The sequence below is a fragment of the Amblyomma americanum genome, chromosome 1, assembly GCF_052857255.1.
Source record: "Amblyomma americanum isolate KBUSLIRL-KWMA chromosome 1, ASM5285725v1, whole genome shotgun sequence".
Classification (NCBI taxonomy): domain Eukaryota; kingdom Metazoa; phylum Arthropoda; class Arachnida; order Ixodida; family Ixodidae; genus Amblyomma; species Amblyomma americanum.
In genome coordinates, this window is record NC_135497.1 from 482,084,716 (window position 1) to 482,156,804 (window position 72,089).

Here is a 72,089-nt window from a genome sequence, read left to right on the forward strand (position 1 = left end):
CCTTCGTGCCACTCCTGGCGCAGTGGCGTAGCGGTGAAGCGATGTTGCAATAAGGGTTATGAAGTGATAGCTTAATGGGTTTATTCCCATATATACTGAATTCATAGTTCTCTACATTCTTAGATATCTGGTAGTCTTCGTGCCACTCCTGGCGCAGTGGTGTAGTGGTTAAGCGAAGTTGTAATACGTGCTATGAAGTGATAGCTTAATGGGTTTATGGCCATATATACTGAATTCATAGTTCTATACATTCTTAGATATCTGGTAGTCTTCGTGCCACTCCTGGCGCAGTGGTGTAGCGGTGAAGCGATGTTGCAATATGGGTTATGAAGTGATAGCTTAATGGGTTTATTCCCATATAGACTGAATTCATAGTTCTCTACATTCTTAGATATCTGGTAGCCTTCGTGCCAATCCTGGCGCAGTGGTGTAGTGGTTAAGCGAAGTTGTAATACGGGTTATGAAGTGATAGCTTAATGGGTTTATTCCCATATATACTGAATTCATAGTTCTCTACATTCTTAGATATCTGGTAGTCTTCGTGCCAATCCTGGCGCAGTGGCGTAGCGGTTAAGAGATGTTTTAATAAGGGTTTTGAAGTGATAGCTTAATGGGTTTATTCCCATATATACTGAATTCATAGTTCTCTGCATTCATAGATATCTGGTAGTCTTCGTGCCACTCCTGGCGCAGTGGTGTAGCGGTTAAGCGAAGTTGTAATACGTGTTATGAAGTGATAGCTTAACGGGTTTATTCCCATATATACTGAATTCATAGTTCTCTACATTCTTAGATATCTGGTAGTCTTCGTGCCCTCCTGGCGCAGTGGCGTAGCGGTGAAGCGATGTTGCACTAAGAGTTATGAAGTGATAGCTTAATGGGTTTATTCCCATATATACTGAATTCATAGTTCTCTACATTCTTAGATATCGGGTAGTCTTCGTGCCACTCCTGGCGCAGTGGTGTTATGGTTAAGCGATGTTGTAATAAGGGTTTTGAAGTGATAGCTTAATGGGTTTATTCCAATATATACTGAATTCATAGTTCTCTACATTCTTAGATATCTGGTAGTCTTCGTGCCACTCCTGGCGCAGTGGTGTAGCGGTTAAGGGAAGTTGTAATACGGGTTATGAAGTGATAGCTTAATGGGTTTATTCCCATATATACTGAATTCATAGTTCTCTACATTCTTAGATATCTGGTATTCTTCGTGCCACTCCTGGCGCAGTGGCGTAGCGGTGAAGCGATGTTGCAATAAGGGTTATGAAGTGATAGCTTAATGGGTTTATTCACATATATACTGAATTCATAGTTCCCTACATTCTTTGTTATCTGGTAGTCTTCGTGCCACTCCTGGCGCTGTGGTGTAGTGGTTAAGCGAAGTTGTAATACGTGTTATGAAGTGATAGCTTAATGGGTTTATTGCCATATATACTGAATTCATAGTTCTCTACATGCATAGATATCTGGTAGTCTTCGTGCCACTCCTGGCGCAGTGGTGTAGTGCTAAAGCGAAGTTGTAATACGTGTTATGAAGTGATAGCTTAATTGGTTCATTCACATGTATACTGAATTCATAGTTCTCTACATTCTTAGATACCTGGTAGTCTTCGTGCCACTCCAGGCGCAGTGGTGTAGCGGTTAAGCGAAGTTGTAATATGGGTTATGAGGTGATAGGTTAATGGATTTATTCCCATATATACTGTATTCATTGTTCTCTACATTCATAGATATCTGGTAGTCTTCGTGCCACTCCTGGCGCCGTGTTGTAATGGTTAAGCGAAGTTGTAATACGTGTTACGAAGTGATCGCTTAATGGGTTTATTCGTATATATACTGAATTCTTAGTTCTCTACATTCTTATATATCTGGTAGTCTTCGTGCCACTCCTGGCGCTGTGGCGTAGCGGTTGAGCGATGTTGTAATAAGGGTTATGAAGTGATACCTTTATGTGTTTATTCCCATATATACTGAATTCATAGTTCTTTACATTCATAGATATCTGGTAGTCTTCGTGCCACTCCTGGCGCAGTGGCGTAGCGGTTAAGAGATGTTGTAATAAGGGTTTTGAAGTGATAGCTTAATGGGTTTATTCCCGTATATACTGAACTCATAGTTCTCTACATTCTTAGATATCTGGTAGTCTTCGTGCCACTCTTGGTTCAGTGGTGTAGCGGTTAAGCGAAGTTGTAATACGTGTTATGAAGTGATAGCTTAATGGGTTTATTCCCATATATACTGAATTCTTAGTTCTCTACGTTCATAGATATCTGGTAGTCTTCGTGCCACTACTGGCGCAGTGGTGTGGCTGTTATGCGAAGTTGTATTACGGGTTATGAAGTGATAGCTTAATGGGTTTATTCCCATATATACTGAATTCATAGTTAACTACATTCATAGATATCTGGTAGTCTTCGTGGCACTCCTGGCGCAGTGGTGTTATGGTTAAGCGATGTTGTAATACATGTTATGAAGTGATAGCATAATGGGTTTATTCCCATATATACTGAATTCATAGTTCTCTACATTCTTAGATATCTGGTAGTCTTCGTGCCACTCCTGGCGCAGTGGCGTAGCGGTTAAGAGATGTTGTAATAAGGGTTTTGAAGTGATAGCTTAATTGGTTTATTCCCATATATACTGAATTCATAGTTCTCTACATTCATAGATACCTGGTAGTCTTCGTGCCACTCCTGGCGCAGTGGTGCAGTGGTTAAGCGAAGTTGTAATACGAGTTACGAAGTGATAGCTTAATGGGTTTATTCCCATATTTACTGAATTCATAGTTCTCTACATTCTTAGATATCTGGTAGTCTTCGTGCCACTCCTGGCGCAGTGGCGTAGCGGTGAAGCGATGTTGCAATAAGGGTTATGAAGTGATGGCTTAATGGGTTTATTCTCATATATACTGAATTCATAGTTCTCTACATTCTTAGATATCTGGTAGTCTTCGTGCCACTCCTGGCGCAGTGGTGTAGTGGTTAAGCGAAGTTGTAATGCGGGTTATGAAGTTATAGCTTAATGGGTTTATTCCCATATATACTGAATTCATAGTTCTCTACATTCTTAGATATCTGGTCGTCTTCGTGCCACTCCTGGCGCAGTGGCGTAGCGGTGAAGCGATGTTGCAATAAGGGTTATGAAGTGGTAGCTTAATGGGTTTATTCCCATATATACTGAGTTCATAGTTCTCTACATTCTTAGATATCTGGTAGTCTTCGTGCCGCTTCTGGTGCAGTGGTGTAGTGGTTAAGCCAAGTTGTAATACGTGTTATGAATTGATAGCCTAATGGGTTTATTGCCATATATACTGAATGCATTGTTCTCTACATTCTTAGATATCTGGTAGTTTTCGTGCCAATACTGGCGCAGTGGCGTAGCAGTTAAGCGATGTTGTAATAAGGGTAATGAAGTGATAGCTTAATGGGTTTATTCCCATATATACTGAATTCATAGTTCTCTACATTCTTAGATATCTGGTAGTCTTCGTGCCACTCCTGGCGCAGTGGTGTAGTGGTTAAGCGAAGTTGTAATACGTGTTATGAAGTGATAGCTTAATGGGCATATTCACATATATACTGAATTCATAGTTCTCTACATTCATAGGTATCTGGTAGTCTTCGTGCCACTCCTGGCGCAGTGGTGTAGTGCTAAAGCGTAGTTGTAATACGTGTTAAGAAGTGATAGCTTAGTGGGTTTATTCCCATATATACTGAATTCATAGCTCTCTACATTTAGATATATTTGGTAGTCTTCGTGCCACTCCTGGCGCAGTGGTGTAGCGGTTAAGCGAAGTTGTAATACGGGTTATGAAGTGATAGGTTAATGGGTTTATTCCCATATATACTGAACTCATAGTTTTCTACATTCATAGATATCTGGTAGTCTTCGTGCCACTCCTGGCGCAGTGGCGTAGCGGTGAAGCGATGTTGCAATAAGGGTTATGAAGTGATGGCTTAATGGGTTTATTCTCATATATACTGAATTCATAGTTCTCTACATTCTTAGATATCTGGTAGTCTTCGTGCCACTCCTGGCGCAGTGGTGTAGTGGTTAAGCGAAGTTGTAATGCGGGTTATGAAGTTATAGCTTAATGGGTTTATTCCCATATATACTGAATTCATAGTTCTCTACATTCTTAGATATCTGATCGTCTTCGTGCCACTCCTGGCGCAGTGGCGTAGCGGTGAAGCGATGTTGCAATAAGGGTTATGAAGTGGTAGCTTAATGGGTTTATTCCCATATATACTGAATTCATAGTTCTCTACATTCTTAGATATCTGGTAGTCTTCGTGCCGCTTCTGGTGCAGTGGTGTAGTGGTTAAGCCAAGTTGTAATACGTGGTATGAATTGATAGCCTAATGGGTTTATTGCCATATATACTGAATGCATTGTTCTCTACATTCTTAGATATCTGGTAGTTTTCGTGCCACTCCTGGCGCAGTGGCGTAGCAGTTAAGCGATGTTGTAATAAGGGTAATGAAGTGATAGCTTAATGGGTTTATTCTCATATATACTGAATTCATAGTTCCCTACGTTCTTAGATATCTGGTAGTCTTCGTGCCACTCCTGGCGCAGTGGTGTAGTGGTTAAGCGAAGTTGTAATATGTGTTATGAAGTGATAGCTTAATGGGCATATTCACATATATACTGAATTCATAGTTCTCTACATTCATAGGTATCTGGTAGTCTTCGTGCCACTCCTGGCGCAGTGGTGTAGTGCTAAAGCGTAGTTGTAATACGTGTTAAGAAGTGATAGCTTAGTGGGTTTATTCCCATATATACTGAATTCATAGCTCTCTACATTTAGATATATTTGGTAGTCTTCGTGCCACTCCTGGCGCAGTGGTGTAGCGGTTAAGCGAAGTTGTAATACGGGTTATGAAGTGATAGCTTAATGGGTTTATTCCCATATATACTGAACTCATAGTTCTCTACATTCATAGATATCTGGTAGTCTTCGTGCCACTCCTGGCGCAGTGGCGTAGCAGTTAAGCGATGTAATAATAAGGTTTATGAAGTGGTAGCTTAATGGGTTTATTTCCATATATACTGAATTCATAGTTCTCTACATTCATAGATATCTGGTAGTCTTCGTTCCACTCCTGGCGCAGTGGTGTAGCGGTTAAGCGAAGTTGTAATACGGGTTATGAAGTATAGCCTAATGGGTTTATTCTCATATATACTGAATTCATAGTTCTCTACATTCATAGATATCTGGTAGTCTTCGTGCCACTCCTAGCGCAGTGGTGTAGTGGTTAAGCGAAGTTGTAATACGTGTTACGAAGTGATAGCTTAATGGGTTTATTCCCATATATACTGAATTCATAGTTCTCTACATTCTTAGATATCTGGTAGCCTTCGTGCCACTCCTGGCGCAGTGGCGTAGCGGTGAAGCGATGTTGCAATAAGGGTTATGAAGTGATAGCTTAATGGGTTTATTCCCATATATACTGAATTCATAGTTCTCTACATTCTTAGATATCTGGTAGTCTTCGTGCCACTCCTGGCGCAGTGGTGTAGTGGTTAAGCGAAGTTGTAATACGTGCTATGAAGTGATAGCTTAATGGGTTTATGGCCATATATACTGAATTCATAGTTCTATACATTCTTAGATATCTGGTAGTCTTCGTGCCACTCCTGGCGCAGTGGTGTAGCGGTGAAGCGATGTTGCAATATGGGTTATGAAGTGATAGCTTAATGGGTTTATTCCCATATAGACTGAATTCATAGTTCTCTACATTCTTAGATATCTGGTAGCCTTCGTGCCAATCCTGGCGCAGTGGTGTAGTGGTTAAGCGAAGTTGTAATACGGGTTATGAAGTGATAGCTTAATGGGTTTATTCCCATATATACTGAATTCATAGTTCTCTACATTCTTAGATATCTGGTAGTCTTCGTGCCAATCCTGGCGCAGTGGCGTAGCGGTTAAGAGATGTTTTAATAAGGGTTTTGAAGTGATAGCTTAATGGGTTTATTCCCATATATACTGAATTCATAGTTCTCTGCATTCATAGATATCTGGTAGTCTTCGTGCCACTCCTGGCGCAGTGGTGTAGCGGTTAAGCGAAGTTGTAATACGTGTTATGAAGTGATAGCTTAACGGGTTTATTCCCATATATACTGAATTCATAGTTCTCTACATTCTTAGATATCTGGTAGTCTTCGTGCCCTCCTGGCGCAGTGGCGTAGCGGTGAAGCGATGTTGCACTAAGAGTTATGAAGTGATAGCTTAATGGGTTTATTCCCATATATACTGAATTCATAGTTCTCTACATTCTTAGATATCGGGTAGTCTTCGTGCCACTCCTGGCGCAGTGGTGTTATGGTTAAGCGATGTTGTAATAAGGGTTTTGAAGTGATAGCTTAATGGGTTTATTCCAATATATACTGAATTCATAGTTCTCTACATTCTTAGATATCTGGTAGTCTTCGTGCCACTCCTGGCGCAGTGGTGTAGCGGTTAAGGGAAGTTGTAATACGGGTTATGAAGTGATAGCTTAATGGGTTTATTCCCATATATACTGAATTCATAGTTCTCTACATTCTTAGATATCTGGTATTCTTCGTGCCACTCCTGGCGCAGTGGCGTAGCGGTGAAGCGATGTTGCAATAAGGGTTATGAAGTGATAGCTTAATGGGTTTATTCACATATATACTGAATTCATAGTTCCCTACATTCTTTGTTATCTGGTAGTCTTCGTGCCACTCCTGGCGCTGTGGTGTAGTGGTTAAGCGAAGTTGTAATACGTGTTATGAAGTGATAGCTTAATGGGTTTATTGCCATATATACTGAATTCATAGTTCTCTACATGCATAGATATCTGGTAGTCTTCGTGCCACTCCTGGCGCAGTGGTGTAGTGCTAAAGCGAAGTTGTAATACGTGTTATGAAGTGATAGCTTAATTGGTTCATTCACATGTATACTGAATTCATAGTTCTCTACATTCTTAGATACCTGGTAGTCTTCGTGCCACTCCAGGCGCAGTGGTGTAGCGGTTAAGCGAAGTTGTAATATGGGTTATGAGGTGATAGGTTAATGGATTTATTCCCATATATACTGTATTCATTGTTCTCTACATTCATAGATATCTGGTAGTCTTCGTGCCACTCCTGGCGCCGTGTTGTAATGGTTAAGCGAAGTTGTAATACGTGTTACGAAGTGATCGCTTAATGGGTTTATTCGTATATATACTGAATTCTTAGTTCTCTACATTCTTATATATCTGGTAGTCTTCGTGCCACTCCTGGCGCTGTGGCGTAGCGGTTGAGCGATGTTGTAATAAGGGTTATGAAGTGATACCTTTATGTGTTTATTCCCATATATACTGAATTCATAGTTCTTTACATTCATAGATATCTGGTAGTCTTCGTGCCACTCCTGGCGCAGTGGCGTAGCGGTTAAGAGATGTTGTAATAAGGGTTTTGAAGTGATAGCTTAATGGGTTTATTCCCGTATATACTGAACTCATAGTTCTCTACATTCTTAGATATCTGGTAGTCTTCGTGCCACTCTTGGTTCAGTGGTGTAGCGGTTAAGCGAAGTTGTAATACGTGTTATGAAGTGATAGCTTAATGGGTTTATTCCCATATATACTGAATTCTTAGTTCTCTACGTTCATAGATATCTGGTAGTCTTCGTGCCACTACTGGCGCAGTGGTGTGGCTGTTATGCGAAGTTGTATTACGGGTTATGAAGTGATAGCTTAATGGGTTTATTCCCATATATACTGAATTCATAGTTAACTACATTCATAGATATCTGGTAGTCTTCGTGGCACTCCTGGCGCAGTGGTGTTATGGTTAAGCGATGTTGTAATACATGTTATGAAGTGATAGCATAATGGGTTTATTCCCATATATACTGAATTCATAGTTCTCTACATTCTTAGATATCTGGTAGTCTTCGTGCCACTCCTGGCGCAGTGGCGTAGCGGTTAAGAGATGTTGTAATAAGGGTTTTGAAGTGATAGCTTAATTGGTTTATTCCCATATATACTGAATTCATAGTTCTCTACATTCATAGATACCTGGTAGTCTTCGTGCCACTCCTGGCGCAGTGGTGCAGTGGTTAAGCGAAGTTGTAATACGAGTTACGAAGTGATAGCTTAATGGGTTTATTCCCATATTTACTGAATTCATAGTTCTCTACATTCTTAGATATCTGGTAGTCTTCGTGCCACTCCTGGCGCAGTGGCGTAGCGGTGAAGCGATGTTGCAATAAGGGTTATGAAGTGATGGCTTAATGGGTTTATTCTCATATATACTGAATTCATAGTTCTCTACATTCTTAGATATCTGGTAGTCTTCGTGCCACTCCTGGCGCAGTGGTGTAGTGGTTAAGCGAAGTTGTAATGCGGGTTATGAAGTTATAGCTTAATGGGTTTATTCCCATATATACTGAATTCATAGTTCTCTACATTCTTAGATATCTGGTCGTCTTCGTGCCACTCCTGGCGCAGTGGCGTAGCGGTGAAGCGATGTTGCAATAAGGGTTATGAAGTGGTAGCTTAATGGGTTTATTCCCATATATACTGAGTTCATAGTTCTCTACATTCTTAGATATCTGGTAGTCTTCGTGCCGCTTCTGGTGCAGTGGTGTAGTGGTTAAGCCAAGTTGTAATAAGTGTTATGAATTGATAGCCTAATGGGTTTATTGCCATATATACTGAATGCATTGTTCTCTACATTCTTAGATATCTGGTAGTTTTCGTGCCAATCCTGGCGCAGTGGCGTTGCAGTTAAGCGATGTTGTAATAAGGGTAATGAAGTGATAGCTTAATGGGTTTATTCCCATATATACTGAATTCATAGTTCTCTACGTTCTTAGATATCTGGTAGTCTTCGTGCCACTCCTGGCGCAGTGGTGTAGTGGTTAAGCGAAGTTGTAATACGTGTTATGAAGTGATAGCTTAATGGGCATATTCACATATATACTGAATTCATAGTTCTCTACATTCATAGGTATCTGGTAGTCTTCGTGCCACTCCTGGCGCAGTGGTGTAGTGCTAAAGCGTAGTTGTAATACGTGTTAAGAAGTGATAGCTTAGTGGGTTTATTCCCATATATACTGAATTCATAGCTCTCTACATTTAGATATATTTGGTAGTCTTCGTGCCACTCCTGGCGCAGTTGTGTAGCGGTTAAGCGAAGTTGTAATAGGGGTTATGAAGTGATAGCTTAATGGGTTTATTCCCATATATACTGAACTCATAGTTCTCTACATTCATAGATATCTGGTAGTCTTCGTGCCACTCCTGGCGCAGTGGCGTAGCAGTTAAGCGATGTATTAATAAGGTTTATGAAGTGATAGCTTAATGGGTTTATTTTCATATATACTGAATTCATAGTTCTCTACATTCATAGATATCTGGTAGTCTTCGTGCCACTCCTGGCGCAGTGGTGTAGCGTTTAAGCGAAGTTGTAATACGGGTTATGAAGTATAGCCTAATGGGTTTATTCCCATACATACTGAGTTCATAGTTCTCTACATTCATAGATATCTGGTAGTCTTCGTGCCACTCCTAGCGCAGTGGTGTAGTGGTTAAGCGAAGTTGTAATACGTGTTACGAAGTGATAGCTTAATGGGTTTATTCCCATATATACTGAATTCATAGTTCTCTACATTCTTAGATATCTGGTAGTCTTCGTGCCACTCCTGGCGCAGTGGCGTAGCGGTGAAGCGATGTTGCAATAAGGGTTATGAAGTGATAGCTTAATGGGTTTATTCCCATATATACTGAATTCATAGTTCTCTACATTCTTAGATATCTGGTTGTCTTCGTGCCACTCCTGGCTCAGTGGTGTAGTGGTTAAGCGAAGTTGTAATACGTGCTATGAAGTGATAGCTTAATGGGTTTATGGCCATATATACTGAATTCATAGTTCTATACATTCTTAGATATCTGGAAGTCTTCGTGCCACTCCTGGCGCAGTGGTGTAGCGGTGAAGCGATGTTGCAATATGGGTTATGAAGTGATAGCTTAATGGGTTTATTCCCATATAAACTGAAATCATAGTTCTCTACATTCTTAGATATCTGGTAGCCTTCGTGCCAATCCTGGCGCAGTGGTGTAGTGGTTAAGCGAAGTTGTAATACGGGTTATGAAGTGATAGCTTAATGGGTTTATTCCCATATATACTGAATTCATAGTTCTCTACATTCTTACATATCTGGTAGTCTTCGTGCCACTCCTGGCGCAGTGGCGTAGCGGTGAAGCGATGTTGCAATAAGGGTTATGAAGTGATAGCTTAATGGGTTTATTCTCATATATACTGAATTCATAGTTCTCAACATTCTTAGATATCTGGTAGTCTTCGTGCCTCTCCTGGCGCAGTGGTGTAGCGGTTAAGAGAAGTTGTAATACGGGTTATGAAGTGATAGCTTAATGGGTTTATTCCCATATATACTGAATTCATAGTTCTCTACATTCTTAGATATCTGGTAGTCTTCGTGCCACTCTTGGTTCAGTGGTGTAGCGGTTAAGCGAAGTTGTAATACGTGTTATGAAGTGATAGCCTAATGGGTTTATTCCCATATATACTGAATTCTTAGTTCTCTACGTTCATAGATATCTGGTAGTCTTCGTGCCACTACTGGCGCAGTGGTGTGGCTGTTATGCGAAGTTGTATTACGGGTTATGAAGTGATAGCTTAATGGGTTTATTCCCATATATACTGAATTCATAGTTCCCTACATTCATAGATATCTGGTAGTCTTCGTGGCACTCCTGGCGCAGTGGTGTTATGGTTAAGCGATGTTGTAATACATGTTATGAAGTGATAGCATAATGGGTTTATTCCCATATATACTGAATTCATAGTTCTCTACATTCTTAGATATCTGGTAGTCTTCGTGCCACTCCTGGCGCAGTGGCGTAGCGGTTAAGAGATGTTGTAATAAGGGTTTTGAAGTGATAGCTTAATTGGTTTATTCCCATATATACTGAATTCATAGTTCTCTACATTCAGATATATTTGGTAGTCTTCGTGCCACTCCTGGCGCAGTGGTGTAGCGGTTAAGCGAAGTTGTAATACGGGTTATGAAGTGATAGGTTAATGGGTTTATTCCCATATATACTGAACTCATAGTTTTCTACATTCATAGATATCTGGTAGTCTTCGTGCCACTCCTGGCGCAGTGGCGTAGCGGTGAAGCGATGTTGCAATAAGGGTTATGAAGTGATGGCTTAATGGGTTTATTCTCATATATACTGAATTCATAGTTCTCTACATTCTTAGATATCTGGTAGTCTTCGTGCCACTCCTGGCGCAGTGGTGTAGTGGTTAAGCGAAGTTGTAATGCGGGTTATGAAGTTATAGCTTAATGGGTTTATTCCCATATATACTGAATTCATAGTTCTCTACATTCTTAGATATCTGATCGTCTTCGTGCCACTCCTGGCGCAGTGGCGTAGCGGTGAAGCGATGTTGCAATAAGGGTTATGAAGTGGTAGCTTAATGGGTTTATTCCCATATATACTGAGTTCATAGTTCTCTACATTCTTAGATATCTGGTAGTCTTCGTGCCGCTTCTGGTGCAGTGGTGTAGTGGTTAAGCCAAGTTGTAATACGTGGTATGAATTGATAGCCTAATGGGTTTATTGCCATATATACTGAATGCATTGTTCTCTACATTCTTAGATATCTGGTAGTTTTCGTGCCACTCCTGGCGCAGTGGCGTAGCAGTTAAGCGATGTTGTAATAAGGGTAATGAAGTGATAGCTTAATGGGTTTATTCTCATATATACTGAATTCATAGTTCCCTACGTTCTTAGATATCTGGTAGTCTTCGTGCCACTCCTGGCGCAGTGGTGTAGTGGTTAAGCGAAGTTGTAATATGTGTTATGAAGTGATAGCTTAATGGGCATATTCACATATATACTGAATTCATAGTTCTCTACATTCATAGGTATCTGGTAGTCTTCGTGCCACTCCTGGCGCAGTGGTGTAGTGCTAAAGCGTAGTTGTAATACGTGTTAAGAAGTGATAGCTTAGTGGGTTTATTCCCATATATACTGAATTCATAGCTCTCTACATTTAGATATATTTGGTAGTCTTCGTGCCAATCCTGGCGCAGTGGTGTAGCGGTTAAGCGAAGTTGTAATACGGGTTATGAAGTGATAGCTTAATGGGTTTATTCCCATATATACTGAACTCATAGTTCTCTACATTCATAGATGTCTGGTAGTCTTCGTGCCACTCCTGGCGCAGTGGCGTAGCAGTTAAGCGATGTAATAAGGTTTATGAAGTGGTAGCTTAATGGGTTTATTTCCATATATACTGAATTCATAGTTCTCTACATTCATAGATATCTGGTAGTCTTCGTTCCACTCCTGGCGCAGTGGTGTAGCGGTTAAGCGCAGTTGTAATACGGGTTATGAAGTATAGCCTAATGGGTTTATTCTCATATATACTGAATTCATAGTTCTCTACATTCATAGATATCTGGTAGTCTTCGTGCCACTCCTAGCGCAGTGGTGTAGTGGTTAAGCGAAGTTGTAATACGTGTTACGAAGTGATAGCTTAATGGGTTTATTCCCATATATACTGAATTCATAGTTCTCTACATTCTTAGATATCTGGTAGCCTTCGTGCCACTCCTGGCGCAGTGGCGTAGCGGTGAAGCGATGTTGCAATAAGGGTTATGAAGTGATAGCTTAATGGGTTTATTCCCATATATACTGAATTCATAGTTCTCTACATTCTTAGATATCTGGTAGTCTTCGTGCCACTCCTGGCGCAGTGGTGTAGTGGTTAAGCGAAGTTGTAATACGTGCTATGAAGTGATAGCTTAATGGGTTTATGGCCATATATACTGAATTCATAGTTCTATACATTCTTAGATATCTGGTAGTCTTCGTGCCACTCCTGGCGCAGTGGTGTAGCGGTGAAGCGATGTTGCAATATGGGTTATGAAGTGATAGCTTAATGGGTTTATTCCCATATAGACTGAATTCATAGTTCTCTACATTCTTAGATATCTGGTAGCCTTCGTGCCAATCCTGGCGCAGTGGTGTAGTGGTTAAGCGAAGTTGTAATACGGGTTATGAAGTGATAGCTTAATGGGTTTATTCCCATATATACTGAATTCATAGTTCTCTACATTCTTAGATATCTGGTAGTCTTCGTGCCAATCCTGGCGCAGTGGCGTAGCGGTTAAGAGATGTTTTAATAAGGGTTTTGAAGTGATAGCTTAATGGGTTTATTCCCATATATACTGAATTCATAGTTATCTGCATTCATAGATATCTGGTAGTCTTCGTGCCACTCCTGGCGCAGTGGTGTAGCGGTTAAGCGAAGTTGTAATACGTGTTATGAAGTGATAGCTTAACGGGTTTATTCCCATATATACTGAATTCATAGTTCTCTACATTCTTAGATATCTGGTAGTCTTCGTGCCACTCCTGGCGCAGTGGCGTAGCGGTGAAGCGATGTTGCACTAAGAGTTATGAAGTGATAGCTTAATGGGTTTATTCCCATATATACTGAATTCATAGTTCTCTACATTCTTAGATATCGGGTAGTCTTCGTGCCACTCCTGGCGCAGTGGTGTTATGGTTAAGCGATGTTGTAATAAGGGTTTTGAAGTGATAGCTTAATGGGTTTATTCCAATATATACTGAATTCATAGTTCTCTACATTCTTAGATATCTGGTAGTCTTCGTGCCACTCCTGGCGCAGTGGTGTAGCGGTTAAGGGAAGTTGTAATACGGGTTATGAAGTGATAGCTTAATGGGTTTATTCCCATATATACTGAATTCATAGTTCTCTACATTCTTAGATATCTGGTATTCTTCGTGCCACTCCTGGCGCAGTGGCGTAGCGGTGAAGCGATGTTGCAATAAGGGTTATGAAGTGATAGCTTAATGGGTTTATTCACATATATACTGAATTCATAGTTCCCTACATTCTTTGTTATCTGGTAGTCTTCGTGCCACTCCTGGCGCTGTGGTGTAGTGGTTAAGCGAAGTTGTAATACGTGTTATGAAGTGATAGCTTAATGGGTTTATTGCCATATATACTGAATTCATAGTTCTCTACATGCATAGATATCTGGTAGTCTTCGTGCCACTCCTGGCGCAGTGGTGTAGTGCTAAAGCGAAGTTGTAATACGTGTTATGAAGTGATAGCTTAGTGGGTTTATTCCCATACATACTGAATTCATAGTTCTCTACATTCAGATATATTTGGTAGTCTTCGTGCCACTCCTGGCGCAGTGGTGTAGCGGTTAAGCGAAGTTGTAATACGGGTTATGAAGTGATAGCTTAATGGGTTTATTCCCATATATACTGAATTCATAGTTCTCTACATTCATAGGTATCTGGTAGTCTTCGTGCCACTCCTGGCGCAGTGGTGTAGTGGTTAAGCGAAGTTGTAATACGTGTTACGAAGTGATAGCTTAATGGGTTTATTCCCATATGTACTGAATTCATAGTTCTCTACATTCTTAGATATCTGGTAATCTTCGTGCCAATCCTGGCGCAGTGGGGTAGCGGTGAAGCGATGTTGCAATAAGGGTTATGAAGTGATAGCTTAATGGGTTTATTCCCATATATACTGAATTCAGAGTTCTCTACATTCTTAGATATCTGGTAGTCTTCGTGCCACTCCTGGCGCAGTGGTGTAGTGGTTAAGCGAAGTTGTAATACGGGTTATGAACTGATAGCTTAATGGGTTTATTCCCATATATACTGAATTCATAGTTCTCTACATTCTTAGATATCTGGTAGTCTTCGTGCCACTCCTGGCGCAGTGGTGTAGCGGTTAAGCGAAGTTGTAATACGGGTTATGAAGTGATAGCTTAATGGGTTTATTCCCATATATACTGAATTCATAGTTCTCTACATTCTTAGATATCTGGTAGTCTTCGTGCCACTCATGGCGCAGTGGTGTTATGGTTAAGCGATGTTGTAATACATGTTATGAAGTGATAGCTTAATGGGTTTATTCCCATATATACTGAATTCATAGTTCTCTACATTCTTAGATATCTGGTAGTCTTCGTGCCACTCCTGGCGCAGTGGCGTAGCGGTTAAGAGATGTTGTAATAAGGGTTTTGAAGTGATAGCTTAATGGGTTTATTCCCATATATACTGAATTCATAGTTCTCTGCATTCATAGATATCTGGTAGTCTTCGTGGCACTCCTGGCGCAGTGGTGTAGTGGTTAAGCGATGTTGTAATACATGTTATTTAGTGATAGCTTAATGGGTTTATTCCCATAAATACTGAATTCATAGTTCTCTACATTCTTAGATATCTGGTAGTCTTCGTGCCACTCCTGGCGCAGTGGCGTAGCGGTTAAGAAATGTTGTAATAAGGGTTTTGAAGTGATAGCTTAATGGGTTTATTCCCATATATACTGAATTCATAGTTCTCTACATTCTTAGATATCTGGTAGTCTTCGTGCCACTCCTGGCGCAGTGGCGTAGCGGTTAAGGAATGTTGTAATAAGGGTTTTGAAGTGATAGCTTAATGGGTTTATTCCCATATATACTGAATTCATAGTTCTCTACATTCTTAGATATCTGGTAGTCTTCGTGCCACTCCTGGCGCAGTGGTGTAGTGGTTAAGCGAAGTTGTAATACGTGTTATGAAGTGATAGCTTAATGGGTTTATTCCCATATATACTGAATTCATAGTTCTCTACATTCTTAGATATCTGGTAGTCTTCGTGCCACTCCTGGCGCAGTGGCGTAGCGGTGAAGCGATGTTGCAATAAGGGTTATGAAGTGATAGCTTAATGGGTTTATTCCCATATATACTGAATTCATAGTTCTCTACATTCTTAGATATCTGGTAGTCTTCGTGCCACTCCTGGCGCAGTGGTATAGTGGTTAAGCGAAGTTGTAATACGGGTTATGAAGTGATAGCTTAATGGGTTTATTCTCATATATACTAAAATCATAGTTCTCTACATTCTTAGATATCTGGTCGTCTTCGTGCCACTCCTGGCGCAGTGGTGTTATGGTTAAGCGATGTTGTAATACATGTTATGAAGTGATAGCTTAATGGGTTTATTCCCATATATACTGAATTCATAGTTCTCTACATTCTTAGATATCTGGTAGTCTTCGTGCCACTCCTGGCGCAGTGGCGTAGCGGTTAAGAGATGTTGTAATAAGGGTTTTGAAGTGATAGCTTAATGGGTTTATTCCCATATATACTGAATACATTGTTCTCTACATTCTTAGATATCTGGTAATCTTCGTGCCACTCCTGGCGCAGTGGCGTAGCAGTTAAGCGATGTTGTAATAAGGGTAATGAAGTGATAGCTTAATGGGTTTATTCCCATATATACTGAATTCATAGTTCTCTACGTTCTTAGATATCTGGTAGTCTTCTTGCCACTCCTGGCGCAGTGGTGTAGTGGTTAAGCGAAGTTGTAATACGGGTTATGAAGTGATAGCTTAATGGGTTTATTCTCATATATACTGAATTCATAGTTCTCTACATTCTTAGATATCTGGTAGTCTTCGTGCCACTCCTGGCGCAGTGGTGTAGCGGTTAAGCGAAGTTGTAATGCGGGTTATGAAGTGATAGCTTAATGGGTTTATTCCCATATATACTGAATTCATAGTTCTCTACATTCTTAGATATCTGGTAGTCTTCGTGCCACTCCTGGCGCAGTGGTGTTATGGTTAAGCGATGTTGTAATACATGTTAAGAAGTGATAGCATAATGGGTTTTTTCCCATATATACTTAATTCATAGTTCTCTACATTCTTAGATATCTGGTAGTCTTCGTGCCACTCCTGGCGCAGTGGCGTAGCGGTTAAGAGATGTTGTAATAAGGGTTTTGAAGTGATAGCTTAATGGGTTTATTCCCATATATACTGAATTCATAGTTCTCTGCATTCATAGATATCTGGTGGTCTTCGTGGCACTCCTGGCGCAGTGGTGTAGTGGTTAAGCGATGTTGTAATACATGTTATGAAGTGATAGCTTAATGGGTTTATTCCCATATATACTGAATTCATAGTTCCCTACATTCAGATATATTTGGTAGTCTTCGTGCCACTCCTGGCGCAGTGGTGTAGCGGTTAAGCGAAGTTGTAATACGGGTTATGAAGTGATAGCTTAATGGGTTTATTCCCATATATACTAAACTCATAGTTCTCTACATTCATAGACATCTGGTAGTCTTCGTGCCACTCCTGGCGCAGTGGCGTAGCAGTTAAGCGATGTTGTAATAAGGGTTATGAAGTGATAGCTTGATGGGTTTATTTCCATATATACTGAATTCAAAGTTCTCTACATTCATAGATATCTGGTAGTCTTCGTGCCACTCCTGGCGCAGTGGTGTAGCGGTTAAGCGAAGTTGTAATACGGGTTATGAAGTTATAGCCTAATGGGTTTATTCCCATATATACTGAATTCATAGTTCTCTACATTCTTAGATATCTGGTAGTCATCGTGCCACTCCTGACGCAGTGGCGTAGCGGTGAAGCGATGTTGCAATAAGGGTTATGAAGTGATAGCTTAATGGGTTTATTCCCATATATACTGAATTCATAGTTCTCTACATTCTTAGATATCTGGTAGTCTTCGTGCCACTCCTGGCGCAGTGGTATAGTGGTTAAGCGAAGTTGTAATACGGGTTATGAAGTGATAGCTCAATGGGTTTATTCCCATATATACTGAATTCATAGTTCTCTACATTCTTAGATATCTGGTAGTCTTCGTGCCAATCCTGGCGCAGTGGCGTAGCGGTTAAGAGATGTTGTAATAAGGGTTTTGAAGTGATAGCTAATGGGTTTATTCGCATATATACTGAATACATTGTTCTCTACATTCTTAGATATCTGGTAATCTTCGTGCCACTCCTGGCGCAGTGGCGTAGCAGTTAAGCGATGTTGTAATAAGGGTAATGAAGTGATAGCTTATTCTCATATATACTGAATTCATAGTTCTCTACGTTCTTAGATATCTGGTAGTCTTCTTGCCACTCCTGGCGCAGTGGTGTAGTGGTTAAGCGAAGTTGTAATACGGGTTATGAAGTGATAGCTTAATGGGTTTATTCTCATATATACTGAATTCATAGTTCTCTACGTTCTTAGATATCTGGTAGTCTTCTTGCCACTCCTGGCGCAGTGGTGTTGTGGGTAAGCGAAGTTGTAATACGGGTTATGAAGTGATAGCTTAATGGGTTTATTCTCATATATACTGAATTCATAGTTCTCTACATTCTTAGATATCTGGTAGTCTTCGTGCCACTCCTGGCGCAGTGGTGTAGCGGTTAAGCGAAGTTGTAATGCGGGTTATGAAGTGATAGCTTAATGGGTTTATTCCCATATATACTGAATTCATAGTTCTCTACATTCTTAGATATCTGGTAGTCTTCGTGCCACTCCTGGCGCAGTGGTGTAGTGGTTAAGCGAAGTTGTAATAAGGGTAATGAAGTGATAGCTTATTCTCATATATACTGAATTCATAGTTCTCTACGTTCTTAGATATCTGGTAGTCTTCTTGCCACTCCTGGCGCAGTGGTGTAGTGGTTAAGCGAAGTTGTAATACGGGTTATGAAGTGATAGCTTAATGGGTTTATTCTCATATATACTGAATTCATAGTTCTCTACATTCTTAGATATCTGGTAGTCTTCGTGCCACTCCTGGCGCAGTGGTGTAGCGTTTAAGCGAAGTTGTAATGCGGGTTATGAAGTGATAGCTTAATGGGTTTATTCCCATATATACTGAATTCATAGTTCTCTACATTCTTAGATATCTGGTAGTCTTCGTGCCACTCCTGGCGCAGTGGTGTAGTGTTAAGCGAAGTTGTAATGCGGGTTATGAAGTGATAGCTTAATGGGTTTATTCCCATATATGCTGAATTCATAGTTCTCTACATTTTTAGATATCTGGTCGTCTTCGTGCCACTCCTGGCGCAGTGGTGTAGCGGTGAAGCGATGTTGCAATAAGGGTTATGAAGTGGTAGCTTAATGGGTTTATTCCCATATATACTGAATTCATAGTTCTCTACATTCATAGATATCTGGTAGTCTTCGTGCCACTCCTGGCGCAGTGGTGTAGCGGTTAAGCGAAGTTGTAATACGGGTTATGAAGTTATAGCTTAATGGGTTTATTCCCATATATACTGAATTCATAGTTCTCTACATTCTTAGATATCTGGTAGTCATCGTGCCACTCCTGACGCAGTGGCGTAGCGGTGAAGCGATGTTGCAATAAGGGTTATGAAGTGATAGCTTAATGGGTTTATTCCCATATATACTGAATTCATAGTTCTCTACATTCTTAGATATCTGGTAGTCTTCGTGCCACTCCTGGCGCAGTGGTATAGTGGTTAAGCGAAGTTGTAATACGGGTTATGAAGTGATAGCTTAATGGGTTTATTCTCATATATACTGAAATCATAGTTCTCTACATTCTTAGATATCTGGTCGTCTTCGTGCCACTCCTGGCGCAGTGGTGTTATGGTTAAGCGATGTTGTAATACATGTTATGAAGTGATAGCTCAATGGGTTTATTCCCATATATACTGAATTCATAGTTCTCTACATTCTTAGATATCTGGTAGTCTTCGTGCCAATCCTGGCGCAGTGGCGTAGCGGTTAAGAGATGTTGTAATAAGGGTTTTGAAGTGATAGCTAATGGGTTTATTCGCATATATACTGAATACATTGTTCTCTACATTCTTAGATATCTGGTAATCTTCGTGCCACTCCTGGCGCAGTGGCGTAGCAGTTAAGCGATGTTGTAATAAGGGTAATGAAGTGATAGCTTATTCTCATATATACTGAATTCATAGTTCTCTACGTTCTTAGATATCTGGTAGTCTTCTTGCCACTCCTGGCGCAGTGGTGTAGTGGTTAAGCGAAGTTGTAATACGGGTTATGAAGTGATAGCTTAATGGGTTTATTCTCATATATACTGAATTCATAGTTCTCTACATTCTTAGATATCTGGTAGTCTTCGTGCCACTCCTGGCGCAGTGGTGTAGCGTTTAAGCGAAGTTGTAATGCGGGTTATGAAGTGATAGCTTAATGGGTGTATTCCCATATATACTGAATTCATAGTTCTCTACATTCTTAGATATCTGGTAGTCTTCGTGCCACTCCTGGCGCAGTGGTGTTATGGTTAAGCGATGTTGTAATACATGTTATGAAGTGATAGCTTAATGGGTTTTTTCCCATATATACTGAATTCATAGTTCTCTACATTCTTAGATATCTGGTAGTCTTCGTGCCACTCCTGGCGCAGTGGTGTAGTGGTTAAGCGATGTTGTAATACATGTTATGAAGTGATTGCCATATATATATATATATATATATATATAAATATATATACTGAATTCATAGTTCTCGACATTCATAGATATCTGGTAGTCTTCGTGGCATTCCTTGCGCAGTGGTGTAGCGGTTAAGCGAAGTTGTAATACGGGTTATGAAGTGATAGCTTAATGGGTTTATTCCCATATATACTGAATTCATAGTTCTCTGCATTCTTAGATATCTGGTAGTCTTCGTGCCACTCCTGGCGCAGTGGCGTAGCGGTGAAGCGATGTTGCAATAAGGGTTATGAAGTGATAGCTTAATGAGTTTATTCCCATATATACTGAATTCATAGTTCTCTACATTCAGATATATTTGGTAGTCTTCGTGCCACTCCTGGCGCAGTGGTGTAGAGGTTAAGCGAAGTTGTAATACGGGTTATGAAGTGATAGCTTAATGAGTTTATTCCCATATATACTGAATTCATAGTTCTCTACATTCATAGATATCTGGGAGTCGTCGTGCCACTCCTGGCGCAGTGGTGCAGTGGGTAAGCGAAGTTTTAATGCGTGTTACGAAGTGATAGCCTAATGGGTTTATTCCCATATATACTGAATTCATAGTTCTCTACATTCTTAGATATCTGGTAGTCTTCGTGCCACTCCTGGCGCAGTGGCGTAGCGGTGAAGCGATGTTGCAATAAGGGTTATGAAGTTATAGCTTAATGGGTTTATTCCCATATATACTGAATTCATAGTTCTCTACATTCTTAGATATCTGGTAGTCTTCGTGCCACTCCTGGCGCAGTGGTGTAGTGTTAAGCGAAGTTGTAATGCGGGTTATGAAGTGATAGCTTAATGGGTTTATTCCCATATATGCTGAATTCATAGTTCTCTACATTTTTAGATATCTGGTCGTCTTCGTGCCACTCCTGGCGCAGTGGTGTAGCGGTGAAGCGATGTTGCAATAAGGGTTATGAAGTGGTAGCTTAATGGGTTTATTCCCATATATACTGAATTCATAGTTCTCTACATTCTTAGATATCTGGTCGTCTTCGTGCCGCTCATGGCGCAGTGGTGTAGTGGTTAAGCCAAGTTGTAATACGTGTTATGAAGTGATAGCTTAATGGGTTTATTGCCATATATACTGAATTCATAGTTCTCTACATGCATAGATATCTGGTAGTCTTCGTGCCACTCCTGGCGCAGTGGTGTAGTGCTAAAGCGAAGTTGTAATACGTGTTATGAAGTGATAGCTTAGTGGGTTTATTCCCATACATACTGAATTCATAGTTCTCTACATTCAGATATATTTGGTAGTCTTCGTGCCACTCCTGGCGCAGTGGTGTAGCGGTTAAGCGAAGTTGTAATACGGGTTATGAAGTGATAGCTTAATGGGTTTATTCCCATATATACTGAATTCATAGTTCTCTACATTCATAGGTATCTGGTAGTCTTCGTGCCACTCCTGGCGCAGTGGTGTAGTGGTTAAGCGAAGTTGTAATACGTGTTACGAAGTGATAGCTTAATGGGTTTATTCCCATATGTACTGAATTCATAGTTCTCTACATTCTTAGATATCTGGTAATCTTCGTGCCAATCCTGGCGCAGTGGGGTAGCGGTGAAGCGATGTTGCAATAAGGGTTATGAAGTGATAGCTTAATGGGTTTATTCCCATATATACTGAATTCAGAGTTCTCTACATTCTTAGATATCTGGTAGTCTTCGTGCCACTCCTGGCGCAGTGGTGTAGTGGTTAAGCGAAGTTGTAATACGGGTTATGAACTGATAGCTTAATGGGTTTATTCCCATATATACTGAATTCATAGTTCTCTACATTCTTAGATATCTGGTAGTCTTCGTGCCACTCCTGGCGCAGTGGTGTAGCGGTTAAGCGAAGTTGTAATACGGGTTATGAAGTGATAGCTTAATGGGTTTATTCCCATATATACTGAATTCATAGTTCTCTACATTCTTAGATATCTGGTAGTCTTCGTGCCACTCATGGCGCAGTGGTGTTATGGTTAAGCGATGTTGTAATACATGTTATGAAGTGATAGCTTAATGGGTTTATTCCCATATATACTGAATTCATAGTTCTCTACATTCTTAGATATCTGGTAGTCTTCGTGCCACTCCTGGCGCAGTGGCGTAGCGGTTAAGAGATGTTGTAATAAGGGTTTTGAAGTGATAGCTTAATGGGTTTATTCCCATATATACTGAATTCATAGTTCTCTGCGTTCATAGATATCTGGTAGTCTTCGTGGCACTCCTGGCGCAGTGGTGTAGTGGTTAAGCGATGTTGTAATACATGTTATTTAGTGATAGCTTAATGGGTTTATTCCCATAAATACTGAATTCATAGTTCTCTACATTCTTAGATATCTGGTAGTCTTCGTGCCACTCCTGGCGCAGTGGCGTAGCGGTTAAGAAATGTTGTAATAAGGGTTTTGAAGTGATAGCTTAATGGGTTTATTCCCATATATACTGAATTCATAGTTCTCTACATTCTTAGATATCTGGTAGTCTTCGTGCCACTCCTGGCGCAGTGGCGTAGCGGTTAAGGAATGTTGTAATAAGGGTTTTGAAGTGATAGCTTAATGGGTTTATTCCCATATATACTGAATTCATAGTTCTCTACATTCTTAGATATCTGGTAGTCTTCGTGCCACTCCTGGCGCAGTGGTGTAGTGGTTAAGCGAAGTTGTAATACGTGTTATGAAGTGATAGCTTAATGGGTTTATTCCCATATATACTGAATTCATAGTTCTCTACATTCTTAGATATCTGGTAGTCTTCGTGCCACTCCTGGCGCAGTGGCGTAGCGGTGAAGCGATGTTGCAATAAGGGTTATGAAGTGATAGCTTAATGGGTTTATTCCCATATATACTGAATTCATAGTTCTCTACATTCTTAGATATCTGGTAGTCTTCGTGCCACTCCTGGCGCAGTGGTATAGTGGTTAAGCGAAGTTGTAATACGGGTTATGAAGTGATAGCTTAATGGGTTTATTCTCATATATACTAAAATCATAGTTCTCTACATTCTTAGATATCTGGTCGTCTTCGTGCCACTCCTGGCGCAGTGGTGTTATGGTTAAGCGATGTTGTAATACATGTTATGAAGTGATAGCTTAATGGGTTTATTCCCATATATACTGAATTCATAGTTCTCTACATTCTTAGATATCTGGTAGTCTTCGTGCCACTCCTGGCGCAGTGGCGTAGCGGTTAAGAGATGTTGTAATAAGGGTTTTGAAGTGATAGCTTAATGGGTTTATTCCCATATATACTGAATACATTGTTCTCTACATTCTTAGATATCTGGTAATCTTCGTGCCACTCCTGGCGCAGTGGCGTAGCAGTTAAGCGATGTTGTAATAAGGGTAATGAAGTGATAGCTTAATGGGTTTATTCCCATATATACTGAATTCATAGTTCTCTACGTTCTTAGATATCTGGTAGTCTTCTTGCCACTCCTGGCGCAGTGGTGTAGTGGTTAAGCGAAGTTGTAATACGGGTTATGAAGTGATAGCTTAATGGGTTTATTCTCATATATACTGAATTCATAGTTCTCTACATTCTTAGATATCTGGTAGTCTTCGTGCCACTCCTGGCGCAGTGGTGTAGCGGTTAAGCGAAGTTGTAATGCGGGTTATGAAGTGATAGCTTAATGGGTTTATTCCCATATATACTGATTTCATAGTTCTCTACATTCTTAGATATCTGGTAGTCTTCGTGCCACTCCTGGCGCAGTGGTGTTATGGTTAAGCGATGTTGTAATACATGTTAAGAAGTGATAGCATAATGGGTTTTTTCCCATATATACTTAATTCATAGTTCTCTACATTCTTAGATATCTGGTAGTCTTCGTGCCACTCCTGGCGCAGTGGCGTAGCGGTTAAGAGATGTTGTAATAAGGGTTTTGAAGTGATAGCTTAATGGGTTTATTCCCATATATACTGAATTCATAGTTCTCTGCATTCATAGATATCTGGTAGTCTTCGTGGCACTCCTGGCGCAGTGGTGTAGTGGTTAAGCGATGTTGTAATACATGTTATGAAGTGATAGCTTAATGGGTTTATTCCCATATATACTGAATTCATAGTTCCCTACATTCAGATATATTTGGTAGTCTTCGTGCCACTCCTGGCGCAGTGGTGTAGCGGTTAAGCGAAGTTGTAATACGGGTTATGAAGTGATAGCTTAATGGGTTTATTCCCATATATACTAAACTCATAGTTCTCTACATTCATAGACATCTGGTAGTCTTCGTGCCACTCCTGGCGCAGTGGCGTAGCAGTTAAGCGATGTTGTAATAAGGGTTATGAAGTGATAGCTTGATGGGTTTATTTCCATATATACTGAATTCAAAGTTCTCTACATTCATAGATATCTGGTAGTCTTCGTGCCACTCCTGGCGCAGTGGTGTAGCGGTTAAGCGAAGTTGTAATACGGGTTATGAAGTTATAGCCTAATGGGTTTATTCCCATATATACTGAATTCATAGTTCTCTACATTCTTAGATATCTGGTAGTCATCGTGCCACTCCTGACGCAGTGGCGTAGCGGTGAAGCGATGTTGCAATAAGGGTTATGAAGTGATAGCTTAATGGGTTTATTCCCATATATACTGAATTCATAGTTCTCTACATTCTTAGATATCTGGTAGTCTTCGTGCCACTCCTGGCGCAGTGGTATAGTGGTTAAGCGAAGTTGTAATACGGGTTATGAAGTGATAGCTCAATGGGTTTATTCCCATATATACTGAATTCATAGTTCTCTACATTCTTAGATATCTGGTAGTCTTCGTGCCAATCCTGGCGCAGTGGCGTAGCGGTTAAGAGATGTTGTAATAAGGGTTTTGAAGTGATAGCTAATGGGTTTATTCGCATATATACTGAATACATTGTTCTCTACATTCTTAGATATCTGGTAATCTTCGTGCCACTCCTGGCGCAGTGGCGTAGCAGTTAAGCGATGTTGTAATAAGGGTAATGAAGTGATAGCTTATTCTCATATATACTGAATTCATAGTTCTCTACGTTCTTAGATATCTGGTAGTCTTCTTGCCACTCCTGGCGCAGTGGTGTAGTGGTTAAGCGAAGTTGTAATACGGGTTATGAAGTGATAGCTTAATGGGTTTATTCTCATATATACTGAATTCATAGTTCTCTACGTTCTTAGATATCTGGTAGTCTTCTTGCCACTCCTGGCGCAGTGGTGTTGTGGGTAAGCGAAGTTGTAATACGGGTTATGAAGTGATAGCTTAATGGGTTTATTCTCATATATACTGAATTCATAGTTCTCTACATTCTTAGATATCTGGTAGTCTTCGTGCCACTCCTGGCGCAGTGGTGTAGCGGTTAAGCGAAGTTGTAATGCGGGTTATGAAGTGATAGCTTAATGGGTTTATTCCCATATATACTGAATTCATAGTTCTCTACATTCTTAGATATCTGGTAGTCTTCGTGCCACTCCTGGCGCAGTGGTGTTATGGTTAAGCGATGTTGTTAATACATGTTAAGAAGTGATAGCATAATGGGTTTTTTCCCATATATACTTAATTCATAGTTCTCTACATTCTTAGATATCTGGTAGTCTTCGTGCCACTCCTGGCGCAGTGGCGTAGCGGTTAAGAGATGTTGTAATAAGGGTTTTGAAGTGATAGCTTAATGGGTTTATTCCCATATATACTGAATTCATAGTTCTCTGCATTCATAGATATCTGGTAGTCTTCGTGGCACTCCTGGCGCAGTGGTGTAGTGGTTAAGCGATGTTGTAATACATGTTATGAAGTGATAGCTTAATGGGTTTATTCCCATATATACTGAATTCATAGTTCCCTACATTCAGATATATTTGGTAGTCTTCGTGCCACTCCTGGCGCAGTGGTGTAGCGGTTAAGCGAAGTTGTAATACGGGTTATGAAGTGATAGCTTAATGGGTTTATTCCCATATATACTAAACTCATAGTTCTCTACATTCATAGACATCTGGTAGTCTTCGTGCCACTCCTGGCGCAGTGGTGTAGCGGTTAAGCGAAGTTGTAATGCGGGTTATGAAGTGATAGCTTAATGGGTTTATTCCCATATATACTGAATTCATAGTTCTCTACATTCTTAGATATCTGGTAGTCTTCGTGCCACTCCTGGCGCAGTGGTGTTATGGTTAAGCGATGTTGTAATACATGTTAAGAAGTGATAGCATAATGGGTTTTTTCCCATATATACTTAATTCATAGTTCTCTACATTCTTAGATATCTGGTAGTCTTCGTGCCACTCCTGGCGCAGTGGCGTAGCGGTTAAGAGATGTTGTAATAAGGGTTTTGAAGTGATAGCTTAATGGGTTTATTCCCATATATACTGAATTCATAGTTCTCTGCATTCATAGATATCTGGTAGTCTTCGTGGCACTCCTGGCGCAGTGGTGTAGTGGTTAAGCGATGTTGTAATACATGTTATGAAGTGATAGCTTAATGGGTTTATTCCCATATATACTGAATTCATAGTTCCCTACATTCAGATATATTTGGTAGTCTTCGTGCCACTCCTGGCGCAGTGGTGTAGCGGTTAAGCGAAGTTGTAATACGGGTTATGAAGTGATAGCTTAATGGGTTTATTCCCATATATACTAAACTCATAGTTCTCTACATTCATAGACATCTGGTAGTCTTCGTGCCACTCCTGGCGCAGTGGCGTAGCAGTTAAGCGATGTTGTAATAAGGGTTATGAAGTGATAGCTTGATGGGTTTATTTCCATATATACTGAATTCAAAGTTCTCTACATTCATAGATATCTGGTAGTCTTCGTGCCACTCCTGGCGCAGTGGTGTAGCGGTTAAGCGAAGTTGTAATACGGGTTATGAAGTTATAGCCTAATGGGTTTATTCCCATATATACTGAATTCATAGTTCTCTACATTCTTAGATATCTGGTAGTCATCGTGCCACTCCTGACGCAGTGGCGTAGCGGTGAAGCGATGTTGCAATAAGGGTTATGAAGTGATAGCTTAATGGGTTTATTCCCATATATACTGAATTCATAGTTCTCTACATTCTTAGATATCTGGTAGTCTTCGTGCCACTCCTGGCGCAGTGGTATAGTGGTTAAGCGAAGTTGTAATACGGGTTATGAAGTGATAGCTCAATGGGTTTATTCCCATATATACTGAATTCATAGTTCTCTACATTCTTAGATATCTGGTAGTCTTCGTGCCAATCCTGGCGCAGTGGCGTAGCGGTTAAGAGATGTTGTAATAAGGGTTTTGAAGTGATAGCTAATGGGTTTATTCGCATATATACTGAATACATTGTTCTCTACATTCTTAGATATCTGGTAATCTTCGTGCCACTCCTGGCGCAGTGGCGTAGCAGTTAAGCGATGTTGTAATAAGGGTAATGAAGTGATAGCTTATTCTCATATATACTGAATTCATAGTTCTCTACGTTCTTAGATATCTGGTAGTCTTCTTGCCACTCCTGGCGCAGTGGTGTAGTGGTTAAGCGAAGTTGTAATACGGGTTATGAAGTGATAGCTTAATGGGTTTATTCTCATATATACTGAATTCATAGTTCTCTACGTTCTTAGATATCTGGTAGTCTTCTTGCCACTCCTGGCGCAGTGGTGTTGTGGGTAAGCGAAGTTGTAATACGGGTTATGAAGTGATAGCTTAATGGGTTTATTCTCATATATACTGAATTCATAGTTCTCTACATTCTTAGATATCTGGTAGTCTTCGTGCCACTCCTGGCGCAGTGGTGTAGCGGTTAAGCGAAGTTGTAATGCGGGTTATGAAGTGATAGCTTAATGGGTTTATTCCCATATATACTGAATTCATAGTTCTCTACATTCTTAGATATCTGGTAGTCTTCGTGCCACTCCTGGCGCAGTGGTGTTATGGTTAAGCGATGTTGTTAATACATGTTAAGAAGTGATAGCATAATGGGTTTTTTCCCATATATACTTAATTCATAGTTCTCTACATTCTTAGATATCTGGTAGTCTTCGTGCCACTCCTGGCGCAGTGGCGTAGCGGTTAAGAGATGTTGTAATAAGGGTTTTGAAGTGATAGCTTAATGGGTTTATTCCCATATATACTGAATTCATAGTTCTCTGCATTCATAGATATCTGGTAGTCTTCGTGGCACTCCTGGCGCAGTGGTGTAGTGGTTAAGCGATGTTGTAATACATGTTATGAAGTGATAGCTTAATGGGTTTATTCCCATATATACTGAATTCATAGTTCCCTACATTCAGATATATTTGGTAGTCTTCGTGCCACTCCTGGCGCAGTGGTGTAGCGGTTAAGCGAAGTTGTAATACTGGTTATGAAGTGATAGCTTAATGGGTTTATTCCCATATATACTAAACTCATAGTTCTCTACATTCATAGACATCTGGTAGTCTTCGTGCCACTCCTGGCGCAGTGGCGTAGCAGTTAAGCGATGTTGTAATAAGGGTTATGAAGTGATAGCTTGATGGGTTTATTTCCATATATACTGAATTCAAAGTTCTCTACATTCATAGATATCTGGTAGTCTTCGTGCCACTCCTGGCGCAGTGGTGTAGCGGTTAAGCGAAGTTGTAATACGGGTTATGAAGTTATAGCTTAATGGGTTTATTCCCATATATACTGAATTCATAGTTCTCTACATTCTTAGATATCTGGTAGTCATCGTGCCACTCCTGACGCAGTGGCGTAGCGGTGAAGCGATGTTGCAATAAGGGTTATGAAGTGATAGCTTAATGGGTTTATTCCCATATATACTGAATTCATAGTTCTCTACATTCTTAGATATCTGGTAGTCTTCGTGCCACTCCTGGCGCAGTGGTATAGTGGTTAAGCGAAGTTGTAATACGGGTTATGAAGTGATAGCTTAATGGGTTTATTCTCATATATACTGAAATCATAGTTCTCTACATTCTTAGATATCTGGTCGTCTTCGTGCCACTCCTGGCGCAGTGGTGTTATGGTTAAGCGATGTTGTAATACATGTTATGAAGTGATAGCTCAATGGGTTTATTCCCATATATACTGAATTCATAGTTCTCTACATTCTTAGATATCTGGTAGTCTTCGTGCCAATCCTGGCGCAGTGGCGTAGCGGTTAAGAGATGTTGTAATAAGGGTTTTGAAGTGATAGCTAATGGGTTTATTCGCATATATACTGAATACATTGTTCTCTACATTCTTAGATATCTGGTAATCTTCGTGCCACTCCTGGCGCAGTGGCGTAGCAGTTAAGCGATGTTGTAATAAGGGTAATGAAGTGATAGCTTATTCTCATATATACTGAATTCATAGTTCTCTACGTTCTTAGATATCTGGTAGTCTTCTTGCCACTCCTGGCGCAGTGGTGTAGTGGTTAAGCGAAGTTGTAATACGGGTTATGAAGTGATAGCTTAATGGGTTTATTCTCATATATACTGAATTCATAGTTCTCTACATTCTTAGATATCTGGTAGTCTTCGTGCCACTCCTGGCGCAGTGGTGTAGCGTTTAAGCGAAGTTGTAATGCGGGTTATGAAGTGATAGCTTAATGGGTGTATTCCCATATATACTGAATTCATAGTTCTCTACATTCTTAGATATCTGGTAGTCTTCGTGCCACTCCTGGCGCAGTGGTGTTATGGTTAAGCGATGTTGTAATACATGTTATGAAGTGATAGCTTAATGGGTTTTTTCCCATATATACTGAATTCATAGTTCTCTACATTCTTAGATATCTGGTAGTCTTCGTGCCACTCCTGGCGCAGTGGTGTAGTGGTTAAGCGATGTTGTAATACATGTTATGAAGTGATTGCCATATATATATATATATATATATATATATATATATAAATATATATACTGAATTCATAGTTCTCGACATTCATAGATATCTGGTAGTCTTCGTGGCATTCCTTGCGCAGTGGTGTAGCGGTTAAGCGAAGTTGTAATACGGGTTATGAAGTGATAGCTTAATGGGTTTATTCCCATATATACTGAATTCATAGTTCTCTGCATTCTTAGATATCTGGTAGTCTTCGTGCCACTCCTGGCGCAGTGGCGTAGCGGTGAAGCGATGTTGCAATAAGGGTTATGAAGTGATAGCTTAATGAGTTTATTCCCATATATACTGAATTCATAGTTCTCTACATTCAGATATATTTGGTAGTCTTCGTGCCACTCCTGGCGCAGTGGTGTAGAGGTTAAGCGAAGTTGTAATACGGGTTATGAAGTGATAGCTTAATGAGTTTATTCCCATATATACTGAATTCATAGTTCTCTACATTCATAGATATCTGGGAGTCGTCGTGCCACTCCTGGCGCAGTGGTGCAGTGGGTAAGCGAAGTTTTAATGCGTGTTACGAAGTGATAGCCTAATGGGTTTATTCCCATATATACTGAATTCATAGTTCTCTACATTCTTAGATATCTGGTAGTCTTCGTGCCACTCCTGGCGCAGTGGCGTAGCGGTGAAGCGATGTTGCAATAAGGGTTATGAAGTTATAGCTTAATGGGTTTATTCCCATATATACTGAATTCATAGTTCTCTACATTCTTAGATATCTGGTAGTCTTCGTGCCACTCCTGGCGCAGTGGTGTAGTGTTAAGCGAAGTTGTAATGCGGGTTATGAAGTGATAGCTTAATGGGTTTATTCCCATATATGCTGAATTCATAGTTCTCTACATTTTTAGATATCTGGTCGTCTTCGTGCCACTACTGGCGCAGTGGTGTAGCGGTGAAGCGATGTTGCAATAAGGGTTATGAAGTGGTAGCTTAATGGGTTTATTCCCATATATACTGAATTCATAGTTCTCTACATTCTTAGATATCTGGTCGTCTTCGTGCCGCTCATGGCGCAGTGGTGTAGTGGTTAAGCCAAGTTGTAATACGTGTTATGAAGTGATAGCTTAATGGGTTTATTGCCATATATACTGAATTCATAGTTCTCTACATGCATAGATATCTGGTAGTCTTCGTGCCACTCCTGGCGCAGTGGTGTAGTGCTAAAGCGAAGTTGTAATACGTGTTATGAAGTGATAGCTTAGTGGGTTTATTCCCATACATACTGAATTCATAGTTCTCTACATTCAGATATATTTGGTAGTCTTCGTGCCACTCCTGGCGCAGTGGTGTAGCGGTTAAGCGAAGTTGTAATACGGGTTATGAAGTGATAGCTTAATGGGTTTATTCCCATATATACTGAATTCATAGTTCTCTACATTCATAGGTATCTGGTAGTCTTCGTGCCACTCCTGGCGCAGTGGTGTAGTGGTTAAGCGAAGTTGTAATACGTGTTACGAAGTGATAGCTTAATGGGTTTATTCCCATATGTACTGAATTCATAGTTCTCTACATTCTTAGATATCTGGTAATCTTCGTGCCAATCCTGGCGCAGTGGGGTAGCGGTGAAGCGATGTTGCAATAAGGGTTATGAAGTGATAGCTTAATGGGTTTATTCCCATATATACTGAATTCAGAGTTCTCTACATTCTTAGATATCTGGTAGTCTTCGTGCCACTCCTGGCGCAGTGGTGTAGTGGTTAAGCGAAGTTGTAATACGGGTTATGAACTGATAGCCTAATGGGTTTATTCCCATATATACTGAATTCATAGTTCTCTACATTCTTAGATATCTGGTAGTCTTCGTGCCACTCCTGGCGCAGTGGTGTAGCGGTTAAGCGAAGTTGTAATACGGGTTATGAAGTGATAGCTTAATGGGTTTATTCCCATATATACTGAATTCATAGTTCTCTACATTCTTAGATATCTGGTAGTCTTCGTGCCACTCATGGCGCAGTGGTGTTATGGTTAAGCGATGTTGTAATACATGTTATGAAGTGATAGCTTAATGGGTTTATTCCCATATATACTGAATTCATAGTTCTCTACATTCTTAGATATCTGGTAGTCTTCGTGCCACTCCTGGCGCAGTGGCGTAGCGGTGAAGCGATGTTGCAATAAGGGTTATGAAGTTATAGCTTAATGGGTTTATTCCCATATATACTGAATTCATAGTTCTCTACATTCTTAGATATCTGGTAGTCTTCGTGCCACTCCTGGCGCAGTGGTGTAGTGTTAAGCGAAGTTGTAATGCGGGTTATGAAGTGATAGCTTAATGGGTTTATTCCCATATATGCTGAATTCATAGTTCTCTACATTTTTAGATATCTGGTCGTCTTCGTGCCACTACTGGCGCAGTGGTGTAGCGGTGAAGCGATGTTGCAATAAGGGTTATGAAGTGGTAGCTTAATGGGTTTATTCCCATATATACTGAATTCATAGTTCTCTACATTCTTAGATATCTGGTCGTCTTCGTGCCGCTCATGGCGCAGTGGTGTAGTGGTTAAGCCAAGTTGTAATACGTGTTATGAAGTGATAGCTTAATGGGTTTATTGCCATATATACTGAATTCATAGTTCTCTACATGCATAGATATCTGGTAGTCTTCGTGCCACTCCTGGCGCAGTGGTGTAGTGCTAAAGCGAAGTTGTAATACGTGTTATGAAGTGATAGCTTAGTGGGTTTATTCCCATACATACTGAATTCATAGTTCTCTACATTCAGATATATTTGGTAGTCTTCGTGCCACTCCTGGCGCAGTGGTGTAGCGGTTAAGCGAAGTTGTAATACGGGTTATGAAGTGATAGCTTAATGGGTTTATTCCCATATATACTGAATTCATAGTTCTCTACATTCATAGGTATCTGGTAGTCTTCGTGCCACTCCTGGCGCAGTGGTGTAGTGGTTAAGCGAAGTTGTAATACGTGTTACGAAGTGATAGCTTAATGGGTTTATTCCCATATGTACTGAATTCATAGTTCTCTACATTCTTAGATATCTGGTAATCTTCGTGCCAATCCTGGCGCAGTGGGGTAGCGGTGAAGCGATGTTGCAATAAGGGTTATGAAGTGATAGCTTAATGGGTTTATTCCCATATATACTGAATTCAGAGTTCTCTACATTCTTAGATATCTGGTAGTCTTCGTGCCACTCCTGGCGCAGTGGTGTAGTGGTTAAGCGAAGTTGTAATACGGGTTATGAACTGATAGCTTAATGGGTTTATTCCCATATATACTGAATTCATAGTTCTCTACATTCTTAGATATCTGGTAGTCTTCGTGCCACTCCTGGCGCAGTGGTGTAGCGGTTAAGCGAAGTTGTAATACGGGTTATGAAGTGATAGCTTAATGGGTTTATTCCCATATATACTGAATTCATAGTTCTCTACATTCTTAGATATCTGGTAGTCTTCGTGCCACTCATGGCGCAGTGGTGTTATGGTTAAGCGATGTTGTAATACATGTTATGAAGTGATAGCTTAATGGGTTTATTCCCATATATACTGAATTCATAGTTCTCTACATTCTTAGATATCTGGTAGTCTTCGTGCCACTCCTGGCGCAGTGGCGTAGCGGTTAAGAGATGTTGTAATAAGGGTTTTGAAGTGATAGCTTAATGGGTTTATTCCCATATATACTGAATTCATAGTTCTCTGCATTCATAGATATCTGGTAGTCTTCGTGGCACTCCTGGCGCAGTGGTGTAGTGGTTAAGCGATGTTGTAATACATGTTATTTAGTGATAGCTTAATGGGTTTATTCCCATAAATACTGAATTCATAGTTCTCTACATTCTTAGATATCTGGTAGTCTTCGTGCCACTCCTGGCGCAGTGGCGTAGCGGTTAAGAAATGTTGTAATAAGGGTTTTGAAGTGATAGCTTAATGGGTTTATTCCCATATATACTGAATTCATAGTTCTCTACATTCTTAGATATCTGGTAGTCTTCGTGCCACTCCTGGCGCAGTGGCGTAGCGGTTAAGGAATGTTGTAATAAGGGTTTTGAAGTGATAGCTTAATGGGTTTATTCCCATATATACTGAATTCATAGTTCTCTACATTCTTAGATATCTGGTAGTCTTCGTGCCACTCCTGGCGCAGTGGTGTAGTGGTTAAGCGAAGTTGTAATACGTGTTATGAAGTGATAGCTTAATGGGTTTATTCCCATATATACTGAATTCATAGTTCTCTACATTCTTAGATATCTGGTAGTCTTCGTGCCACTCCTGGCGCAGTGGCGTAGCGGTGAAGCGATGTTGCAATAAGGGTTATGAAGTGATAGCTTAATGGGTTTATTCCCATATATACTGAATTCATAGTTCTCTACATTCTTAGATATCTGGTAGTCTTCGTGCCACTCCTGGCGCAGTGGTATAGTGGTTAAGCGAAGTTGTAATACGGGTTATGAAGTGATAGCTTAATGGGTTTATTCTCATATATACTAAAATCATAGTTCTCTACATTCTTAGATATCTGGTCGTCTTCGTGCCACTCCTGGCGCAGTGGTGTTATGGTTAAGCGATGTTGTAATACATGTTATGAAGTGATAGCTTAATGGGTTTATTCCCATATATACTGAATTCATAGTTCTCTACATTCTTAGATATCTGGTAGTCTTCGTGCCACTCCTGGCGCAGTGGCGTAGCGGTTAAGAGATGTTGTAATAAGGGTTTTGAAGTGATAGCTTAATGGGTTTATTCCCATATATACTGAATACATTGTTCTCTACATTCTTAGATATCTGGTAATCTTCGTGCCACTCCTGGCGCAGTGGCGTAGCAGTTAAGCGATGTTGTAATAAGGGTAATGAAGTGATAGCTTAATGGGTTTATTCCCATATATACTGAATTCATAGTTCTCTACGTTCTTAGATATCTGGTAGTCTTCTTGCCACTCCTGGCGCAGTGGTGTAGTGGTTAAGCGAAGTTGTAATACGGGTTATGAAGTGATAGCCTAATGGGTTTATTCTCATATATACTGAATTCATAGTTCTCTACATTCTTAGATATCTGGTAGTCTTCGTGCCACTCCTGGCGCAGTGGTGTAGCGGTTAAGCGAAGTTGTAATGCGGGTTATGAAGTGATAGCTTAATGGGTTTATTCCCATATATACTGAATTCATAGTTCTCTACATTCTTAGATATCTGGTAGTCTTCGTGCCACTCCTGGCGCAGTGGTGTTATGGTTAAGCGATGTTGTAATACATGTTAAGAAGTGATAGCATAATGGGTTTTTTCCCATATATACTTAATTCATAGTTCTCTACATTCTTAGATATCTGGTAGTCTTCGTGCCACTCCTGGCGCAGTGGCGTAGCGGTTAAGAGATGTTGTAATAAGGGTTTTGAAGTGATAGCTTAATGGGTTTATTCCCATATATACTGAATTCATAGTTCTCTGCATTCATAGATATCTGGTAGTCTTCGTGGCACTCCTGGCGCAGTGGTGTAGTGGTTAAGCGATGTTGTAATACATGTTATGAAGTGATAGCTTAATGGGTTTATTCCCATATATACTGAATTCATAGTTCCCTACATTCAGATATATTTGGTAGTCTTCGTGCCACTCCTGGCGCAGTGGTGTAGCGGTTAAGCGAAGTTGTAATACGGGTTATGAAGTGATAGCTTAATGGGTTTATTCCCATATATACTAAACTCATAGTTCTCTACATTCATAGACATCTGGTAGTCTTCGTGCCACTCCTGGCGCAGTGGCGTAGCAGTTAAGCGATGTTGTAATAAGGGTTATGAAGTGATAGCTTGATGGGTTTATTTCCATATATACTGAATTCAAAGTTCTCTACATTCATAGATATCTGGTAGTCTTCGTGCCACTCCTGGCGCAGTGGTGTAGCGGTTAAGCGAAGTTGTAATACGGGTTATGAAGTTATAGCCTAATGGGTTTATTCCCATATATACTGAATTCATAGTTCTCTACATTCTTAGATATCTGGTAGTCATCGTGCCACTCCTGACGCAGTGGCGTAGCGGTGAAGCGATGTTGCAATAAGGGTTATGAAGTGATAGCTTAATGGGTTTATTCCCATATATACTGAATTCATAGTTCTCTACATTCTTAGATATCTGGTAGTCTTCGTGCCACTCCTGGCGCAGTGGTATAGTGGTTAAGCGAAGTTGTAATACGGGTTATGAAGTGATAGCTCAATGGGTTTATTCCCATATATACTGAATTCATAGTTCTCTACATTCTTAGATATCTGGTAGTCTTCGTGCCAATCCTGGCGCAGTGGCGTAGCGGTTAAGAGATGTTGTAATAAGGGTTTTGAAGTGATAGCTAATGGGTTTATTCGCATATATACTGAATACATTGTTCTCTACATTCTTAGATATCTGGTAATCTTCGTGCCACTCCTGGCGCAGTGGCGTAGCAGTTAAGCGATGTTGTAATAAGGGTAATGAAGTGATAGCTTATTCTCATATATACTGAATTCATATTTCTCTACGTTCTTAGATATCTGGTAGTCTTCTTGCCACTCCTGGCGCAGTGGTGTAGTGGTTAAGCGAAGTTGTAATACGGGTTATGAAGTGATAGCTTAATGGGTTTATTCTCATATATACTGAATTCATAGTTCTCTACGTTCTTAGATATCTGGTAGTCTTCTTGCCACTCCTGGCGCAGTGGTGTTGTGGGTAAGCGAAGTTGTAATACGGGTTATGAAGTGATAGCTTAATGGGTTTATTCTCATATATACTGAATTCATAGTTCTCTACATTCTTAGATATCTGGTAGTCTTCGTGCCACTCCTGGCGCAGTGGTGTAGCGGTTAAGCGAAGTTGTAATGCGGGTTATGAAGTGATAGCTTAATGGGTTTATTCCCATATATACTGAATTCATAGTTCTCTACATTCATAGGTATCTGGTAGTCTTCGTGCCACTCCTGGCGCAGTGGTGTAGTGGTTAAGCGAAGTTGTAATACGTGTTACGAAGTGATAGCTTAATGGGTTTATTCCCATATGTACTGAATTCATAGTTCTCTACATTCTTAGATATCTGGTAATCTTCGTGCCAATCCTGGCGCAGTGGGGTAGCGGTGAAGCGATGTTGCAATAAGGGTTATGAAGTGATAGCTTAATGGGTTTATTCCCATATATACTGAATTCAGAGTTCTCTACATTCTTAGATATCTGGTAGTCTTCGTGCCACTCCTGGCGCAGTGGTGTAGTGGTTAAGCGAAGTTGTAATACGGGTTATGAACTGATAGCTTAATGGGTTTATTCCCATATATACTGAATTCATAGTTCTCTACATTCTTAGATATCTGGTAGTCTTCGTGCCACTCCTGGCGCAGTGGTGTAGCGGTTAAGCGAAGTTGTAATACGGGTTATGAAGTGATAGCTTAATGGGTTTATTCCCATATATACTGAATTCATAGTTCTCTACATTCTTAGATATCTGGTAGTCTTCGTGCCACTCATGGCGCAGTGGTGTTATGGTTAAGCGATGTTGTAATACATGTTATGAAGTGATAGCTTAATGGGTTTATTCCCATATATACTGAATTCATAGTTCTCTACATTCTTAGATATCTGGTAGTCTTCGTGCCACTCCTGGCGCAGTGGCGTAGCGGTTAAGAGATGTTGTAATAAGGGTTTTGAAGTGATAGCTTAATGGGTTTATTCCCATATATACTGAATTCATAGTTCTCTGCATTCATAGATATCTGGTAGTCTTCGTGGCACTCCTGGCGCAGTGGTGTAGTGGTTAAGCGATGTTGTAATACATGTTATTTAGTGATAGCTTAATGGGTTTATTCCCATAAATACTGAATTCATAGTTCTCTACATTCTTAGATATCTGGTAGTCTTCGTGCCACTCCTGGCGCAGTGGCGTAGCGGTTAAGAAATGTTGTAATAAGGGTTTTGAAGTGATAGCTTAATGGGTTTATTCCCATATATACTGAATTCATAGTTCTCTACATTCTTAGATATCTGGTAGTCTTCGTGCCACTCCTGGCGCAGTGGCGTAGCGGTTAAGGAATGTTGTAATAAGGGTTTTGAAGTGATAGCTTAATGGGTTTATTCCCATATATACTGAATTCATAGTTCTCTACATTCTTAGATATCTGGTAGTCTTCGTGCCACTCCTGGCGCAGTGGTGTAGTGGTTAAGCGAAGTTGTAATACGTGTTATGAAGTGATAGCTTAATGGGTTTATTCCCATATATACTGAATTCATAGTTCTCTACATTCTTAGATATCTGGTAGTCTTCGTGCCACTCCTGGCGCAGTGGCGTAGCGGTGAAGCGATGTTGCAATAAGGGTTATGAAGTGATAGCTTAATGGGTTTATTCCCATATATACTGAATTCATAGTTCTCTACATTCTTAGATATCTGGTAGTCTTCGTGCCACTCCTGGCGCAGTGGTATAGTGGTTAAGCGAAGTTGTAATACGGGTTATGAAGTGATAGCTTAATGGGTTTATTCTCATATATACTAAAATCATAGTTCTCTACATTCTTAGATATCTGGTCGTCTTCGTGCCACTCCTGGCGCAGTGGTGTTATGGTTAAGCGATGTTGTAATACATGTTATGAAGTGATAGCTTAATGGGTTTATTCCCATATATACTGAATTCATAGTTCTCTACATTCTTAGATATCTGGTAGTCTTCGTGCCACTCCTGGCGCAGTGGCGTAGCGGTTAAGAGATGTTGTAATAAGGGTTTTGAAGTGATAGCTTAATGGGTTTATTCCCATATATACTGAATACATTGTTCTCTACATTCTTAGATATCTGGTAATCTTCGTGCCACTCCTGGCGCAGTGGCGTAGCAGTTAAGCGATGTTGTAATAAGGGTAATGAAGTGATAGCTTAATGGGTTTATTCCCATATATACTGAATTCATAGTTCTCTACGTTCTTAGATATCTGGTAGTCTTCTTGCCACTCCTGGCGCAGTGGTGTAGTGGTTAAGCGAAGTTGTAATACGGGTTATGAAGTGATAGCTTAATGGGTTTATTCTCATATATACTGAATTCATAGTTCTCTACATTCTTAGATATCTGGTAGTCTTCGTGCCACTCCTGGCGCAGTGGTGTAGCGGTTAAGCGAAGTTGTAATGCGGGTTATGAAGTGATAGCTTAATGGGTTTATTCCCATATATACTGAATTCATAGTTCTCTACATTCTTAGATATCTGGTAGTCTTCGTGCCACTCCTGGCGCAGTGGTGTTATGGTTAAGCGATGTTGTAATACATGTTAAGAAGTGATAGCATAATGGGTTTTTTCCCATATATACTTAATTCATAGTTCTCTACATTCTTAGATATCTGGTAGTCTTCGTGCCACTCCTGGCGCAGTGGCGTAGCGGTTAAGAGATGTTGTAATAAGGGTTTTGAAGTGATAGCTTAATGGGTTTATTCCCATATATACTGAATTCATAGTTCTCTGCATTCATAGATATCTGGTAGTCTTCGTGGCACTCCTGGCGCAGTGGTGTAGTGGTTAAGCGATGTTGTAATACATGTTATGAAGTGATAGCTTAATGGGTTTATTCCCATATATACTGAATTCATAGTTCCCTACATTCAGATATATTTGGTAGTCTTCGTGCCACTCCTGGCGCAGTGGTGTAGCGGTTAAGCGAAGTTGTAATACGGGTTATGAAGTGATAGCTTAATGGGTTTATTCCCATATATACTAAACTCATAGTTCTCTACATTCATAGACATCTGGTAGTCTTCGTGCCACTCCTGGCGCAGTGGCGTAGCAGTTAAGCGATGTTGTAATAAGGGTTATGAAGTGATAGCTTGATGGGTTTATTTCCATATATACTGAATTCAAAGTTCTCTACATTCATAGATATCTGGTAGTCTTCGTGCCACTCCTGGCGCAGTGGTGTAGCGGTTAAGCGAAGTTGTAATACGGGTTATGAAGTTATAGCTTAATGGGTTTATTCCCATATATACTGAATTCATAGTTCTCTACATTCTTAGATATCTGGTAGTCATCGTGCCACTCCTGACGCAGTGGCGTAGCGGTGAAGCGATGTTGCAATAAGGGTTATGAAGTGATAGCTTAATGGGTTTATTCCCATATATACTGAATTCATAGTTCTCTACATTCTTAGATATCTGGTAGTCTTCGTGCCACTCCTGGCGCAGTGGTATAGTGGTTAAGCGAAGTTGTAATACGGGTTATGAAGTGATAGCTTAATGGGTTTATTCTCATATATACTGAAATCATAGTTCTCTACATTCTTAGATATCTGGTCGTCTTCGTGCCACTCCTGGCGCAGTGGTGTTATGGTTAAGCGATGTTGTAATACATGTTATGAAGTGATAGCTCAATGGGTTTATTCCCATATATACTGAATTCATAGTTCTCTACATTCTTAGATATCTGGTAGTCTTCGTGCCAATCCTGGCGCAGTGGCGTAGCGGTTAAGAGATGTTGTAATAAGGGTTTTGAAGTGATAGCTAATGGGTTTATTCGCATATATACTGAATACATTGTTCTCTACATTCTTAGATATCTGGTAATCTTCGTGCCACTCCTGGCGCAGTGGCGTAGCAGTTAAGCGATGTTGTAATAAGGGTAATGAAGTGATAGCTTATTCTCATATATACTGAATTCATAGTTCTCTACGTTCTTAGATATCTGGTAGTCTTCTTGCCACTCCTGGCGCAGTGGTGTAGTGGTTAAGCGAAGTTGTAATACGGGTTATGAAGTGATAGCTTAATGGGTTTATTCTCATATATACTGAATTCATAGTTCTCTACATTCTTAGATATCTGGTAGTCTTCGTGCCACTCCTGGCGCAGTGGTGTAGCGTTTAAGCGAAGTTGTAATGCGGGTTATGAAGTGATAGCTTAATGGGTGTATTCCCATATATACTGAATTCATAGTTCTCTACATTCTTAGATATCTGGTAGTCTTCGTGCCACTCCTGGCGCAGTGGTGTTATGGTTAAGCGATGTTGTAATACATGTTATGAAGTGATAGCTTAATGGGTTTTTTCCCATATATACTGAATTCATAGTTCTCTACATTCTTAGATATCTGGTAGTCTTCGTGCCACTCCTGGCGCAGTGGTGTAGTGGTTAAGCGATGTTGTAATACATGTTATGAAGTGATTGCCATATATATATATATATATATATATATATATATATATATAAATATATATACTGAATTCATAGTTCTCGACATTCATAGATATCTGGTAGTCTTCGTGGCATTCCTTGCGCAGTGGTGTAGCGGTTAAGCGAAGTTGTAATACGGGTTATGAAGTGATAGCTTAATGGGTTTATTCCCATATATACTGAATTCATAGTTCTCTGCATTCTTAGATATCTGGTAGTCTTCGTGCCACTCCTGGCGCAGTGGCGTAGCGGTGAAGCGATGTTGCAATAAGGGTTATGAAGTGATAGCTTAATGAGTTTATTCCCATATATACTGAATTCATAGTTCTCTACATTCAGATATATTTGGTAGTCTTCGTGCCACTCCTGGCGCAGTGGTGTAGAGGTTAAGCGAAGTTGTAATACGGGTTATGAAGTGATAGCTTAATGAGTTTATTCCCATATATACTGAATTCATAGTTCTCTACATTCATAGATATCTGGGAGTCGTCGTGCCACTCCTGGCGCAGTGGTGCAGTGGGTAAGCGAAGTTTTAATGCGTGTTACGAAGTGATAGCCTAATGGGTTTATTCCCATATATACTGAATTCATAGTTCTCTACATTCTTAGATATCTGGTAGTCTTCGTGCCACTCCTGGCGCAGTGGCGTAGCGGTGAAGCGATGTTGCAATAAGGGTTATGAAGTTATAGCTTAATGGGTTTATTCCCATATATACTGAATTCATAGTTCTCTACATTCTTAGATATCTGGTAGTCTTCGTGCCACTCCTGGCGCAGTGGTGTAGTGTTAAGCGAAGTTGTAATGCGGGTTATGAAGTGATAGCTTAATGGGTTTATTCCCATATATGCTGAATTCATAGTTCTCTACATTTTTAGATATCTGGTCGTCTTCGTGCCACTCCTGGCGCAGTGGTGTAGCGGTGAAGCGATGTTGCAATAAGGGTTATGAAGTGGTAGCTTAATGGGTTTATTCCCATATATACTGAATTCATAGTTCTCTACATTCTTAGATATCTGGTCGTCTTCGTGCCGCTCATGGCGCAGTGGTGTAGTGGTTAAGCCAAGTTGTAATACGTGTTATGAAGTGATAGCTTAATGGGCATATTCGCATATATACTGAATTCATAGTTCTCTACATTCATAGGTATCTGGTAGTCTTCGTGTCACTCCTGGCGCAGTGGTGTAGTGCTAAAGCATAGTTGTAATACGTGTTATGAAGTGATAGCTTAGTGGGTTTATTCCCATATATACTGAATTCATAGTTCTCTACATTCAGATATATTTGGTAGCCTTCGTGCCACTCCTGGCGCAGTGGTGTAGCGGTTAAGCGAAGTTGTAATACGGGTTATGAAGTGATAGCTTAATGGTTTATTCCCATATATACTGAACTCATAGTTCTCTACATTCATAGATACCTGGTAGTCTTCGTGCCACTCCTGGCGCAGTGGCGTAGCAGTTAAACGATGTTGTAATACGGGTTATGAAGTTATAGCTTAATGGGTTTATTCTCATATATACTGAAATCATAGTTCTCTACATTCTTAGATATCTGGTCGTCTTCGTGCCACTCCTGGCGCAGTCGTGTTATGGTTAAGCGATGTTGTAATACATGTTATGAAGTGATACCTTAATGGGTTTATTCCCATATATACTGAATTCATAGTTCTCTACATTCTTAGATATCTGGTAGTCTTCGTGCCACTCCTGGCGCAGTGGCGTAGCAGTTAAGCGATGTTGTAATAAGGGTAATGAAGTGATAGCTTAATGGGTTTATTCCCATATATACTGAATTCATAGTTCTCTACGTTCTTAGATATCTGGTAGTCTTCGTGCCACTCCTGGCGCAGTGGTGTAGTGGTTAAGCGAAGTTGTAATACGTGTTATGAAGTGATAGCTTAATGGGTATATTCCCATATATACTGAATTCATAGTTCTCTACATTCATAGGTATCTGGTAGACTTCGTGCCACTCCTGGCGCAGTGGTGTAGTGCTAAAGCGTAGTTGTAATATGTGTTATGAAGTGATAGCTTAGTGGGTTTATTCCCATATATACTGAATTCATAGTTCTCTACATTCAGATATATTTGGTAGTCTTCGTGCCACTCCTGGCGCAGTGATGTAGCGGTTAAGCGAAGTTGTAATAGGGGTTATGAAGTGATAGCTTAATGGGTTTATTCCCATATATACTGAATTCATAGTTCTCTACATTCATAGATATCTGGTAGTCTTCGTGCCACTCCTGGCGCAGTGGCGTAGCAGTTAAGCGATGTTGTAATAAGGGTTATGAAGTGATAGCTTAATGGGTTTATTCCCATATATACTGAATTCATAGTTCTCTACATTCTTAGATATCTAGTAGTCTTCGTGCCACTCCTGGCGCAGTGGTATAGTGGTTAAGCGAAGTTGTAATACGGGTTATGAAGTGATTGCTTAATGGGTTTATTCTCATATATACTAAAATCATAGTTCTCTACATTCTTAGATATCTGGTCGTCTTCGTGCCACTCCTGGCGCAGTGGTGTTATGGTTAAGCGATGTTGTAATACATGTTATGAAGTGATAGCTTAATGGGTTTATTCCCATATATACTGAATTCATAGTTCTCTACATTCTTAGATATCTGGTAGTCTTCGTGCCACTCCTGGCGCAGTGGCGTAGCGGTTAAGAGATGTTGTAATAAGGGTTTTGAAGTGATAGCTTAATGGGTTTATTCCCATATATACTGAATACATTGTTCTCTACATTCTTAGATATCTGGTAATCTTCGTGCCACTCCTGGCGCAGTGGCGTAGCAGTTAAGCGATGTTGTAATAAGGGTAATGAAGTGATAGCTTAATGGGTTTATTCCCATATATACTGAATTCATAGTTCTCTACGTTCTTAGATATCTGGTAGTCTTCTTGCCACTCCTGGCGCAGTGGTGTAGTGGTTAAGCGAAGTTTTAATACGGGTTATGAAGTGATAGCTTAATGGGTTTATTCTCATATATACTGAATTCATAGTTCTCTACATTCTTAGATATCTGGTAGTCTTCGTGCCACTCCTGGCGCAGTGGTGTAGCGGTTAAGCGAAGTTGTAATGCGGGTTATGAAGTGATAGCTTAATGGGTTTATTCCCATATATACTGAATTCATAGTTCTCTACATTCTTAGATATCTGGTAGTCTTCGTGCCACTCCTGGCGCAGTGGTGTTATGGTTAAGCGATGTTGTAATACATGTTATGAAGTGATAGCTTAATGGGTTTTTTCCCATATATACTGAATTCATAGTTCTCTACATTCTTAGATATCTGGTAGTCTTCGTGCCACTCCTGGCGCAGTGGTGTAGTGGTTAAGCGATGTTGTAATACATGTTATGAAGTGATTGCCATATATATATATATATATATATATATATATATAAATATATATACTGAATTCATAGTTCTCGACATTCATAGATATCTGGTAGTCTTCGTGGCATTCCTTGCGCAGTGGTGTAGCGGTTAAGCGAAGTTGTAATACGGGTTATGAAGTGATAGCTTAATGGGTTTATTCCCATATATACTGAATTCATAGTTCTCTGCATTCTTAGATATCTGGTAGTCTTCGTGCCACTCCTGGCGCAGTGGCGTAGCGGTGAAGCGATGTTGCAATAAGGGTTATGAAGTGATAGCTTAATGAGTTTATTCCCATATATACTGAATTCATAGTTCTCTACATTCAGATATATTTGGTAGTCTTCGTGCCACTCCTGGCGCAGTGGTGTAGAGGTTAAGCGAAGTTGTAATACGGGTTATGAAGTGATAGCTTAATGAGTTTATTCCCATATATACTGAATTCATAGTTCTCTACATTCATAGATATCTGGGAGTCGTCGTGCCACTCCTGGCGCAGTGGTGCAGTGGGTAAGCGAAGTTTTAATGCGTGTTACGAAGTGATAGCCTAATGGGTTTATTCCCATATATACTGAATTCATAGTTCTCTACATTCTTAGATATCTGGTAGTCTTCGTGCCACTCCTGGCGCAGTGGCGTAGCGGTGAAGCGATGTTGCAATAAGGGTTATGAAGTTATAGCTTAATGGGTTTATTCCCATATATACTGAATTCATAGTTCTCTACATTCTTAGATATCTGGTAGTCTTCGTGCCACTCCTGGCGCAGTGGTGTAGTGTTAAGCGAAGTTGTAATGCGGGTTATGAAGTGATAGCTTAATGGGTTTATTCCCATATATGCTGAATTCATAGTTCTCTACATTTTTAGATATCTGGTCGTCTTCGTGCCACTCCTGGCGCAGTGGTGTAGCGGTGAAGCGATGTTGCAATAAGGGTTATGAAGTGGTAGCTTAATGGGTTTATTCCCATATATACTGAATTCATAGTTCTCTACATTCTTAGATATCTGGTCGTCTTCGTGCCGCTCATGGCGCAGTGGTGTAGTGGTTAAGCCAAGTTGTAATACGTGTTATGAAGTGATAGCTTAATGGGCATATTCGCATATATACTGAATTCATAGTTCTCTACATTCATAGGTATCTGGTAGTCTTCGTGTCACTCCTGGCGCAGTGGTGTAGTGCTAAAGCATAGTTGTAATACGTGTTATGAAGTGATAGCTTAGTGGGTTTATTCCCATATATACTGAATTCATAGTTCTCTACATTCAGATATATTTGGTAGCCTTCGTGCCACTCCTGGCGCAGTGGTGTAGCGGTTAAGCGAAGTTGTAATACGGGTTATGAAGTGATAGCTTAATGGTTTATTCCCATATATACTGAACTCATAGTTCTCTACATTCATAGATACCTGGTAGTCTTCGTGCCACTCCTGGCGCAGTGGCGTAGCAGTTAAACGATGTTGTAATACGGGTTATGAAGTTATAGCTTAATGGGTTTATTCTCATATATACTGAAATCATAGTTCTCTACATTCTTAGATATCTGGTCGTCTTCGTGCCACTCCTGGCGCAGTCGTGTTATGGTTAAGCGATGTTGTAATACATGTTATGAAGTGATACCTTAATGGGTTTATTCCCATATATACTGAATTCATAGTTCTCTACATTCTTAGATATCTGGTAGTCTTCGTGCCACTCCTGGCGCAGTGGCGTAGCAGTTAAGCGATGTTGTAATAAGGGTAATGAAGTGATAGCTTAATGGGTTTATTCCCATATATACTGAATTCATAGTTCTCTACGTTCTTAGATATCTGGTAGTCTTCGTGCCACTCCTGGCGCAGTGGTGTAGTGGTTAAGCGAAGTTGTAATACGTGTTATGAAGTGATAGCTTAATGGGTATATTCCCATATATACTGAATTCATAGTTCTCTACATTCATAGGTATCTGGTAGACTTCGTGCCACTCCTGGCGCAGTGGTGTAGTGCTAAAGCGTAGTTGTAATATGTGTTATGAAGTGATAGCTTAGTGGGTTTATTCCCATATATACTGAATTCATAGTTCTCTACATTCAGATATATTTGGTAGTCTTCGTGCCACTCCTGGCGCAGTGATGTAGCGGTTAAGCGAAGTTGTAATAGGGGTTATGAAGTGATAGCTTAATGGGTTTATTCCCATATATACTGAATTCATAGTTCTCTACATTCATAGATATCTGGTAGTCTTCGTGCCACTCCTGGCGCAGTGGCGTAGCAGTTAAGCGATGTTGTAATAAGGGTTATGAAGTGATAGCTTAATGGGTTTATTCCCATTTATACTGAATTCATAGTTCTCTACATTCTTAGATATCTAGTAGTCTTCGTGCCACTCCTGGCGCAGTGGTATAGTGGTTAAGCGAAGTTGTAATACGGGTTATGAAGTGATTGCTTAATGGGTTTATTCTCATATATACTAAAATCATAGTTCTCTACATTCTTAGATATCTGGTCGTCTTCGTGCCACTCCTGGCGCAGTGGTGTTATGGTTAAGCGATGTTGTAATACATGTTATGAAGTGATAGCTTAATGGGTTTATTCCCATATATACTGAATTCATAGTTCTCTACATTCTTAGATATCTGGTAGTCTTCGTGCCACTCCTGGCGCAGTGGCGTAGCGGTTAAGAGATGTTGTAATAAGGGTTTTGAAGTGATAGCTTAATGGGTTTATTCCCATATATACTGAATACATTGTTCTCTACATTCTTAGATATCTGGTAATCTTCGTGCCACTCCTGGCGCAGTGGCGTAGCAGTTAAGCGATGTTGTAATAAGGGTAATGAAGTGATAGCTTAATGGGTTTATTCCCATATATACTGAATTCATAGTTCTCTACGTTCTTAGATATCTGGTAGTCTTCTTGCCACTCCTGGCGCAGTGGTGTAGTGGTTAAGCGAAGTTTTAATACGGGTTATGAAGTGATAGCTTAATGGGTTTATTCTCATATATACTGAATTCATAGTTCTCTACATTCTTAGATATCTGGTAGTCTTCGTGCCACTCCTGGCGCAGTGGTGTAGCGGTTAAGCGAAGTTGTAATGCGGGTTATGAAGTGATAGCTTAATGGGTTTATTCCCATATATACTGAATTCATAGTTCTCTACATTCTTAGATATCTGGTAGTCTTCGTGCCACTCCTGGCGCAGTGGTGTTATGGTTAAGCGATGTTGTAATACATGTTAAGAAGTGATAGCATAATGGGTTTTTTCCCATATATACTTAATTCATAGTTCTCTACATTCTTAGATATCTGGTAGTCTTCGTGCCACTCCTGGCGCAGTGGCGTAGCGGTTAAGAGATGTTGTAATAAGGGTTTTGAAGTGATAGCTTAATGGGTTTATTCCCATATATACTGAATTCATAGTTCTCTGCATTCATAGATATCTGGTAGTCTTCGTGGCACTCCTGGCGCAGTGGTGTAGTGGTTAAGCGATGTTGTAATACATGTTATGAAGTGATAGCTTAATGGGTTTATTCCCATATATACTGAATTCATAGTTCCCTACATTCAGATATATTTGGTAGTCTTCGTGCCACTCCTGGCGCAGTGGTGTAGCGGTTAAGCGAAGTTGTAATACGGGTTATGAAGTGATAGCTTAATGGGTTTATTCCCATATATACTAAACTCATAGTTCTCTACATTCATAGACATCTGGTAGTCTTCGTGCCACTCCTGGCGCAGTGGCGTAGCAGTTAAGCGATGTTGTAATAAGGGTTATGAAGTGATAGCTTGATGGGTTTATTTCCATATATACTGAATTCAAAGTTCTCTACATTCATAGATATCTGGTTGTCTTCGTGCCACTCCTGGCGCAGTGGTGTAGCGGTTAAGCGAAGTTGTAATACGGGTTATGAAGTTATAGCTTAATGGGTTTATTCCCATATATACTGAATTCATAGTTCTCTACATTCTTAGATATCTGGTAGTCATCGTGCCACTCCTGACGCAGTGGCGTAGCGGTGAAGCGATGTTGCAATAAGGGTTATGAAGTGATAGCTTAATGGGTTTATTCCCATATATACTGAATTCATAGTTCCCTACATTCTTAGATATCTGGTAGTCTTCGTGCCACTCCTGGCGCAGTGGTATAGTGGTTAAGCGAAGTTGTAATACGTGTTATGAAGTGATAGCTTAATGGGTTTATTCTCATATATACTGAATTCATAGTTCTCTACATTCTTAGATATCTGGTAGTCTTCGTGCCACTCCTGGCGCAGTGGTGTAGCGGTTAAGCGAAGTTGTAATGCGGGTTATGAAGTGATAGCTTAATGGGTTTATTCCCATATATACTGAATTCATATTTCTCTACATTCTTAGATATCTGGTAGTCTTCGTGCCACTCCTGGCGCAGTGGTGTTATGGGTAAGCGATGTTGTAATACATGTTAAGAAGTGATAGCATAATGGGTTTTTTCCCATATATACTTAATTCATAGTTCTCTACATTCTTAGATATCTGGTAGTCTTCGTGCCACTCCTGGCGCAGTGGCGTAGCGGTTAAGAGATGTTGTAATAAGGGTTTTGAAGTGATAGCTTAATGGGTTTATTCCCATATATACTGAATTCATAGTTCTCTGCATTCATAGATATCTGGTAGTCTTCGTGGCACTCCTGGCGCAGTGGTGTAGTGGTTAAGCGATGTTGTAATACATGTTATGAAGTGATAGCTTAATGGGTTTATTCCCATATATACTGAATTCATAGTTCCCTACATTCAGATATATTTGGTAGTCTTCGTGCCACTCCTGGCGCAGTGGTGTAGCGGTTAAGCGAAGTTGTAATACGGGTTATGAAGTGATAGCTTAATGGGTTTATTCCCATATATACTAAACTCATAGTTCTCTACATTCATAGACATCTGGTAGTCTTCGTGCCACTCCTGGCGCAGTGGCGTAGCAGTTAAGCGATGTTGTAATAAGGGTTATGAAGTGATAGCTTGATGGGTTTATTTCCATATATACTGAATTCAAAGTTCTCTACATTCATAGATATCTGGTAGTCTTCGTGCAACTCCTGGCGCAGTGGTGTAGCGGTTAAGCGAAGTTGTAATACGGGTTATGAAGTTATAGCTTAATGGGTTTATTCCCATATATACTGAATTCATAGTTCTCTACATTCTTAGATATCTGGTAGTCATCGTGCCACTCCTGACGCAGTGGCGTAGCGGTGAAGCGATGTTGCAATAAGGGTTATGAAGTGATAGCTTAATGGTTTTATTCCCATATATACTGAATTCATAGTTCTCTACATTCTTAGATATCTGGTAGTCTTCGTGCCACTCCTGGCGCAGTGGTATAGTGGTTAAGCGAAGTTGTAATACGGGTTATGAAGTGATAGCTTAATGGGTTTATTCTCATATATACTGAAATCATAGTTCTCTACATTCTTAGATATCTGGTCGTCTTCGTGCCACTCCTGGCGCAGTGGTGTTATGGTTAAGCGATGTTGTAATACATGTTATGAAGTGATAGCTCAATGGGTTTATTCCCATATATACTGAATTCATAGTTCTCTACATTCTTAGATATCTGGTAGTCTTCGTGCCAATCCTGGCGCAGTGGCGTAGCGGTTAAGAGATGTTGTAATAAGGGTTTTGAAGTGATAGCTAATGGGTTTATTCGCATATATACTGAATACATTGTTCTCTACATTCTTAGATATCTGGTAATCTTCGTGCCACTCCTGGCGCAGTGGCGTAGCAGTTAAGCGATGTTGTAATAAGGGTAATGAAGTGATAGCTTAATGGGTTTTTTCCCATATATACTGAATTCATAGTTCTCTACATTCTTAGATATCTGGTAGTCTTCGTGCCACTCATGGCGCAGTGGTGTAGTGGTTAAGCGATGTTGTAATACATGTTATGAAGTGATTGCCATATATATATATATATATATATATACTGAATTCATAGTTCTCGACATTCATAGATATCTGGTAGTCTTCGTGGCACTCCTTGCGCAGTGGTGTAGCGGTTAAGCGAAGTTGTAACACGGGTTATGAAGTGATAGCTTAATGGGTTTATTCCCATATATACTGAATTCATAGTTCTCTGCATTCTTAGATATCTGGTAGTCTTCGTGCCACTCCTGGCGCAGTGGCGTAGCGGTGAAGCGATGTTGCAATAAGGGTTATGAAGTGATAGCTTAATGAGTTTATTCCCATATATACTGAATTCATAGTTCTCTACATTCAGATATATTTGGTAGTCTTCGTGCCACTCCTGGCGCAGTGGTGTAGCGGTTAAGCGAAGTTGTAATACGGGTTATGAAGTGATAGCTTAATGAGTTTATTCCCATATATACTGAATTCATAGTTCTCTACATTCATAGATATCTGGGAGTCGTCGTGCCACTCCTGGCGCAGTGGTGCAGTGGGTAAGCGAAGTTTTAATGCGTGTTACGAAGTGATAGCTTAATGGGTTTATTCCCATATATACTGAATTCATAGTTCTCTACATTCTTAGATATCTGGTAGTCTTCGTGCCACTCCTGGCGCAGTGGCGTAGCGGTGAAGCGATGTTGCAATAAGGGTTATGAAGTTATAGCTTAATGGGTTTATTCCCATATATACTGAATTCATAGTTCTCTACATTCTTAGATATCTGGTAGTCTTCGTGCCACTCCTGGCGCAGTGGTGTAGTGTTAAGCGAAGTTGTAATGCGGGTTATGAAGTGATAGCTTAATGGGTTTATTCCCATATATGCTGAATTCATAGTTCTCTACATTTTTAGATATCTGGTCGTCTTCGTGCCACTCCTGGCGCAGTGGTGTAGCGGTGAAGCGATGTTGCAATAAGGGTTATGAAGTGGTAGCTTAATGGGTTTATTCCCATATATACTGAATTCATAGTTCTCTACATTCTTAGATATCTGGTCGTCTTCGTGCCGCTCATGGCGCAGTGGTGTAGTGGTTAAGCCAAGTTGTAATACGTGTTATGAAGTGATAGCTTAATGGGCATATTCGCATATATACTGAATTCATAGTTCTCTACATTCATAGGTATCTGGTAGTCTTCGTGCCACTCCTGGCGCAGTGGTGTAGTGCTAAAGCATAGTTGTAATACGTGTTATGAAGTGATAGCTTAGTGGGTTTATTCCCATATATACTGAATTCATAGTTCTCTACATTCAGATATATTTGGTAGCCTTCGTGCCACTCCTGGCGCAGTGGTGTAGCGGTTAAGCGAAGTTGTAATACGGGTTATGAAGTGATAGCTTAATGGTTTATTCCCATATATACTGAACTCATAGTTCTCTACATTCATAGATACCTGGTAGTCTTCGTGCCACTCCTGGCGCAGTGGCGTAGCAGTTAAACGATGTTGTAATACGGGTTATGAAGTTATAGCTTAATGGGTTTATTCTCATATATACTGAAATCATAGTTCTCTACATTCTTAGATATCTGGTCGTCTTCGTGCCACTCCTGGCGCAGTCGTGTTATGGTTAAGCGATGTTGTAATACATGTTATGAAGTGATACCTTAATGGGTTTATTCCCATATATACTGAATTCATAGTTCTCTACATTCTTAGATATCTGGTAGTCTTCGTGCCGCTCCTGGCGCAGTGGCGTAGCAGTTAAGCGATGTTGTAATAAGGGTAATGAAGTGATAGCTTAATGGGTTTATTCCCATATATACTGAATTCATAGTTCTCTACGTTCTTAGATATCTGGTAGTCTTCGTGCCACTCCTGGCGCAGTGGTGTAGTGGTTAAGCGAAGTTGTAATACGTGTTATGAAGTGATAGCTTAATGGGTATATTCCCATATATACTGAATTCATAGTTCTCTACATTCATAGGTATCTGGTAGACTTCGTGCCACTCCTGGCGCAGTGGTGTAGTGCTAAAGCGTAGTTGTAATATGTGTTATGAAGTGATAGCTTAGTGGGTTTATTCCCATATATACTGAATTCATAGTTCTCTACATTCAGATATATTTGGTAGTCTTCGTGCCACTCCTGGCGCAGTGATGTAGCGGTTAAGCGAAGTTGTAATAGGGGTTATGAAGTGATAGCTTAATGGGTTTATTCCCATATATACTGAATTCATAGTTCTCTACATTCATAGATATCTGGTAGTCTTCGTGCCACTCCTGGCGCAGTGGCGTAGCAGTTAAGCGATGTTGTAATAAGGGTTATGAAGTGATAGCTTAATGGGTTTTTTTCCATATATACTGAATTCATAGTTCTCTACATTCATAGATATCTGATAGTCTTCGTGCCACTCCTGGCGCAGTGGAGTAGTGGTTAAGCGAAGTTGTAATACGTGTTATGAAGTGATAGCTTAATGGGTTTATGGCCATATATACTGAATTCATAGTTCTAAACATTCTTAGATATCTGGTAGCCTTCGTGCCACTCCTGGTGCAGTGGTGTAGTGCTAAATCAAAGTTGTAATACGTGTTATGAAGTGGTAGCTTAGTGGGTTTATTCCCATACATACTGAATTCATAGTTGTCTACATTCAGATATATTTGGTAGTCTTCGTGCCACTCCTGGCGCAGTGGTGTAGCGGTTAAGCGAAGCTGTAATACGGGTTATTAAGTGATAGCTTAATGGGTTTATTCCCATATATACTGAAATCATAGTTCTCTACATTCATAGATATCTGGTAGTCTTCGTGCCACTCCTGGCGCAGTGGTATAGTGGTTAAGCGAAGTTGTAATACGTGTTACGAAGTGATAGCTTAATGGGTTTATTCCCATATATACTGAATTCATAGTTCTCTACATTCTTAGATATCTGGTAGTCTTCGTGCCACTCCTGGCGCAGTGGCGTAGCGGTGAAGCGATGTTGCAATAAGGGTTATGAAGTGATAGCTTAATGGGTTTATTCCCATATATACTGAATTCATAGCTCTCTACATTCTTAGATATCTGGTAGTCTTCGTGCCACTCCTGGCGCAGTGGCGTAGCGGTGAAGCGATGTTGCAATAAGGGTTATGAAGTGATAGCTTAATGGGTTTATTCCCATATATACTGAATTCATAGTTCTCAACATTCTTAGATATCTGGTAGTCTTCGTGCCTCTCCTGGCGGAGTGGTGTAGCGGTTAAGAGAAGTTGTAATTCGGGTTATGAAGTGACAGCTTAATGGGTTTATTCCCATATATACTGAATTCATAGTTCTCTACATTCTTAGATATCTGGTAGTCTTCGTGCCACTCTTGGTTCAGTGGTGTAGCGGTTAAGCGAAGTTGTAATACGTGTTATGAAGTGATATCTTAATGGGTTTATTCCCATATATACTGAATTCTTAGTTCTCTACGTTCATAGATATCTGGTAGTCTTCGTGCCACTACTGGCGCAGTGGTGTGGCTGTTATGCGAAGTTGTATTACGGGTTATGAAGTGATAGCATAATGGGTTTATTCCCATATATACTGAATTCATAGTTCTCTACATTCATAGATATCTGGTAGTCTTCGTGGCACTCCTGGCGCAGTGGTGTTATGGTTAAGCGATGTTGTAATACATGTTATGAAGTGATAGCATAATGGGTTTATTCCCATATATACTGAATTCATAGTTCTCTACATTCTTAGATATCTGATAGTCTTCGTGCCACTCCTGGCGCAGTGGCGTAGCGGTTAAGAGATGTTGTAGTAAGGGTTTTGAAGTGATAGCCTAATGGGTTTATTCCCATATATACTGAATTCATAGTTCTCTACATTCTTAGATATCTGGTATTCATCGTGCCACTCCTGGCGCAGTGGCGTAGCGGTGAAGCGATGTTGCAATAAGGGTTATGAAGTGATAGCTTAATGGGTTTATTCACATATATACTGAATTCATAGTTCTCTACATTCTTTGTTATCTGGTAGTCTTCGTGCCACTCCTGGCGCAGTGGTGTAGTGGTTAAGAGAAGTTGTAATACGTGTTATGAAGTGATAGCTTAATGGGTTTATTGCCATATATACTGAATTCATAGTTCTCTACATGCTTAGATATCTGGTAGTCTTCGTGCCACTCCTGGCGCAGTGGTGTAGTGCTAAAGCGAAGTTGTAATACGTTTTATGAAGTGATAGCTTAGTGGGTTTATTCCCATACATACTGAATTCATAGTTCTCTACATTCAGATATATTTGGTAGTCTTCGTGCCACTCCTGGCGCAGTGGTGTCGCGGTTAAGCGAAGTTGTAATACGGGTTATGAAGTGATAGCTTAATGGGTTTATTCCCATATATACTGAATTCATAGTTCTCTACATTCATAGGTATCTGGTAGTCTTCGTGCCACTCCTGGCGCAGTGGTGTAGTGGTTAAGCGAAGTTGTAATACGTGTTACGAAGTGATAGCTTAATGGGTTTATTCCCATATGTACTGAATTCATAGTTCTCTACATTCTTAGATATCTGGTAATCTTCGTGCCACTCCTGGCGCAGTGGCGTAGCGGTGAAGCGATGTTGCAATAAGGGTTATGAAGTGATAGCTTAATGGGTTTATTCCCATATCTACTGAATTCATAGTTCTCTACATTCTTAGATATCTGGTAGTCTTCGTGCCACTCCTGGCGCAGTGGTGTAGTGGTTAAGCGAAGTTGTAATACGTGTTATGAAGTAATAGCTTAATGGGGTTATTCCCGTATATACTGAATTCATAGTTCTCCACATTCTTAGATATCTGGTAGTCTTCGTGCCACTCCTGGCGCAGTGGCGTAGCAGTTATGCGATGTTGCAATGAGGGTTATGAAGTGATAGCTTAACGGGTTTATTCCCATAAATACTGAATTCATAGTTCTCAACATTCTTAGATATCTGGTAGTCTTCGTGCCTCTCCTGGCGCAGTGGTGTAGCGGTTAAGAGAAGTTGTAATACGGGTTATGAAGTGATAGCTTAATGGGTTTATTCCCACATATACTGAATACATAGTTCTCTACATTCTTAGATATCTGGTAGTCTTCGTGCCACTCTTGGTTCAGTGGTGTAGCGGTTAAGCGAAGTTGTAATATGTGTTATGAAGTGATAGCTTAATGGGTTTATTCCCATATATACTGAATTCTTAGTTCTCTACGTTCATAGATATCTGGTAGTCTTCGTGCCACTACTGGCACAGTGGTGTGGCTGTTATGCGAAGTTGTATTACGGGTTATGAAGTGATAGCTTAATGGGTTTATTCCCATATATACTGAATTCATAGTTCCCTACATTCATAGATATCTGGTAGTCTTCGTGGCACTCCTGGCGCAGTGGTGTTATGGTTAAGCGATGTTGTAATACATGTTATGAAGTGATAGCATAATGGGTTTATTCCCATATATACTGAATTCATAGTTCTCTACATTCTTAGATATCTGGTAGTCTTCGTGCAACTCCTGGCGCAGTGGCGTAGCGGTTAAGAGATGTTGTAATAAGGGTTTTGAAGTGATAGCTTAATTGGTTTATTCTCATATATACTGAATTCATAGTTCTCTACATTCAGATATATTTGGTAGTCTTCGTGCCACTCCTGGCGCAGTGGTGTAGCGGTTAAGCGAAGTTGTAATACGGGTTATGAAGTGATAGCTTAATGGGTTTATTCCCATATATACTGAACTCATAGTTTTCTACATTCAAAGATATCTGGTAGTCTTCGTGCCACTCCTGGCGCAGTGGCGTAGCGGTGAAGCGATGTTGCAATAAGGGTTATGAAGTGATGGCTTAATGGGTTTATTCTCATATATACTGAATTCATAGTTCTCTACATTCTTAGATATCTGGTAGTCTTCGTGCCACTCCTGGCGCAGTGGTGTAGTGGTTAAGCGAACTTGTAATGCGGGTTATGAAGTTATAGCTTAATGGGTTTATTCCCATATATACTGAATTCATAGTTCTCTACATTCTTAGATATCTGGTCGTCTTCGTGCCACTCCTGGCGCAGTGGCGTAGCGGTGAAGCGATGTTGCAATAAGGGTTATGAAGTGGTAGCTTAATGGGTTTATTCCCATATATACTGAGTTCATAGTTCTCTACATTCTTAGATATCTGGTAGTCTTCGTGCCGCTTCTGGTGCAGTGGTGTAGTGGTTAAGCCAAGTTGTAATACGTGTTATGAATTGATAGCCTAATGGGTTTATTGCCATATATACTGAATGCATTGTTCTCTACATTCTTAGATATCTGGTAGTTTTCGTGCCACTCCTGGCGCAGTGGCGTAGCAGTTAAGCGATGTTGTAATAAGGGTAATGAAGTGATAGCTTAATGGGTTTATTCCCATATATACTGAATTCATAGTTCCCTACGTTCTGAGATATCTGGTAGTCTTCGTGCCACTCCTGGCGCAGTGGTGTAGTGGTTAAGCGAAGTTGTAATACGTGTTATGAAGTGATAGCTTAATGGGCATATTCACATATATACTGAATTCATAGTTCTCTACATTCATAGGTATCTGGTAGTCTTCGTGCCACTCCTGGCGCAGTGGTGTAGTGCTAAAGCGTAGTTGTAATGCGTGTTAAGAAGTGATAGCTTAATGGGTTTATTCCCATATATACTGAATTCATAGCTCTCTACATTTAGATATATTTGGTAGTCTTCGTGCCACTCCTGGCGCAGTGGTGTAGTGGTTAAGCGAAGTTGTAATACGGGTTACGAAGTGATAGCTTAATGGGTTTATTCCCATATATACTGAACTCATAGTTCTCTACATTCATAGATATCTGGTAGTCTTCGTGCCACTCCTGGCGCAGTGGCGTAGCAGTTAAGCGATGTATTAATAAGGTTTATGAAGTGATAGCTTAATGGGTTTATTTCCATATATACTGAATTCATAGTTCTCTACATTCATAGATATCTGGTAGTCTTCGTTCCACTCCTGGCGCAGTGGTGTAGCGGTTAAGCGAAGTTGTAATACGGGTTATGAAGTATAGCCTAATGGGTTTATTCCCATATATACTGAATTCATAGTTCTCTACATTCATAGATATCTGGTAGTCTTCGTGCCACTCCTAGCGCAGTGGTGTAGTGGTTAAGCGAAGTTGTAATACGTGTTATGAAGTGATAGCTTAATGGGTTTATTCCCATATATACTGAATTCTTAGTTCTCTACGTTCATAGATATCTGGTAGTCTTCGTGCCACTACTGGCGCAGTGGTGTGGCAGTTATGCGAAGTTGTATTACGGGTTATGAAGTGATAGCTTAATGGGTTTATTCCCATATATACTGAATTCATAGTTCCCTACATTAATAGATATCTGGTAGTCTTCGTGGCACTCCTGGCGCAGTGGTGTTATGGTTAAGCGATGTTGTAATACATGTTATGAAGTGATAGCATAATGGGTTTATTCCCATATATACTGAATTCATAGTTCTCTATATTCTTAGATATCTGGTAGTCTTCGTGCCACTCCTGGCGCAGTGGCGTAGCGGTTAAGAGATGTTGTAATAAGGGTTTTGAAGTGATAGCTTAATTGGTTTATTCCCATATATTCTGAATTCATAGTTTTCTACATTCAGATATATTTGGTAGTCTTCGTGCCACTCCTGGCGCAGTGGTGTAGCGGTTAAGCGAAGTTGTAATACGGGTTATGAAGTGATAGCTTAATGGGTTTATTCCCATATATACTGAACTCATAGTTTTCTACATTCATAGATATCTGGTAGTCTTCGTGCCACTCCTGGCGCAGTGGCGTAGCAGTTAAGCGATGTTGTAATAAGGGTTATGAAGTGATAGCTTAACGGGTTTATTTCCATATATACTGAATTCATAGTTCTCTACATTCATAGATATCTGGTAGTCTTCGTGCAACTCCTGGCGCAGTGGTGTAGCGGTTAAGCGAAGTTGTAATACGTGTTATGAAGTGATAGCTTAATAGGTTTATTCCCATATATACTGAATTCATAGTTCTCTACATTCATAGATATCTTGTAGTCTTGGTGCCACTGCTGGCGCTGTGGTGTAGCGGATAAGCTATGTTGTAATGAGGGTTATGAAGTGATAGCTTAATTGGTTCATTCCCATGTATACTGAATTCATAGTTCTCTACATTCTTAGATACCTGGTAGTCTTCGTGCCACTCCAGGCGCAGTGGTGTAGCGGTTAAGCGAAGTTGTAATATGGGTTATGAGGTGATAGGTTAATGGATTTATTCCCATATATACTGTATTCATTGTTCTCTACATTCATAGATATCTGGTAGTCTTCTTGCCACTCCTGGCGCCGTGTTGTAATGGTTAAGCGAAGTTGTAATACGTGTTACGAAGTGATCGCTTAATGGGTTTATTCGTATATATACTGAATTCTTAGTTCTCTACATTCTTAGATATCTGGTAGTCTTCGTGCCACTCCTGGCGCTGTGGCGTAGCGGTTGAGCGATGTTGTAATAAGGGTTATGAAGTGATACCTTTATGTGTTTATTCCCATATATACTGAATTCATAGTTCTTTACATTCATAGATATCTGGTAGTCTTCGTGCCACTCCTGGCGCAGTGGCGTAGCGGTTAAGAGATGTTGTAATAAGGGTTTTGAAGTGATAGCTTAATGGGTTTATTCCCGTATATACTGAACTCATAGTTCTCTACATTCTTAGATATCTGGTAGTCTTCGTGCCACTCTTGGTTCAGTGGTGTAGCGGTTAAGCGAAGTTGTAATACGTGTTATGAAGTGATAGCTTAATGGGTTTATTCCCATATATACTGAATTCTTAGTTCTCTACGTTCATAGATATCTGGTAGTCTTCGTGCCACTACTGGCGCAGTGGTGTGGCTGTTATGCGAAGTTGTATTACGGGTTATGAAGTGATAGCTTAATGGGTTTATTCCCATATATACTGAATTCATAGTTAACTACATTCATAGATATCTGGTAGTCTTCGTGGCACTCCTGGCGCAGTGGTGTTATGGTTAAGCGATGTTGTAATACATGTTATGAAGTGATAGCATAATGGGTTTATTCCCATATATACTGAATTCATAGTTCTCTACATTCTTAGATATCTGGTAGTCTTCGTGCCACTCCTGGCGCAGTGGCGTAGCGGTTAAGAGATGTTGTAATAAGGGTTTTGAAGTGATAGCTTAATTGGTTTATTCTCATATATACTGAATTCATAGTTCTCTACATTCATAGATACCTGGTAGTCTTCGTGCCACTCCTGGCGCAGTGGTGCAGTGGTTAAGCGAAGTTGTAATACGAGTTACGAAGTGATAGCTTAATGGGTTTATTCCCATATTTGCTGAATTCATAGTTCTCTACATTCTTAGATATCTGGTAGTCTTCGTGCCACTCCTGGCGCAGTGGCGTAGCGGTGAAGCGATGTTGCAATAAGGGTTATGAAGTGATGGCTTAATGGGTTTATTCTCATATATACTGAATTCATAGTTCTCTACATTCTTAGATATCTGGTAGTCTTCGTGCCACTCCTGGCGCAGTGGTGTAGTGGTTAAGCGAAGTTGTAATGCGGGTTATGAAGTTAGAGCTTAATGGGTTTATTCCCATATATACTGAATTCATAGTTCTCTACATTCTTAGATATCTGGTCGTCTTCGTGCCACTCCTGGCGCAGTGGCGTAGCGGTGAAGCGATGTTGCAATAAGGGTTATGAAGTGGTAGCTTAATGGGTTTATTCCCATATATACTGAGTGTATAGTTCTCTACATTCTTAGATATCTGGTAGTCTTCGTGCCGCTTCTGGTGCAGTGGTGTAGTGGTTAAGCCAAGTTGTAATACGTGTTATGAATTGATAGCCTAATGGGTTTTGTGCCATATATACTGAATGCATTGTTCTCTACATTCTTAGATATCTGGTAGTTTTCGTGCCACTCCTGGCGCAGTGGCGTAGCAGTTAAGCGATGTTGTAATAAGGGTAATGAAGTGATAGCTTAATGGGTTTATTCCCATATATACTGAATTCATAGTTCTCTACGTTCTTAGATATCTGGTAGTCTTCGTGCCACTCCTGGCGCAGTGGTGTAGTGGTTAAGCGAAGTTGTAATACGTGTTATGAAGTGATAGCTTAATGGGCATATTCACATATATACTGAATTCATAGTTCTCTACATTCATAGGTATCTGGTAGTCTTCGTGCCACTCCTGGCGCAGTGGTGTAGTGCTAAAGCGTAGTTGTAATACGTGTTAAGAAGTGATAGCTTAGTGGGTTTATTCCCATATATACTGAATTCATAGCTCTCTACATTTAGATATATTTGGTAGTCTTCGTGCCACTCCTGGCGCAGTGGTGTAGCGGTTAAGCGAAGTTGTAATAGGGGTTATGAAGTGATAGCTTAATGGGTTTATTCCCATATATACTGAACTCATAGTTCTCTACATTCATAGATATCTGGTAGTCTTCGTGCCACTCCTGGCGCAGTGGCGTAGCAGTTAAGCGATGTATTAATAAGGTTTATGAAGTGATAGCTTAATGGGTTTATTTCCATATATACTGAATTCATAGTTCTCTACATTCATAGATATCTGGTAGTCTTCGTGCCACTCCTGGCGCAGTGGTGTAGCGTTTAAGCGAAGTTGTAATACGGGTTATGAAGTATAGCCTAATGGGTTTATTCCCATACATACTGAGTTCATAGTTCTCTACATTCATAGATATCTGGTAGTCTTCGTGCCACTCCTAGCGCAGTGGTGTAGTGGTTAAGCGAAGTTGTAATACGTGTTACGAAGTGATAGCTTAATGGGTTTATTCCCATATATACTGAATTCATAGTTCTCTACATTCTTAGATATCTGGTAGTCTTCGTGCCACTCCTGGCGCAGTGGCGTAGCGGTGAAGCGATGTTGCAATAAGGGTTATGAAGTGATAGCTTAATGGGTTTATTCCCATATATACTGAATTCATAGTTCTCTACATTCTTAGATATCTGGTTGTCTTCGTGCCACTCCTGGCTCAGTGGTGTAGTGGTTAAGCGAAGTTGTAATACGTGCTATGAAGTGATAGCTTATAGGGTTTATGGCCATATATACTGAATTCATAGTTCTATACATTCTTAGATATCTGGAAGTCTTCGTGCCACTCCTGGCGCAGTGGTGTAGCGGTGAAGCGATGTTGCAATATGGGTTATGAAGTGATAGCTTAATGGGTTTATTCCCATATAAACTGAAATCATAGTTCTCTACATTCTTAGATATCTGGTAGCCTTCGTGCCAATCCTGGCGCAGTGGTGTAGTGGTTAAGCGAAGTTGTAATACGGGTTATGAAGTGATAGCTTAATGGGTTTATTCCCATATATACTGAATTCATAGTTCTCTACATTCTTACATATCTGGTAGTCTTCGTGCCACTCCTGGCGCAGTGGCGTAGCGGTGAAGCGATGTTGCAATAAGGGTTATGAAGTGATAGCTTAATGGGCTTATTCTCATATATACTGAATTCATAGTTCTCAACATTCTTAGATATCTGGTAGTCTTCGTGCCTCTCCTGGCGCAGTGGTGTAGCGGTTAAGAGAAGTTGTAATACGGGTTATGAAGTGATAGCTTAATGGGTTTATTCCCATATATACTGAATTCATAGTTCTCTACATTCTTAGATATCTGGTAGTCTTCGTGCCACTCTTGGTTCAGTGGTGTAGCGGTTAAGCGAAGTTGTAATACGTGTTATGAAGTGATAGCCTAATGGGTTTATTCCCATATATACTGAATTCTTAGTTCTCTACGTTCATAGATATCTGGTAGTCTTCGTGCCACTACTGGCGCAGTGGTGTGGCTGTTATGCGAAGTTGTATTACGGGTTATGAAGTGATAGCTTAATGGGTTTATTCCCATATATACTGAATTCATAGTTCCCTACATTCATAGATATCTGGTAGTCTTCGTGGCACTCCTGGCGCAGTGGTGTTATGGTTAAGCGATGTTGTAATACATGTTATGAAGTGATAGCATAATGGGTTTATTCCCATATATACTGAATTCATAGTTCTCTACATTCTTAGATATCTGGTAGTCTTCGTGCCACTCCTGGCGCAGTGGCGTAGCGGTTAAGAGATGTTGTAATAAGGGTTTTGAAGTGATAGCTTAATTGGTTTATTCCCATATATACTGAATTCATAGTTCTCTACATTCAGATATATTTGGTAGTCTTCGTGCCACTCCTGGCGCAGTGGTGTAGCGGTTAAGCGAAGTTGTAATACGGGTTATGAAGTGATAGGTTAATGGGTTTATTCCCATATATACTGAACTCATAGTTTTCTACATTCATAGATATCTGGTAGTCTTCGTGCCACTCCTGGCGCAGTGGCGTAGCGGTGAAGCGATGTTGCAATAAGGGTTATGAAGTGATGGCTTAATGGGTTTATTCTCATATATACTGAATTCATAGTTCTCTACATTCTTAGATATCTGGTAGTCTTCGTGCCACTCCTGGCGCAGTGGTGTAGTGGTTAAGCGAAGTTGTAATGCGGGTTATGAAGTTATAGCTTAATGGGTTTATTCCCATATATACTGAATTCATAGTTCTCTACATTCTTAGATATCTGATCGTCTTCGTGCCACTCCTGGCGCAGTGGCGTAGCGGTGAAGCGATGTTGCAATAAGGGTTATGAAGTGGTAGCTTAATGGGTTTATTCCCATATATACTGAGTTCATAGTTCTCTACATTCTTAGATATCTGGTAGTCTTCGTGCCGCTTCTGGTGCAGTGGTGTAGTGGTTAAGCCAAGTTGTAATACGTGGTATGAATTGATAGCTTAATGGGTTTATTCCCATATATACTTAACTCATAGTTCTCTACATTCATAGATATCTGGTAGTCTTCGTGCCACTCCTGGCGCAGTGGCGTAGCAGTTAAGCGATGTAATAATAAGGTTTATGAAGTGATAGCTTAATGGGTTTATTTCTATATATACTGAATTCATAGTTCTCTACATTCATAGATATCTGGTAGTCTTCGTTCCACTCCTGGCGCAGTGGTGTAGCGGTTAAGCGAAGTTGTAATACGGGTTATGAAGTATAGCCTAATGGGTTTATTCTCATATATACTGAATTCATAGTTCTCTACATTCATAGATATCTGGTAGTCTTCGTGCCACTCCTAGCGCAGTGGTGTAGTGGTTAAGCGAAGTTGTAATACGTGTTACGAAGTGATAGCTTAATGGGTTTATTCCCATATATACTGAATTCATAGTTCTCTACATTCTTAGATATCTGGTAGCCTTCGTGCCACTCCTGGCGCAGTGGCGTAGCGGTGAAGCGATGTTGCAATAATGGTTATGAAGTGATAGCTTAATGGGTTTATTCCCATATATACTGAATTCATAGTTCTCTACATTCTTAGATATCTGGTAGTCTTCGTGCCACTCCTGGCGCAGTGGTGTAGTGGTTAAGCGAAGTTGTAATACGTGCTATGAAGTGATAGCTTAATGGGTTTATGGCCATATATACTGAATTCATAGTTCTATACATTCTTAGATATCTGGTAGTCTTCGTGCCACTCCTGGCGCAGTGGTGTAGCGGTGAAGCGATGTTGCAATATGGGTTATGAAGTGATAGCTTAATGGGTTTATTCCCATATAGACTGAATTCATAGTTCTCTACATTCTTAGATATCTGGTAGCCTTCGTGCCAATCCTGGCGCAGTGGTGTAGTGGTTAAGCGAAGTTGTAATACGGGTTATGAAGTGATAGCTTAATGGGTTTATTCCCATATATACTGAATTCATAGTTCTCTACATTCTTACATATCTGGTAGTCTTCGTGCCACTCCTGGCGCAGTGGCGTAGCGGTGAAGCGATGTTGCAATAAGGGTTATGAAGTGATAGCTTAATGGGTTTATTCTCATATATACTGAATTCATAGTTCTCAACATTCTTAGATATCTGGTAGTCTTCGTGCCTCTCCTGGCGCAGTGGTGTAGCGGTTAAGAGAAGTTGTAATACGGGTTATGAAGTGATAGCCTAATGGGTTTATTCCCATATATACTGAATTCATAGTTCTCTACATTCTTACATATCTGGTAGTCTTCGTGCCACTCCTGGCGCAGTGGCGTAGCGGTGAAGCGATGTTGCAATAAGGGTTATGAAGTGATAGCTTAATGGGTTTATTCTCATATATACTGAATTCATAGTTCTCAACATTCTTAGATATCTGGTAGTCTTCGTGCCTCTCCTGGCGCAGTGGTGTAGCGGTTAAGAGAAGTTGTAATAAGGGTTTTGAAGTGATAGCTTAATTGGTTTATTCCCATATATACTGAATTCATAGTTCTCTACATTCAGATATATTTGGTAGTCTTCGTGCCACTCCTGGCGCAGTGGTGTAGCGGTTAAGCGAAGTTGTAATACGGGTTATGAAGTGATAGGTTAATGGGTTTATTCCCATATATACTGAACTCATAGTTTTCTACATTCATAGATATCTGGTAGTCTTCGTGCCACTCCTGGCGCAGTGGCGTAGCGGTGAAGCGATGTTGCAATAAGGGTTATGAAGTGATGGCTTAATGGGTTTATTCTCATATATACTGAATTCATAGTTCTCTACATTCTTAGATATCTGGTAGTCTTCGTGCCACTCCTGGCGCAGTGGTGTAGTGGTTAAGCGAAGTTTTAATGCGGGTTATGAAGTTATAGCTTAATGGGTTTATTCCCATATATACTGAATTCATAGTTCTCTACATTCTTAGATATCTGATCGTCTTCGTGCCACTCCTGGCGCAGTGGCGTAGCGGTGAAGCGATGTTGCAATAAGGGTTATGAAGTGGTAGCTTAATGGGTTTATTCCCATATATACTGAGTTCATAGTTCTCTACATTCTTAGATATCTGGTAGTCTTCGTGCCGCTTCTGGTGCAGTGGTGTAGTGGTTAAGCCAAGTTGTAATACGTGGTATGAATTGATAGCTTAATGGGTTTATTCCCATATATACTGAACTCATAGTTCTCTACATTCATAGATATCTGGTAGTCTTCGTGCCACTCCTGGCGCAGTGGCGTAGCAGTTAAGCGATGTAATAATAAGGTTTATGAAGTGATAGCTTAATGGGTTTATTTCCATATATACTGAATTCATAGTTCTCTACATTCATAGATATCTGGTAGTCTTCGTTCCACTCCTGGCGCAGTGGTGTAGCGGTTAAGCGAAGTTGTAATACGGGTTATGAAGTATAGCCTAATGGGTTTATTCTCATATATACTGAATTCATAGTTCTCTACATTCATAGATATCTGGTAGTCTTCGTGCCACTCCTAGCGCAGTGGTGTAGTGGTTAAGCGAAGTTGTAATACGTGTTACGAAGTGATAGCTTAATGGGTTTATTCCCATATATACTGAATTCATAGTTCTCTACATTCTTAGATATCTGGTAGCCTTCGTGCCACTCCTGGCGCAGTGGCGTAGCGGTGAAGCGATGTTGCAATAATGGTTATGAAGTGATAGCTTAATGGGTTTATTCCCATATATACTGAATTCATAGTTCTCTACATTCTTAGATATCTGGTAGTCTTCGTGCCACTCCTGGCGCAGTGGTGTAGTGGTTAAGCGAAGTTGTAATACGTGCTATGAAGTGATAGCTTAATGGGTTTATGGCCATATATACTGAATTCATAGTTCTATACATTCTTAGATATCTGGTAGTCTTCGTGCCACTCCTGGCGCAGTGGTGTAGCGGTGAAGCGATGTTGCAATATGGGTTATGAAGTGATAGCTTAATGGGTTTATTCCCATATAGACTGAATTCATAGTTCTCTACATTCTTAGATATCTGGTAGCCTTCGTGCCAATCCTGGCGCAGTGGTGTAGTGGTTAAGCGAAGTTGTAATACGGGTTATGAAGTGATAGCTTAATGGGTTTATTCCCATATATACTGAATTCATAGTTCTCTACATTCTTACATATCTGGTAGTCTTCGTGCCACTCCTGGCGCAGTGGCGTAGCGGTGAAGCGATGTTGCAATAAGGGTTATGAAGTGATAGCTTAATGGGTTTATTCTCATATATACTGAATTCATAGTTCTCAACATTCTTAGATATCTGGTAGTCTTCGTGCCTCTCCTGGCGCAGTGGTGTAGCGGTTAAGAGAAGTTGTAATACGGGTTATGAAGTGATAGCCTAATGGGTTTATTCCCATATATACTGAATTCATAGTTCTCTACATTCTTACATATCTGGTAGTCTTCGTGCCACTCCTGGCGCAGTGGCGTAGCGGTGAAGCGATGTTGCAATAAGGGTTATGAAGTGATAGCTTAATGGGTTTATTCTCATATATACTGAATTCATAGTTCTCAACATTCTTAGATATCTGGTAGTCTTCGTGCCTCTCCTGGCGCAGTGGTGTAGCGGTTAAGAGAAGTTGTAATACGGGTTATGAAGTGATAGCTTAATGGGTTTATTCCCATATATACTGAATTCATAGTTCTCTACATTCTTAGATATCTGGTAGTCTTCGTGGCACTCCTGGCGCAGTGGTGTTATGGTTAAGCGATGTTGTAATACATGTTATGAAGTGATAGCATAATGGGTTTATTCCCATATATACTGAATTCATAGTTCTCTACATTCTTAGATATCTGGTAGTCTTCGTGCCACTCCTGGCGCAGTGGCGTAGCGGGTAAGAGATGTTGTAATAAGGGTTTTGAAGTGATAGCTTAATTGGTTTATTCCCATATATACTGAATTCATAGTTCTCTACATTCAGATATATTTGGTAGTCTTCGTGCCACTCCTGGCGCAGTGGTGTAGCGGTTAAGCGAAGTTGTAATACGGGTTATGAAGTGATAGCTTAATGGGTTTATTCCCATATATACTGAACTCATAGTTTTCTACATTCATAGATATCTGGTAGTCTTCGTGCCACTCCTGGCGCAGTGGCGTAGCAGTTAAGCGATGTTGTAATAAGGGTTATGAAGTGATAGCTTAACGGGTTTATTTCCATATATACTGAATTCATAGTTCTCTACATTCATAGATATCTGGTAGTCTTCGTGCAACTCCTGGCGCAGTGGTGTAGTGGTTAAGCGAAGTTGTAATACGGGTTATGAAGTGATAGCTTAATGGGTTTATTCCCATATATACTGAATTCATAGTTTTCTACATTCTTACATATCTGGTAGTCTTCGTGCCACTCCTGGCGCAGTGGCGTAGCGGTGAAGCGATGTTGCAATAAGGGTTATGAAGTGATAGCTTAATGGGTTTATTCTCATATATACTGAATTCATAGTTCTCAACATTCTTAGATATCTGGTAGTCTTCGTGCCTCTCCTGGCGCAGTGGTGTAGCGGTTAAGAGAAGTTGTAATACGGGTTATGAAGTGATAGCTTAATGGGTTTATTCCCATATATACTGAATTCATAGTTCTCTACATTCTTAGATATCTGGTAGTCTTCGTGCCACTCTTGGTTCAGTGGTGTAGCGGTTAAACGAAGTTGTAATACGTGTTATGAAGTGATAGCTTAATGGGTTTATTCCCATATGTACTGAATTCTTAGTTCTCTACGTTCATAGATATCTGGTAGTCTTCGTGCCACTACTGGCGCAGAGGTGTGGCAGTTATGCGAAGTTGTATTACGGGTTATGAAGTGATAGCTTAATGGGTTTATTCCCATATATACTGAATTCATAGTTCCCTACATTCATAGATATCTGGTAGTCTTCGTGGCACTCCTGGCGCAGTGGTGTTATGGTTAAGCGATGTTGTAATACATGTTATGAAGTGATAGCATAATGGGTTTATTCCCATATATACTGAATTCATAGTTCTCTACATTCTTAGATATCTGGTAGTCTTCGTGCCACTCCTGGCGCAGTGGCGTAGCGGTTAAGAGATGTTGTAATAAGGGTTTTGAAGTGATAGCTTAATTGGTTTATTCCCATATATACTGAATTCATAGTTCTCTACATTCAGATATATTTGGTAGTCTTCGTGCCACTCCTGGCGCAGTGGTGTAGCGGTTAAGCGAAGTTGTAATACGGGTTATGAAGTGATAGCTTAATGGGTTTATTCCCATATATACTGAACTCATAGTTTTCTACATTCATAGATATCTGGTAGTCTTCGTGCCACTCCTGGCGCAGTGGCGTAGCAGTTAAGCGATGTTGTAATAAGGGTTATGAAGTGAAAGCTTAATGGGTTTATTCCCATATATACTGAATTCATAGTTCTCTACATTCATAGGTATCTGGTAGTCTTCGTGCCACTCCTGGCGCAGTGGTGTAGTGCTAAAGCGTAGTTGTAATACGTGTTAAGAAGTGATAGCTTAGTGGGTTTATTCCCATATATACTGAATTCATAGCTCTCTACATTTAGATATATTTGGTAGTCTTCGTGCCACTCCTGGCGCAGTGGTGTAGCGGTTAAGCGAAGTTGTAATACGGGTTATGAAGTGATAGCTTAATGGGTTTATTCCCATATATACTGAACTCATAGTTCTCTACATTCATAGATATCTGGTAGTCTTCGTGCCACTCCTGGCGCAGTGGCGTAGCAGTTAAGCGATGTATTAATAAGGTTTATGAAGTGATAGCTTAATGGGTTTATTTCCATATATACTGAATTCATAGTTCTCTACATTCATAGATATCTGGTAGTCTTCGTGCCACTCCTGGCGCAGTGGTGTAGCGTTTAAGCGAAGTTGTAATACGGGTTATGAAGTATAGCCTAATGGGTTTATTCCCAAATATATTGAATTCATAGTTCTCTACATTCATAGATATCTGGTAGTCTTCGTGCCACTCCTAGCGCAGTGGTGTAGTGGTTAAGCGAAGTTGTAATACGTGTTACGAAGTGATAGCTTAATGGGTTTATTCCCATATATACTGAATTCATAGTTCTCTACATTCTTAGATATCTGGTAGTCTTCGTGCCACTCCTGGCGCAGTGGCGTAGCGGTGAAGCGATGTTGCAATAAGGGTTATGAAGTGATAGCTTAATGGGTTTATTCCCATATATACTGAATTCATAGTTCTCTACATTCTTAGATATCTGGTAGTCTTCGTGCCACTCCTGGCTCAGTGGTGTAGTGGTTAAGCGAAGTTGTAATACGTGCTATGAAGTGATAGCTTAATGGGTTTATGGCCATATATACTGAATTCATAGTTCTATACATTCTTAGATATCTGGTAGTCTTCGTGCCACTTCTGGCGCAGTGGTGTAGCGGTGAAGCGATGTTGCAATATGGGTTATGAAGTGATAGCTTAATGGGTTTATTCCCATTAAACTGAATTCATAGTTCTCTACATTCATAGATATCTGGTAGTCTTCGTGCCAATCCTGGCGCAGTGGCGTAGCAGTTAAGCGATGTAATAATAAGGTTTATGAAGTGATAGCTTAATGGGTTTATTTCCATATATACTGAATTCATAGTTCTCTACATTCATAGATATCTGGTAGTCTTCGTTCCACTCCTGGCGCAGTGGTGTAGCGGTTAAGCGAAGTTGTAATACGGGTTATGAAGTATAGCCTAATGGGTTTATTCCCATATATACTGAATTCATAGTTCTCTACATTCATAGATATCTGGTAGTCTTCGTGCCACTCCTAGCGCAGTGGTGTAGTGGTTAAGCGAAGTTGTAATACGTGTTACGAAGTGATAGCTTAATGGGTTTATTCCCATATATACTGAATTCATAGTTCTCTACATTCTTAGATATCTGGTAGCCTTCGTGCCACTCCTGGCGCAGTGGCGTAGCGGTGAAGCGATGTTGCAATAAGGGTTATGAAGTGATAGCTTAATGGGTTTATTCCCATATATACTGAATTCATAGTTCTCTACATTCTTAGATATCTGGTAGTCTTCGTGCCACTCCTGGCGCAGTGGTGTAGTGGTTAAGCGAAGTTGTAATACGTGCTATGAAGTGATAGCTTAATGGGTTTATGGCCATATATACTGAATTCATAGTTCTATACATTCTTAGATATCTGGTAGTCTTCGTGCCACTCCTGGCGCAGTGGTGTAGCGGTGAAGCGATGTTGCAATATGGGTTATGAAGTGATAGCTTAATGGGTTTATTCCCATATAAACTGAAATCATAGTTCTCTACATTCTTAGATATCTGGTAGCCTTCGTGCCAATCCTGGCGCAGTGGTGTAGTGGTTAAGCGAAGTTGTAATACGGGTTATGAAGTGATAGCTTAATGGGTTTATTCCCATATATACTGAATTCATAGTTCTCTACATTCTTACATATCTGGTAGTCTTCGTGCCACTCCTGGCGCAGTGGCGTAGCGGTGAAGCGATGTTGCAATAAGGGTTATGAAGTGATAGCTTAATGGGTTTATTCTCATATATACTGAATTCATAGTTCTCAACATTCTTAGATATCTGGTAGTCTTCGTGCCTCTCCTGGCGCAGTGGTGTAGCGGTTAAGAGAAGTTGTAATACGGGTTATGAAGTGATAGCTTAATGGGTTTATTCCCATATATACTGAATTCTTAGTTCTCTACGTTCATAGATATCTGGTAGTCTTCGTGCCACTACTGGCGCAGTGGTGTGGCTGTTATGCGAAGTTGTATTACGGGTTATGAAGTGATAGCTTAATGGGTTTATTCCCATATATACTGAATTCATAGTTCCCTACATTCATAGATATCTGGTAGTCTTCGTGGCACTCCTGGCGCAGTGGTGTTATGGTTAAGCGATGTTGTAATACATGTTATGAAGTGGTAGCATAATGGGTTTATTCCCATATATACTGAATTCATAGTTCTCTACATTCTTAGATATCTGGTAGTCTTCGTGCCACTCCTGGCGCAGTGGCGTAGCGGTTAAGAGATGTTGTAATAAGGGTTTTGAAGTGATAGCTTAATTGGTTTATTCCCATATATACTGAATTCATAGTTCTCTACATTCAGATATATTTGGTAGTCTTCGTGCCACTCCTGGCGCAGTGGTGTAGCGGTTAAGCGAAGTTGTAATACGGGTTATGAAGTGATAGCTTAATGGGTTTATTCCCATATATACTGAACTCATAGTTTTCTACATTCATAGATATCTGGTAGTCTTCGTGCCACTCCTGGCGCAGTGGCGTAGCGGTGAAGCGATGTTGCAATAAGGGTTATGAAGTGATGGCTTAATGGGTTTATTCTCACATATACTGAATTCATAGTTCTCTACATTCTTAGATATCTGGTAGTCTTCGTGCCACTCCTGGCGCAGTGGTGTAGTGGTTAAGCGAAGTTGTAATGCGGGTTATGAAGTTATAGCTTAATGGGTTTATTCCCATATATACTGAATTCATAGTTCTCTACATTCTTAGATATCTGATCGTCTTCGTGCCACTCCTGGCGCAGTGGCGTAGCGGTGAAGCGATGTTGCAATAAGGGTTATGAAGTGGTAGCTTAATGGGTTTATTCCCATATATACTGAATTCATAGCTCTCTACATTTAGATATATTTGGTAGTCTTCGTGCCACTCCTGGCGCAGTGGTGTAGCGGTTAAGCGAAGTTGTAATACGGGTTATGAAGTGATAGCCTAATGGGTTTATTCCCATATATACTGAACTCATAGTTCTCTACATTCATAGATATCTGGTAGTCTTCGTGCCACTCCTGGCGCAGTGGCGTAGCAGTTAAGCGATGTAATAATAAGGTTTATGAAGTGATAGCTTAATGGGTTTATTTCCATATATACTGAATTCATAGTTCTCTACATTCATATATATCTGGTAGTCTTCGTTCCACTCCT